Here is a 72,089-nt window from a genome sequence, read left to right as displayed (position 1 = left end):
ATTTCGGTTATGACATGTGCGATATGCCTGCCATCATTGGCGATGATGTGGGGCAGACGAACAGCGAAATTCTGCATGACTCGCTGAAGCGTCGGAACATCGATGCTGTCTATGGCCTCCTGAATGGTTATTTTCAGCTCAGCAAATGTTTTGGTCTTATGGCTGTACACTTTGTCTTCAGTATAGCCCCACGAAAAGGAGTCGCATTTGTTCATATCCGGAGGATATGGCTGCCAGTCGAGGCCCATGCAAATGACCTCTGGGTATCCCAGAACCAGAATGCGGTCGGCAAAATTTTCCTGCAGGACATCAAACAATCTCCTATTTCGGTGCGGTTACTTTGGATAATGGAGATGAAATTATCTTCCAAAGTCTACACGTACGTTTGGCAGTCATCGTGCCATCAAGATATATTATTCCGTGACAGGAAATTCGACGCCACACAGTCACTCGTTGAGGGTGAAGAGACTTCTCGATCGCGAAATGCGGATTCTCACTCCCTTAAATGAGTCGATTTTACTTAGTGACGAACCCATCCACATGAAAGTGGACTTCGTCGGTAAGCCAAAACATACATCCGCATACTAATTCCCATCATGCCCCGAGGCCAATCGTGCAGTTTGAAGCTCCTAACGAAAATCGTTCATAAGTTTTGACGATTTTATCTCAAGTACTTCAATAATTTTCACTCTCAGGCCTCACTTGTTGTGAAAACGTAATGATCTTTCTATTTTCTTTTTCCGATAAGAGCATTTTGTTCATCTATATACATATTTTATCTGAGCAGTAAACTATATTTGCTAATGCATACACAAAATTATTGTTAATATATTTGAATTATGTAATTTGCAATACAGGTTTTCATTAATGCTTTAAAACAACTTCACGAATGCAAGAAAATAGTAATCAGGCAATAATTTCTGGCAAGGAACAATTTGTGACTACCAATTAATAAGTCATGATGCAATGTTTCATGATAAGCTTCAAAACAATTATTTTTCACAGTACCTAAGTACAGTCAACATTTTACACTCATGTCTCTTATCCTGGAATTGCAGCCACATTTCATTGAGTTTGAGGCATTCCTTGCATTAACAAATGTTGATATTTGGCCAGAACTGTAAGACTTAAATTCTGAAATTGATTGCAATGCAGTCCTTGGGGTTTTAATTCACATTTTGTATATCATCTCATGAGAACAATCTTCAGTCAAAAATTCGTCATTTTCCCAATCACATAATTCGTCATTTCTATCATCAAGAAGAGATTACAATTTCTCATCAGTTAATATTTCATACATTATTATACAGTGTAGAAACGCGTTTATTTAATTTCTCAAATTTAATTTATTAAATTAAATTTTTACAAATCAGCAATTATTATGTTAGCAGATTTGCTTTATGAACTCAGGTTCACGTAAGAGGACTTTGAGAAATTAGGTTATTTCTTAGTAACAAACAAAACATAAGAAATATGAATTATCTCTTAACACCTAGACTATTTTGTGAACGTTAGATAAAAAACACAGATTCTCAGTCTAATATTTATTTACAAACGTTTTCGATTTGTAGAGGTAGCTACGAGGGTAAGTTAATTATTATCCCCGATTTAGTTATATTTTTGTTTATTTTGGTAGTACTGTCATTTTATGTTGATGACGCATGCATTATTTATTTGTTGTTATAACTTCGCAATTTTCAACTTGCTAGGTTAGATTCGTTATTGCTGCCGTACTGTTAATCATGGCTGCTCGACTCCCTATTTGCACCAAAGAAGAGCAACGTTCAGAGATTAGTTTTTTGTGCTCGAAAGGCATGTTAGTGGCCGAAATTCATCGAAGACTTTCGGTACAGTACGGGAGCAACGTTTTGCCACAACAGAGTGTCTACGAATGGATTGAAAAATTCCGGAATGGTCTCACAATTGTTACGCAAAATGAAGGAGACGGACGGACGTTTACGAACATAAATGAAGTAACCATTGAGCGTTCATCTGAAATTCTTCTGTTAGACAGACGATTAATTAATGACTGCAAATTAGTCATGCTTCTGCCTACGAAATTGTCCACAACAGACTTGGGTTTCATAAAGTTTGTGCAATATGTGTCCCAAAACAACTCACACAGTTGCATAAAAAACGCGCTTGGATATCTGCAAAAAGATTTGGTTCCCTATGGTAACGAAGGGGACAACTTCTTAGACAGGATCATTACTGGTGACGAAACATTGATCCATCATTACGAGCCTATAGTAAACGGCAGAGTATGGAATGTAAACATCCAGATTCGCCGTGCAAGAAAACGTTCGAGACCCAACCGTCCGCAGGAAAACTGATGCTCACGGTTGTTTGGGACGCACAAGGCTCAGTACTGGAACATTACGGGGAAATGGGCACAACAGTAAACAGTGATGTTTCAGTGAGATGCTTACTGCCAGGCTAAAGCCTGCAGTTCGAAGCAAACACCAAGGATTGCAGTCAAAAGGCGTTGTGTTGTTGCACAACAATGAGTGTCCGCATACTGCTGCTCACACTGCTGAAACTCTCCAGAAACTCAAATTTGAAGCACTGGATCATCCCCCATATAGTCCCGATCTTGCCTCTTCTGACTATCACTTGTTTTGACCACTCAAACAGGCATTAAGGGGCCGTCGACTTGCCTCGGACGAAGCGGTGCATTCCTGGCTCGCAGCTCAACAGAGAACCTGCTTTTACGAGAGCATCAGGAAGCTTGTACAGCGATGGACCAAGTGCGTCGAAATGGAAGGGGACCTAGTCGAAAATGATGTTCTTGTTAGCTTTTCTATTTGATTGCAATAAAATTTTATAACTACCTTGAGGATAATATTGACTTACCCTCGTATTTACTGTGTACCAGCAGCTGTAAACCAACACACGCATCGTTCCTTGTAAGGTGGTGCGCACTGGTGTTAAAAATAAGAACTAGGAGGTCAACACTCACAGGCCATCGGTCTATAAGAAGAAAATACGGTTGTTTAAGGAGAAACAAAATCTTGAATGAAGATGATAATGGTCGTATCTTTGCCTAAGCCGTTAACCCATTGATGTCCCTCTAATAGCGCAGTGGTCTCGGCTACAAGTACCGGCGATTGAAGCGAGGTTCTTGGAAGGTTCTCAACGCGCCCTTGGCTGCACTGGAATGGAACGTGCAGCACGCCACCTGCTTTGGCCGAACAGCACGCTGAGAGGTGCAGTCAACAGCACCTGCCGCCGGCGCAACAAATCGTGGCAACAGCTGCGCACCGGCGTGTATAGACAGCTACTCCTGTGGGTGTAAGACACATCAGCATGGTGATTTTCTTGTAAAGTTGATGTACTCTGCAATCCGGTCTGTAACTGCGGATACATCAATAATTGCTGGTATTACTGGCAACATGAATTCGTATGAATACCACAAATGTAAAACGACTTGGAATGAAAAAAGTGAAAAATAGCAAGAGACATCTAAGCTCGCCGATATAGGAAAACGTATTACACCCCACCCTTCTTCTCCAGACAGCTTTCGTTGCCTGAAGCAACTCTCCCTTCACGGGCCCCATTTGTTCAGCTAAATTAAGTATGAGTCCTGACGAGGGAAAGACCTCAGACACCCCACTTGATCGACTAGCACGCTAGTGTACTACCTCACATGAATCACTCTAATACGTAAGATAAATTTCCTCGCTATCCACCTGTTTTTGAGAAACCTATCTATAAATTTTACGACGCGCAATCTACTCATAAATGACGGTATCGATAGATAATTCATAATGGAACATTTTTCATCACCCTATATGGGTTCTGAGCACCGAGCGAAGTCACGTAGTGGCTAGCACATTGGAATCGCATTCGGGAGGACAACTGTTCAATCCCGCGCCCGCCCATCCTGATTTAGGTTTTCCGTGATTTCCCTAAATCGCTCCAGGCAAATGCCGGGATGGTTCCTTTGAAAGGGCACGGCCGGCTTCCTTCCCTGTCCTTCCCTGATCCGATGAGATCGATGACCTCGCTGTCTGTTCTCCTCCCCCAAACAACCCAACCCATTAATGAGGGACTGAGGAGCTGGGTTCTGAAAACGCATATTGGCCGAAAAATAGAAAACTTATACAACTGTTGCTTGTGTGAGCATTCGTAGCACTGTCAGTAAAACAGATAGTGAAATGACTGAGCTTAAGATTTTAATTACTCACTAACGCAAACTGTATGAGAAATTTATTTACATGCATTTTTATTATTTATTTATCTACATTATTAACACTTATATTCCCATTAATTTCGGTACGGAGAAAAAGGTCTATGGAAAACGACGCAGAATGCACGTGAAAATCGATCACAGGTCCTCCTCTCCCTATTCAGGTACCTACATTGACAGGGGTTATTCTTTTACGTACAAATGGCATCAGTTGCGCATTGGTGTCTGTTTCAATAATTTTGCACCATTTTGTGTATATTACTCATACAGTTACGAGCTCTGCCTTTAATATATTTTATTTTACTGTCGAGCCACTGTGATAGGTACAGCTGCTTTTCTGAGAAGAGAGTGTTTAGAAGTGTTTCCGGCACGTAGAGTCCACGAGCTATCACCAATCGTTAACTGGACAATGCAGCTTCTGTACAGTGTTGTGTCTGCCGTTCCTAGATTGGTTTCAACTTTCGATTCTGGGGAAGATCTGAACACAGCTTTGACAACGCAACACATTTGGTGTTTTCCAGCTAACTTGTCAGGATATCAATTCAATTTATATTGGATAGACCAACAGATATTTCAGTATTAGGCACACCGAGCACTTGAGAACACTAAAAAGTAATCGCTGCCATTCTACATTCGCAAAAGACTTTATGGATATGAAATGGATACCAACAGAAACAAACGGTAGCCTAAAAATTCTGAAGTGCAGCAACAGTTCCCCACAAAAGTTAATAACTGAGAAAATCTGCCAATTACAGAAAGCCGTAGTTGAATGAAAAGCTATAATAAGAAAATACACAGTCCTCTGCGATGTTACTCTAGTCTCTGTTCTACAAAAACTGCCAGACGACACTAACCCCAATTACTTTATTACCAGTAACAAATTTTCGAAGTAAATGACTTCCAGCATTAAGTTCTTTGTTGTTGAAGATGACAAACTGTGAATGAAAAACTACTATAAAGTAGTATACCGATATCCAGAAAAATCACAGCATATAGTAGCAAAGCATAGATAAAAACGTCTTGTCCAGTTACGAAATTGTAAATATATTCCTAAAAATTCAAATTTTTACAGGTGCAGAAACTAAATATAAATTTCATTTTATGTAATATAAAGATAAAAAAGCTGAAAAAAACCTGGTAATGCTGGAACTTCAACGAACCTGTCTGCCTGAAAGCAGACAAGTACAGTTAGTGCAATGTCTTTATAGTCTGATGCAAACGCAATATATGCATGTCTGAAGGAACAACCACTACTAACGATCTACAGCCTTATTAAATTATGAATCGTATTCACAGGCTGCGAATACGATATTACGCCAGCTGTAGTTTTTACTACAGGCACCTGAAAATTTGGCACATGACGGGGACTCGAACCCGAATCCGCCACATATCGGGAGCATGGCTATCCGTTCACACCCTCCGCGCGATCCAAACTTCAACATGTCGTAATTAGTGAAGCGTATGTATTTGACATTGTCTGTATAGTTAGATGAAAATGCCCTATAGATATACATTTCAATTTGTCTGTAGTTAACCATCCAGATGATGCAACATCGAATTCACAGTTTGAAAATACGTTTCATAATTTAATAAGGCTGTAAGTCGTCAGCATTGTCTGTTTATTTACGTGCCTGCATTTCTGAAGTACATTTGCATCTAACTATACAGACACTGTCAAATAAAGGCACGGCATTACCTGTATTTCATGTCAAAACAAGGCAGACTGATGAGGAAAACGTTCTCTTCTTGTACGGGAATCACATGAACAGTGTGCAAGCACCATGGGACGCTGACACTTATGACATATCGAAGTATGATTCGGTCCTGGTTACGTGTATAGATAATCGACGTGGGCAATACAGCATCTCTACATGAGCTCAAGCCCGGATCTGGTACAAATTTTCATGTGTCTGTAGTAAACTATACAGCTGATGTAATATCGTATTCGTAATCTGCGAATGCATTCCATAATCAGAAAAAAGGTTGTTTACAACAAGTGGATTCCAAATGGTTCAAATGGCTCTGAGCACTATGGGACTTAACATCTGAGGTCATCAGTCCCCTAGAACTTAGAACTACTTAAACCTAACTAACCTAAGGACATTACACACATCCATGCCCGAGGCAGGATTCGAACCTGCGACCGTAGCGGTCGCGCGTTTCCAGACTGAAGCACATAGAAGCGCTCTGACACACCAGCCGGCAAGTGGATCCCATACAAAAACATTTTTATTTGACAACGTCAAAATAGACATGACATAAAATAGAAATATGGGCTTACAATTATAAGTATTTCACACAGCACTAATTTCCTGAACAAAGGTCAACACTCTACAGCTTTTGAAACATGAAAATTGGGGAAACGCAGGACATTTCTTTAGTTTCCTCGCCGGCCGCGGTGGTCTCGCGGTTCTAGGCGCTCAGTCCGGAACCGTGCGACTGCTACGGTCGCAGGTTCGAATCCTGCCTCGGGCATGGATGTGTGTGATGTCCTTAGGTTAGTTAGGTTTAAGTAGTTCTAAGTTCTAGGGGACTGATGACCACAGCAGTTGAGCCCCATAGTGCTCAGAGCCATTTGAACCATTCTAGTTTCCTCCAATGTTTGGAAAATGTGATCTTTCTGTTATTTTTTTACTCAGTGGAAGGTATTTCCCTTTCTATCTTACCTTACTACATTTCCTTGGACTTACGAATATGACGAATTTCTTCTTGGTGTTAGCTGTGGCCACCATGTGGATCTGAGCCGTTAGCTAGCTGGGAGGTTTATTGTAGCCGCTCAGATACATACACGTGGCCTAGACCTAGACAGATGGCTAAAAAATAGAATTTTTTGTCATTTTCGAGAAGTTGTGTTTTCGTCCTACATTATTCTCCACAGATCTGATTAAAATCTGGAAAATATATTAAAAAATATAGATGGTTTTGATTGATTGTTTTGTGGAGGGTATCAGCACCACCTTGACGCTTATCTTGCAGCCACACCTGAAACTGCTGTCGTGAGACCCAAACATTGAAGTTATACCACTTGGTGATCGTCCGCAATCAGTAACTCCACCCAGTGACCACATCTCTCTAGTACCCAGAGGAGAACGGAAAACATATTGTGCAGTGCCTTTGTGATGGCAAGCATTTCAACATGGTTCAGGCATCCATTAGGGATAACTTTAATAATACTGGAAATTCTATAGCACTGTGGCACACGTAGATTCTGGGCAAGGGATCACTAGAGGGCAACTATTCTCAGTGGCCTCTTGCTCTCTTCTGATGAGCGCATAATTTTCACAGATACCGGACGCCTGACATCATTGTGAATGGTACTTCGAGGCCTACGTAGTGTCGGGACAGGCTCAACACTGTGATGGTAGGCTAATGTTTGAGGACGATAATGCACGAGCATATCGTAGCAAGGTGAGAAAATCTTCCTCCAAGAGGCAAACCTCAGCGAAATGGAATGGAATGGACTCCAGTATCTTCTGACCTGAAACTTATTTATATTGCTGTAGACTAGTTAAAATTGGCAGTCATATAATGGACCATTTTCAGACCCCCTGGTGGCTTCAGGAGAACTGCTGCCGACGAATGGGACGCACATGTCCAGCAGGTTCTTGACCATCTGGTGGAGAGCATATCATATTTTTTGTTGTGGTCTTCAGTCCGAAGACGCGTTTGATACGGCTTCCCCGATAGTGTGTCGTGAAATTATCTTTCTGGCAAATACAAGGGCAGCTCAGAAAGTAACGTCCAATCGATTACGAAATGGAAACCATAGTGAAAAACTGTATTGGACGGCGTCTCTAGCATGACCATCGATCGCATCACGTCGCTCTTTTCAATTCTGATCGCACAGAGAGCGTGTAAAGAAGCCTAGAAAATGGTATGTCCCACCAAGTATGATTGCCTTTGAGGCATTTCCTCTGATTTCATTCAGCTCACACAGCGTAACTGTCATGCACTTCCTTCTTCATGACAATCCTCGGCCGCACACAGCAGGGGCAATGAGGTGGCTCCTATCCTGTTTTCGGCGGGAATTGTTTCGTCTCCCACCATACAGCCCAGACTTGGCTCCTTCAGAGTTCTCTCGCTGAACCACTGGGTATGAAGACAATACTTTGTAACAGACAACAAGCTGCAGTTCAATGCAGAGAATTGGTAGCAAGCACATGCATCTGCCTTCTGTGACCAGGTTATTGGAAAGTTGGTACAATGCTACGACAATGTTTCAGACGGAGCGGTAACTGTGTAGAAAAGTAGTTGAAAGGTGTAGCAAACTCTTGCAAGCAAAAAATTTTTGATTTTCGCTGTGATTTCCATTTCGCGAGCGATCAGACCGCACTTTCCGAAGAGCCCTCGTACATACTTCAACCGGTAGCCATTTGAACTTGCTTATTGTATTCGACAACTGGTCTCCGACTTTAAGTTTTAATCCCCCCTCCCATTCCTGTTACCAAACTGACGATTCCTTCATGTGTTAAGATTTGTTTTTTCGACTGATCCTTTCTTTTGATCAAGATGATCCATAAATTTCACTATTCCACAATTCGATTCCGAATCTCTTAATTGGTTATTGCATCAGCTCGCCTAATCTTCAACATTCTTCTGTAGTACCACATTTGGAATTCTTCTGCTCTCTTCTTATCTGAACTGCTTATCGTCCATGTCTCATACCCACATAAGGCTCCGCTGCGGACAAATACCTCCGGAAAGGCTTCCAAACATCAGCCTGCCTGTCCTTTATTTTTTTGTTTTGTTTTTTAGAAAGGCTTCTGTTGCCATAGCTAGTCTCCGATTTTCGTCCACAGTACTGCTGCCATCATCTGCTAGTTTATTGCCAAAACTTTTATTATCTCATTTCCTAGTCTAATTTTCTCAGCATCCACTGATTTAATTCGGAAACACTTCGCTATTCTTCTTTTACTTTGCTGATGTTCAGCTGTAACTTATTTTCAAGAAACTTTCCAATCCATCCAACTATTCTTCCAAGCACATTACTCTCTCTGATAGAATTACAGTGTCACTGGAAAACCTCCTGGCTTTCATTTCTTTTCACTGATCTTTAATCACCGTCCCAAATTACTCCTTCGAGCAACTTCAAGTCGGAGTGGCCATATATATGCATTTTCCATTTACTTATGAGATACAGTCAGATAACACTGTGAAAGAAGTACTTAATGCTGTGAAAAGCTGACTTTTACAGAGCTTTGCTTGTCGCAAAATTTCCAAGTACGAAGAAATTTGCTGGGAAAATGTTCTCTGCATTTAGATCTACTCATATTTATGAGCGAAGTTATTCTTGCTTGGAGAACAACAAAAGCAAATTTAGGGCCCTAGATGCTTTTTGACAGACATAAACTTGCAGACTGTGATGAGAATAAATGTTGAAAAGGGTAATAGCATACATTTGTCGTATTAAACTCATTCTAAAATAATTGTTCTTGCAGCCATAGATGACATGAAATCAGCAGAATAAATAAATTGATTAAAACTGCCACTGTTTAATTTAACAAATATTTTTTTGATTTTTATGAAACAATTTATAGCTTTTCTGAAATGCAACATTAGCTATCCAATGCTTCTACAATGTGGTCCCCGATCCCAAACAGTTGTCCACTCTTGGCCTGGCTATTTTTCTATTAATCTTCTCTGATGTCAGCTTGCACCAGTTTCTCCACTCTTCTGTAAATAATTCGTAAGCAGTGTTTTACAAACATAACTCATGAAACCAATACTACGGTAGTATTCACACCTGACAGCAAGTACTTTCTTTGATATCGGAATTTTTATACCCATCTTGAAGTCAGTGGATGTATCACGGGTCACACCAGGCGAAATGGTTTTGTCTCAAAAATTCTGTGTGTCGTCTACTTCAAGGCCCATGTTTCGACTCAGGTTTTTCAGTGAACTGTCAAATTAATCTTGATGTATCGTATTTCCCATCTCATCATCATATAATTCCTCTTTCCTTTCTATACTATTATTTACTTTGTGTGGCCATTCGATAAATAACTTTCATATTTCTCTTTCTCTTTTTTGTTTTGGCCATCTGAGCTATCAATATTCATGAGCTGCCTCTCTATTCTGAATAGACCTCTTTATCTGCTGGCAACAACTATCTTTTGCCTAGGTACGCATTCTCTTACAGCTGTGCATTTTTCCTATAACCTAACTCACCTCAAGTATATTTTACCCAAGAGGATGCCTCCATTATTAAGCTATGCAACAGAGTTGCCCATCCCTGCGAAAACCAATTAGAGGCTGTAGTCGCGCCTTAAGCCATTCACACTAGCAGCACATGAAGGCTTTGTTTGCTAAACCCGCAAGGCCAGATAGGTCAGCCATGAAGAAGTTGCCCCTGAAACAACTGAAAAATCTGGTGCCCCTCTACAGGAGCCGTGAGTTAATAAACACCCTTCCATTACGGTTGCACCTATGGTACAGCTATCTGTATCGTTGAAGCTCAGAAGTCACCTCACGTTGGCAAGGTCTACGATTAATGTGGGATTGCTTGGATCTGGTCATCTATTTTATGCTATAGCGTTTCGAGGTGAATATACGAAAACCCTTGTCCAAATAAAGAGGCCTATATATCCTATAGTTAGATGTTTCTCTCCTCGGAAAGAGCAGTTTTGCTGTCCTTTCGCAACCATAAATCTGGAGACTCAAGTGGTTTTCTTGGGTACCCTATTTAGCCCAATGTAAAAAAAAGGCAGTCTACCAAAGGTGTCGATAAGTCGAGTTATTTATATGGAAGGTAAAGTAGAATGGTCTGGGAGAGAGTCTTCGATTAGCAACGAAGACATCCTTGGTTCTGGGTTCGAAGGCAGTCAGTTTTATATTTTTAATAATATTGAATTTAATTGATGAAAGGAGAAAATATAAAAATGCAGTAAATGAAGCAGGCAAAAAGGAATACAGACGTCTCAAAAATGAGATCGACAGGAAGTGCAAAATGGCTAAACAGGGATGGCTAGAGGACAAATGTAAGGATGTAGAAGCTTATCTCACTAGGGGTAAGATAGATACTGCCTACAGGAAAATTAAAGAGACCTTAGGAGAGAAGAGAACCACGTGTATGAATATCAAGAGCTCAGATGGCAACCCAGTTCTAAGCAAAGAAGGGAAGGCAGAAAGGTGGAAGGAGTATATAGAAGGTTTATACAAGGGTGATGTACTTGAGGACAATATTATGGAAATGGAGGAGGATGTAGATGAGGACGAAATGGGAGATACGATACTGCGTGAAGAGTTTGACAGAGCACTGAAAGACCTGAGTCGAAACAAGGCCCCCGGAGTAGACAACATTCCATTTGAACTACTGATGGCCTTGGGAGAGCCAGTCATGACAAAACTCTACCAGCTGGTGAGCAAGATGTATGAGACAGGCGAAATACCCTCAGACTTCAAGAAGAATATAATAATTCCAATCCCAAAGAAAGCAGGTGCTGACAGATGTGAAAATTACCGAACTATCAGTTTAATAAGTCACAGCTACAAAATACTAACGTGAATTCTTTACAGACGAATGGAAAAACTGGTAGATGCGGACCTCGGGGAGGATCAGTTTGGATTCCGTAGAAATGTTGGAACACGTGAGGCAATACTGACCTGACGACTTATCTTAGAAGAAAGATTAAGAAAAGGCAAACCTACGTTTCTAGCATTTGTAGACTTAGAGAAAGCTTTTGACAATGTTGACTGGAATACTCTTTTTTCAAATTCTGAAGGTGGCAGGGGTAAAATACAGGGAGCGAAAGGCTATTTACAATTTGTACAGAAACCAGATGGCAGTCATAAAAGTCGAGGGGCATGAAAGGGAAGCAGTGGTTGGGAAAGGAGTGAGACAGGGTTGTAGCCTCTCCCCGATGTTATTCAATCTGTATATTGAGCAAGCAGTAAAGGAAACAAAAGAAAAATTTGGAGTAGGTATTAAAATTCATGGAGGCGAAGTAAAAACTTTAAGGTTCGCCGATGGCATTGTAATTCTGTCAGAGACGGCAAAGGACTTGGAAGAGCAGTTGAACGGAATGGACAGTGTCTTGAAAGGAGGATATAAGATGAACATCAACAAAAGCAAAACGAGGATAATGGAATGTAGTCAAATTAAATCGGGTGATGCTGAGGGAATTAGATTAGGAAATGAGACACTTCAAGTAGTAAAGGAGTTTTGCTATTTAGGAAGTAAAATAACTGATGATGGTCGCAGTAGAGAGGATATAAAATGTAGAATGGCAATGGCAAGGAAAGCGTTTCTGAAGAAGAGAAATTTGTTAACATCGAATATAGATTTATGTATCAGGAAGTCGTTTCTGAAAGTATTTGTTTGGAGTGTAGCCATGTATGGAAGTGAAACATGGACTATAACTAGTTTGGACAAGAAGAGAATAGAAGCTTTCGAAATGTGGTGCTACAGAAGAATACTGAAGATAAGGTGGATAGATCACGTAACTAATGAGGAGGTATTGAATAGGATTGGGGAGAAGAGACGTTTGTGGCACAACTTGACTAGAAGAAGGGATAGGTTGGTAGGACATGTTTTGAGGCATCAAGGGATCACAAATTTAGCGTTGGAGGGCAGCGTGGAGGGTAAAAATCGTAGAGGGAGACTGAGAGATAAGTACACTAAGCAGATTCAGAAGGATGTAGGTTGCAGTAGGTACTGGGAGATGAAGCAGCTTGCACAGGATAGAGTAGCATGGAGAGCTGCATCAAACCAGTCTCAGGACTGAAGACAACAACAACAACAACAATAAAAACCATCAGCAATGGCAGCCATTAACTTCTGACATAAAAAGCCACCCTCGCTCTGCCAACGACCTTATCAAAGAGAACGTAGGGACATACACTTGTTCGTGATCCTCTCTTGCCCTTGGGGTTACAAACAACGGCGAAGAGGTGGAAGAATCAGCACTGATCGGCAGCATGAGGATGCAGAAGGCAGTAGGATCAACTATATTAAAGATACATGATGTTTATCCATAGTAAATCTCGCTGGTAACTGGAAAATTACGAGTACGATATCTCCATTGGTAAAAGAATTCGGATTAGTCCCCCATTCGGATCTTCGTAAGGGCACTGCCGAGAGGGGGGTGAACATGAGGAAAAGATGGGATAACCAAAGAAGGAGCTTGAAATGGCATAAGTTTGAACATGGCGGAAAAGCTAGAACATCAAAAAAGGAAAATTCAAAGGCTCCCTCTAAATATAGTTGGGGTCAATGAAGCTAAATGAAAAGAAGATAAGGATTTTTGATCAGCAGAATATAGGGTAATATCAACAACAGCAGAAAAAGATGTAACAGGAGTAGGGATGAACAGGTAAGTAGGGCAGATGTGAGCTTCTGTGAATAGATCAGTGATAGGGGTGTTTTTATCAGCTTCGACAGCCAACCAATGACGACAACGGTTGTTCAGGTATAAACGCAATTTGCAAGCAGAGGATGAAGAAATAGAAAAAGAATATTGAAAGGGTAATTCAGTGTGTAAACGGAGATGAGAATGTAATAGCAGTGGCAGATTGGAACGCGGTTGTAGGGGAAGCAACCGAAGAAACTGCTACAGGAGAATATGCTCTTGCCAGTAGGAATGAGAGAGGAGAAAAAATAATGGAGTTCTGCAGCAAATTTCAGATGGTAATAGCGAATATTTTGGTCAAGGTTTACAAGAGCAGAGTATTACTCGGAAAACGTTCTGGAGACACGACAACGTAATTGATAGACAAAGATTCCGAAATGAGTTATTGAATTTTAAGATACAGACACAGACCACAATTTAGTAATGATGAAGTGTAGACTGAAGTTTAAGAGAACCATCCGGAAGAACCAATGTCTAAGGAAGTTAGATATTGAAATAATGAGGAACGATGAGACACGTTTAAAATTCGCTAAAAAGGTGTATACTGCGATGAGGAATACTAGAGTAGGTAGGCCAGTTCAAGAATGGTGTACATCCATGAAAATAGCAATTACAGCTGTCTGACAGACAAAGAGAGTTACGAGGGACGTAACGCCGAAGAAAACGTAGATAACAGAAGAATTACTTCGACTGAACGATGAATGAAGAAAGTAAAAATCGCTCATGGAAACATAGGAATACAGCAACATAAATACCATAGGAAACACTGCAGAAAAGATGGGAAGAGCTCAAAAAATAATGATCATGGAAGGGACTGATTCAGTTATTAGAAAAGTGAAAATAACCATCAGTGTATTTAAAACAAGGCTGCCCACATTGAGGCTGGAATTGGAGTTCCACTGTTAAACGCAGGGGAAATAGTGAATAGGCGGAAAGAGTACACTGAGGGGCTCTACGCGGGTGATAACATGTCTGACGGTGTGAAAGAAGAAGAAAGTGAGTTGATATTGAGACATAGGTAGAGTCAGAAAGTAAGGGAGCCCTAGAAGGCTTGAGATCAAATCAGCTAAAAGGTTAGGTAACATCCCATCGAAGTCCGTAATATGATTGGGGGGGGGGGGGGAGGGAAATGGCAGCCGAATGATTGTTCAAGTTGCCATGTAGAATGTGAGAACCAGGTGGCATCCCATACAATTTTAGGAAAAATATCATCCACACAAGTGCGAAAGCATAGTCAGCTTAATACATCATGCAGCCAAGTAGTTGACAAGAATAACGTACAGGATAGTGCAAACGAAGGTCAAGGATCTGTCACATGACGATCACTGTGGCTTAAGGACTAAAATGGAGCAAGATACTCGATACTCGAAATTTGAGAAAAACAGGGGGAAGCGGCTGGGTCACACATTGACGACCTGATGACTTGTACGTTGTGACGTTTAAGACTACTGGGAGGCATCAAGATAAGAAATCACACAGACAATGCATATAGCAGACAGAAGTGGTAACATTTAGGCGACCAGAGCTAAATAGTAACAGTAGAACTCTTTAAATTGCAGACACTCTGTGCAGCTGTCCCAGGGGAGAAGTTTCACTTCAGAGAATTAACTGGTACCTCCATCCACCACGCAGATGCTGTTGTGAGGCGTCACAGTAGACGATGGCAATAAGCTTGATACTTGCTTCTGAGAACTGCAACGTCAGTGGGTTTACACAGGTTAATGTCCTACTACAGCAGCTGCCGCTCACAAAAGGACTGGGGTTGGGGCTAAGTGATATAAAACACTGCTGTTGCTGGCCATAATGGGAGTGACAGTGATGTTTAATTTTTAGCTGAGCGCTGTTGCTACCAAACTTGGAGTTTGTTAATGTAAAGTACAGTAGCTTCCCTACCTACCGAGAAGCAGAAGCGGAGAAATCTACATGTTGTTGGCCAGAGGTGCCCTGGAAGTGCACAGAAACTCATCTGACTTACCAAAGCTTACTAAATGGCGGTGGATTGGTGGATCGACTATAGCATGCAAAAATAGTGCGTCGCCATGATACTTTAAAAGCTTATATTTTTGTATTAAGAGAGTGTTCGAAGTCAGATCGCTGGGGCGCCAACTCTCTCTCTCTCACTTGGGCCGCTCGCGATTAGCCGAGCAGTCGTAGGCGCTGCAGTCATGGACCGTGCGGCTGATCCCGGCGGACGTTCGAGTCCTCCCTCGGGCATGGGTGTGTGTGTTTGTCATTAGGATAATTTAGATTATGTAGTGTGTAAGCTTGGGGACTGATGACCTTAGCAGTTAAGTCCCATAAGATTTCACACACATTTGAACATTTCTCTCACTTGGTGTCCTGGTCTCAAATTTGTACCTAACGCGCTGCTAGTGTTCACTACTTCTGTTAGAGCTCACCCCAGTGGATTAAGTAGCTGATTGAGAATATCAAGAAGCTTAACATCAAAATTGGCAATCAAGAAGTAGACGGAAAAACTGAAAAGAAAAGAATAGATGTGTAAGAGATGTGTTCTTACAGAAGATTGTTGGACATTAGGTGGATTGATAAAATAAGAGATGAGGAGGATCTCTGCAGATCCGATGAAGAAAGAAATGTATAGAAAACACTGGCAGGAAGATGGAACATGGAAACAGGATATGTGTTAAGAAATCAGGGAATAACCTCCCTGGTACTTGATAAAGCTGCAGAGGGTGAAAAATTTAGAGTAGGCCAGAGACTGGGATTCATCCAGCAAATAACTGAGGATATAGGCTGCAACTACTACGCTGAGATTAAAAGTTTTGCACATGACAGGAATTCATAATGGTCCACAAGAAACCAGTCAGAAAACTGATGACTCAGAAGTAAAGTAACAGTGTACCTAGTAGTGTGCCATCTGGCCGATGATGATGAGGTAGGAGACGGCTGTGGCGATGGTGGAGGTGAGCAGTCTCTTGTCGATGGTAAGGAAGCCGGCGGCGGTGAAGGGCTGTGGGGGCAATGCTGCCAACTGCTGCTGGAAGGCGCGCAGCTCCGGTGGTACCGCGGCTGGGGCCAGGAGGGCAGCGGCGCGGGCCAGCACCACCTGCGTGCGGCGCGCCTCCCCAGCTGCCAGGTCGCACGACAGCGACAGCCCAACCAGCTGCAGCGCGTGGAGCAGCAGCCACACGGCCGCCAGGGTGCTCGACCTGCAACACGACAGGCCACCAAGCACTAAAATTAAGGCTTTCGCGATGAGCTTTCTAAGTTGCTGGTGAATCTTCTGGGCAGGACTCAGAGGAAGGAGTAACACCACTGAAAATGTCAACTGCAGCTGTGGACGAAGCATCAGCAACAAATACGTTTCATGGTTGACAGCTATGCAATCTAGAACTGAATTATACAAAAAGGTTTTTGCTGTAGTACTCATAAATATACCCATCAATACATCAACCCATTGGTACACCAAACACCTGAAAAGAAAAATTGAAAATACACTGCCTGACAAAAAAAAAATGAAGCACCCATGAAGGGAGGAGGAAACGAAACGAATCTTCACGCAGTGAGGGGGTATGTGGGTTGGGTTGGGTAGTTTGGGGAAGGAGACTAGACAGTGAGGTCATCGGTCTCATCGGATTAGGGAAGGACAAGGATGGAAGTCAGCGGTGACATTTAAAAGGAACCATCCTGGCATTTGCCTGAAGCGATTTAGGAAAATCATGGAAAACCCAAATCAAGATGGCCGGACGCGGGATTGAACTGTCGTCCTGCCGAATGCGAGTCCAGTGTGCTAGCCACTGCGAGGGGGTATGTGATGTTACTTCAGTGGTTACCAAATCGAGTCACATTAAGAAAGGACTTGGCAGCACGATGCAATACCTCTGGCCGTGAGGCATCATTGATTCGGTTGGTACGATGTCATAAAGCTGTTATATCCTCTCCTTTCGACATCCTGTGTACTGGCACTGGGACGAAGCAGGCATCTGGACTAGTCCCAGATATTGTCTGTAGCAGAATGACTGGGACATCTTCTTGGCCACGGAGGTGCCTCACCATCACACAGAAACTTGAAAGATATGTCTCATGTGTAGAAAAGCATTGTCCATTCGAAGACTGACAGCGCAACCTGTCAGAGGAGAGCTAACATATGAAGACATACAATTTCCATGACGTCCACTTCTTCCATCAGAGTTCCCTCAATTGTTTGAAGTCACACGTGTTAGTTTCCCGCATCATGACGCAAGGAAAAGCACTGCTGTGCCTCTCCAAAACATTGGAAGAATGGCACATCCTCCACACTCTCCATACATGGTCATTAATGTTAATTCAGAGCTATGACTCACTGCTGAACACAATGAGACACCATTCATTGGTAGTCCATACTTCCCAGTCACAGAACCACTCCAAAAGCAGCTACTGCTGTTTTGCTATTGAAAAAAATGGTTCAAATGGCTCCAAGCACAATGGGACTTAACATCTGAGGTCATCAGTCCCCTTGACGTAGAACTACTTGAACCTAACTAACCTAAGGACATCACACACAACCTTGACCGAGGCAGGATTCGCACCTGCGACTGTAGCAGCAGCGCGGTACAGGACTGAAGCGCCTAGAACCGCTCAGCCACAGCGGCCGGCAGTTGTGGTGTTAACAGCAACCTAATCATTAGACGTTAATGCCCCAGTATACCTACTGCGAGTTTCTAACCAATTTGCAGGGAGGTAATTGTTAGTTCCCGGAAGGTAGGCGCAGATCTGAAGGGACTATGACGTTCACAGTGCATGATATGACGATCCCTCGTCATAATCAGACGTGCTCGACTGGAACCTTAACAACTAAACCTACCCTCACGTTCCCATGCAGCCCAACATTGGGCCATTGTCACATGCGTGTGCCCACAAATCTGGATACTCGAAGGTCCGACCATCTGTCCAAATGCTGACCCACAGCTAATCCTCCTGAAGGACTCAGATGCTGATTGAGCTTTCTCACACAAGTGTGCGTAATCTCGATGCCCTTCACAGTGATCCCTCAACGTCTGCCACTGTTCACGCCATTTGTATACCCTATCCGGTTTGGTAACAACACGAAACGTGAACAGCTGCACAGGCTGAACGTTTGGCCTGTTACAGAAATTCCAAGTCTAAGGACTAGGGTACACATGAGAATTTTTTGTTCTCGCGCAGTTTGATGCTCTGACATACGAGGTGCATTCAAAATCTAAGGCCTCCGATTTTTTTTCTAATTAACTACTCACTCGAAATCGATGAAACTGGCGTTACTTCTTGACGTAATCGCCCTGCAGACGTACACATTTTTCACAACGCTGACGCCATGATTCCATGGCAGCGGTGAAGACTTCTTTAGGAGTCTGTTTTGACCACTGGAAAATCGCTGAGGCAATAGCAGCACGGTTGGTGAGTGTGCGGCCACGGAGAGTGTCTTTCATTGCTGGAAAAAGCCAAACGTCACTAGGAGCCAGGTCAGGTGAGTAGGGAGCATGAGGAATCACTTCAAAGTTGTTATCACAAAGAAACTGTTAGCTCGATGTTGCGGGTGCGTTGTCTTGGTGCAACAGCACACGCGCAGCCCTTCCCAGACGTATTTGTTGCAGTGCAGGAAGGAATTTGTTCTTGAAAACATTTTCGTAGGATGCACCTGTTACCGTAGTGCCCTCTGGAACGGAATGGGTAAGGATTACGCCCTCGCAGTTCCAGAACGTGGACACCATCATTTTTTCAGCACTGGCGGTTACCCGAAAATTTTTTGGTGGTGGTGAATCTGTGTGCTTCCATTGAGCTGACTGGCGCTTTGTTTCTGGATTGAAAAATGGCATCCACGTCTCATCCATATTCACAAACGACGAAACGAAAGTCCCATTCATGCTGTCGTTGCGCGTCAACATTGCTTGACAACATGCCACACGGGCACCCATGTGGTCGTCCGTCAGCATTCGCGGCACCCACCTGGATGACACTTTTCACATTTTCAGGTCGTCATATAGGATTGTGTGCACAGAACCCACAGAAATGCCAACTCTGGAGGCGATCTGTTCAACAGTCATTCGGCGATCCCCCAAAACAATTCTCTCCACTTTCTCGATCATGTCGTCATACCGGCTTGTGCGAGCCCGAGGTTGTTTCGGTTTGTTGTCACACGATGTTCTGGCTTCATTAAACTGTCGCACCCACGAACGCACTTTCGACACATCCATAACTCCATCACCACATGTCTCCTTCAACCGTCGATGAATTTCAATTGGTTTCACACCACGCAAATTCAGAAAATGAAAGATTGCACACTGTTCACGTAAGGAAAACGTCGCCATTTCAAGTATTTAAAACCGTTCTCATTCTCGCCGCTGGCGGTAAAATTCCATCTGCTGTACGGTCCTGCCATCTCTGGGACGTATTGACAATGAACGTGGCCTCTTTTTAAAACAATGCGCATGTTTCTATCTCTTTCCAGTCCGGAGAAAAAAAAATCGGAGGCCTTAGAACTTTAATGCACCTCGTAGTACTCGCAGTAATGTTACACTAAGGGCGAATTTTCACTGATATTTGCTGTCCGACTGTTCCTTACGAGCACTTTCTGTAAGTGACAGATTCTTGCGAGAGCAGATTTCGGAGGCGTTTACATACAGCAGGGTTAAAGTACATGTGAGAGCTGAGGGATCAGTCTCTGTGATTTTTCTGTCAGTGGCTATAACACTGTACTGTGGGCACTGTCAGGTGAAATGTATGTAACCTGGAACTTGGCACGTATTTCCCACTTAAAATCTGATACCACAGTGCGTTCATCCCCATATGCGCAACTCCTCAGATGCCACTGGTGAAAAAATGTCTGTCACAAAATTTCGTCTGGCCTGTTCATCCAGTAGAAAAAGGACGTTAAAGAGTGGCAGTCTGGCAACACTGTAATCACATGTGTGGTAACTACCTCTGTTAGGAACTATTTTCTGTGCTGTACAATTGGTGTAATGGATACAGTATTGGGTTAACATGCAGGAGCGTGAGGGTTCGATCTTGGGTTGTGGAGCACTTTTTTTATTTGCTGTATTAGTTCTGACATTTCATACTGTTTCTTAGGTCACATGTAACCCACATTTACTACTTTTTGTAACACTGAACACAAAAAATCGGTGGTTAGACAAATTACCGTCCTGGTAATGGGTAGTTCCATATGTATATAACTGTGATCCACAAAAAAACATTCGAAACATTCGTGATTGGCCAGGCGATATTGAGATGTGAACCAACAGTGCCGGCGCCAGATGAGATAGTGCCAGTTCTTCTATGAAAGAGCCACTCGGACTTGTCTGGTGTCCTGTCCACATCTTTATCATCGTGCTTACACAAATCGCCACTGCTCGGTCGCGGACGTGGACTAGCCCGTATCCTCCACGACTGCTAGGAAGAGTGAGGGTTTCATATTAGACTTTAAAAAGCAGCTCTTTGCTCACAAAATATCCTAACGCAGCCAGATCTCGGCACGCAAACATTAGAAGGGCCTGGGCCAGGTGGGGTACGCGTGAAGCTAGGTAGAAGTGAAGTTTGGTTTGTGGGGCGCTCAACTAGCTAGGTAGATGTTGGTAAAGCTGACCCGTTGTTTCATGTCTAGTGCCCTTAACTTGTGACCTCGAACACAAGTACGGGTCGTGTACAGAAGATGTCTGTAGCTGAGAGCCGCCGATTCCCAAGTATTTCATCTCGCGTATGGTCGTTAATGGTGTCCGTGACCGATGTTCATCGCTCACGATTTTGCCATGTTCATGCGAATACCCATATGCATACCACACAAATCAATCCAATACAAAGCCGCTGTTGCCTAGGCACCCGAAGGTGGCAAACACACTAGGTCATCTGCGTTTGTTCTGCACGTAAACTTCGGTTCCGGAGCCCACAGTTTGTGTGTCTAGGTTAATAATTTACACGCCTGTCAATGGTTGTACATGTACTACATCTAGTCATTCCTTCTTCGTGCATCCCTTTTTTGTATGGTACTATAATTATACGGCGTAATTAACTGCAGGTGCTCTATAATTTTATACTCTCCAGCGTCGCAGTTTTTTTTTTAACTCGTGGAGATAATTTTCAAAGACACCAATTGTCTTCATTACTATTATGTTTGTGTAGAATGAGTAATGAGTAATTATTTTGAGAGCTTATACAAAAAAGTTAAATTTAAGAACAAAACAGAAAAAATAAGCCTTACATCTTGAGTTGCGAAAATGTGAAAACATATATTCAAACATAGCCTAATATATTTCACAAATATACTATCAAGAGTGTAATAATCTACAATAAACATACAATTGTAGCACACAAATACTAGCATACTTTTATGCAATGATCCATTGAATAGTAAACTTACCATTTCATATGAAAGTTTTTGAACAGAAGCTAAATACTCGTATGTATGTGACAGTAAACAGTCGTTTCCTTCATGACATAGTAGACACACCTTTTTAAAGAAAACTTATAAAAGACGTTCTTATCCTGAAAAAGAAAAATTGATACGGATACATAAGGAAAGAGGAATACCAGTGTCATTGCACTTACATGTTTAATTGCAGTCAATGATAGAATAGCACACTCTACAAAACCACAACTTTAAGGGCCTAATATAAATTTATTAATAATTTTTCAACGGTCAATGAGAGATGTACGCTGAAAAGTTGAACAGTATTCAGAATTTAGCATTTATAGAGTTAATTGCATAAAATGATAATTTTTTTCATTGGCTGAACGGGTAGAACGTTTAGCACACACTCTGCAGGAAATATGATAGTACGTGATAGTATCTCCTACACCTTTGGAGAACTTTGAAAGGAGAAACACAAATTATTCAGTATTAATGTCTCGATGCATATTCTGCACATAATACGTAAAAGTAAATTAATTGATGGTTTGTAAGAAATGTAAATTTACAATAATCTTATTGATCAGTCCTATTATAAATAACAAAAATGTTACTAAATAAGCTATTGTACGATATTTTTGTACAATACTGCGAAGAATTTCTGCAGCACCTTACAGCATGTTAGCATTGTACACAGTGCTACACCACTAATAGTGATGCATTCCAGATGACCATGAAAATACTTTAAGATAATTTAGATTTAATATATAAATGTAAAATAGTCACACATTATTGTTTTAATGTGACTGATAGATTATATTCTATTATCGTTGCTATGTAATTAAGATTACTCACTGCTGCTAGTACTTTATTCTATTAGATAGGTACAGTGAAGTGAATATATGACATACGTGTATAATTAACGTAAGTTCCTTGTAACTAAACTACCAAAGTTAATGGTAATACTTTCCACTGCATATCTTCTAAAATCATGTAGCTAAGAAAAGTATCATACACACGTTATAACGTCTACTCTAACGAATACTCTGATTTCTGAAGATGGACAGCCCCCTTTTCGGTAATGGCAAGAACAACTGTCTGGAAGGTTGGCTAATGTGACCTTGTAACAATGGGCGATGCTATGTTTTCGGCTGAAAGCAAGGGGAAACTACAGGCATTATACACTCCTGGAAATGGAAAAAAGAACACATTGACACCGGTGTGTCAGACCCACCATACTTGCTCCGGACACTGCGAGAGGGCTGTACAAGCAATGATCACACGCACGGCACAGCGGACACACCAGGAACCGCGGTGTTGGCCGTCGAATGGCGCTAGCTGCGCAGCATTTGTGCACGGCCGCCGTCAGTGTCAGCCACTTTGCCGTGGCATACGGAGCTCCATCGCAGTCTTTAACACTGGTAGCATGCCGCGACAGCGTGGACGTGAACCGTATGTGCAGTTGACGGACTTTGAGCGAGGGCGTATAGTGGGCATGCGGGAGGCCGGGTGGACGTACCGCCCAATTGCTCAACACGTGGGGCGTGAGGTCTCCACAGTACATCGATGTTGTCGCCAGTGGTCGGCGGAAGGTGCACCTGCCCGTCGACCTGGGACCGGACCGCAGCGACGCACGGATGCACGCCAAGACCGTAGGATCCTATGCAGTGCCGTAGGGGACCGCACCGCCACTTCCCAGCAAATTAGGGACACTGTTGCTCCTGGGGAATCGGCGAGGACCATTCGCAACCGTCTCCATGAAGCTGAGCTACGGTCCCGCACACCGTTAGGCCGTCTTCCGCTTACGCCCCAACATCGTGCAGCCCGCCTCCAGTGGTGTCGCGACAGGCGTGAATGGAGGGACGAATGGAGACGTGTCGTCTTCAGCGATGAGAGTCGCTTCTGCCTTGGTGCCAATGATGGTCGTATGCGTGTTTGACGCCGTGCAGGTGAGCAACACAATCAGAACTGCATACGACCGAGGCACACAGGGCCAACACCCGCCATCATGGTGTGGGGAGTGATCTCCTACACTGGCCGTACACCTCTGGTGATCGTCGAGGGGACACTGAATAGTGCACGGTACATCCAAACCGTCATCGAACCCATCGTTCTACCATTCGTAGACCGCCAAGGGAACTTGCTGTTCCAACAGGACAATGCACGTCCGCATGTATCCCGTGCCACCCAACGTGCTCTAGAAGGTGTACGTCAACTACCCTGGCCAGCAAGATCTCCGGATCTGTCCCCCATTGAGCATGTTTGGGACTGGATGAAGCGTCGTGTCACGCGGTCTGCACGTCCAGCACGAACGCTGGTCCAACTGAGGCGCCAGGTGGAAATGGCATGGCAAGCCGTTCCACAGGACTACATCCAGCATCTCTACGATCGTCTCCATGGGAGAATAGCAGCCTGCATTGCTGCGAAAGGTGGATATACACTGTACTAGTGCCGGAATTGTGCATGCTCTGTTGCCTGTGTCTATGTGCCTGTGGTTCTGTCAGTGTGATCATGTGATGTATCTGACCCCAGGAATGTGTCAATAAAGTTTCCCCTTCCTGGGACAATGAATTCACGGTGTTCTTATTTCAATTTCCAGGAGTGTATTTCATGATATGTAGGAACTTCACTGTGTAGTTAAGTCAAAATGATGTTGACATCCTCTACGCTAGGGTAAATATTCTGGAGCTAAAATGGTACCCCATTCCAATCTACGGCTAGGGACTACAAAGGAAGACGTCACCAGGTCAACGCTTGGAATGTTATATTCCTTACTAAGGCTGGTAGACTAGAGAATTTAACTAGGTAAATGGGCAAGTTGAATTTATAGTGAGCATTAGCGATGTGTGATGTGAGGAATAACAGTAGTTTTGATCGTAATACTGCATTTGATTTTGAGTATCTCTTTCTGTTCTGTAGTAACTTCACAAAACCTTTGTTTTTCTGTGTTGTATTATTTAAACCTCTTTTAGCGGGCAGCTGTGTTACTACACTTGTTTTATTAGTGAAGTAACCTATAACTTAAACTCTGTCTTCTGCTTATCGGTATCCCTGAGATGAGAGTGAAACGGAATTTACTTAGCATAATTCACTATGTACAGGAGTAATTTTTGGCCTGTTGAATTTTAGAGACATACTTTTACAACTGAAATCATTGGTGGTCACTGAGATAGTGGTGACTGTTAGACAAGCTCCATTATCAGATGAAGGATGCCGGAAGCACAAAAATACATTCCTGGGAGGCTCTTGGCGGTTAGGACCAGGAAGGTAATGGAACCCTAACAGATGTAGGGCTTTTCCTCGGAGTTCGGTGGTAACACATACACACACACACAACTTGTTGTAGGGATGGTCATTCAGGGTGGTGGTAGAACACAGGGCCTACCCCGACACTCTGCTGATTTCTTGCTAGCTTAGTTTTAAAATTCTGTAGCTGGCTGGAATCCACTCTAGATACGCACTGTCATTGACTGGTATTATAATACGGTTTTAAGATCTAGTAGCTGACACCCACAGTCACTTTATGGCATTAGAGTACCATTTTTATTCTGAATCCCTATTTATTAGAGTTAAATATCACTGCCTTGCCTGCTTAGTATTGTAGTTTCGGTTGTGCGATACCTTAAGTTAGGACTGCAACAGAAGTTGAAAAACGTTCTGTACATGTGGCAATTCGTTACAACTTTTGTTGTAACATGGTGATGTTTATTACAATTTTGCTATAAAATGATGAAGAATGGGTTAAAGTGTCCTGTAGTCTCTATCGTGTTACACAGTACATTAGTATTATCAGTAGAAGAGGGCAGACATTTAGTACAACAAGATATAGTTAATACACAGCATAATGATCACTAAAAACTCTGTCTGACTTTGATATCAATTGCAGCTGAACTAAGATGAATTATGGACGATTTTAGTCATGGGAGCAACTTTTTTTAATCCACTACAAACGTGAAATGCTGGTACATTAATTACCACTGCAACTGCTAGTAGGTCGAATAGAAGCATGAAAAGATGAATGCATTGTGTTGTACAGGTGCCGGATGCCAATTTTTGGGATGGAGTTCTATGCTTGTTGCACTTGGTCGGTCAACACAGGGATGGTTATCGCTACAGGTGTCGTCCGATGATGTTCCATATGTGCTACATTGGCACATTGTGTTACAACAGCGGTATGTGGGCGAGCGTTATCCAATTAGAAAACACTCCCTAGAATCTTACTCATTAATGACAGCACAACAGATCTAATTACAATTTGCAGTTATGGGACTGCTGCGAGAATACACCTGCTGTCACACGAAATCGCACCTCAGATCATAGCTCCAGGTGTGAGTCCAGTGTGTCTAGCATGTAGAAAGGTTGGTTGGACAGACTGAGCTGGCCTCTTTCTAATCAACACATGGCCTTCGTTGGCATCGAAGAAGATCATGCTTTTATCAGAAAACGCAAGAGACTTCCAACCTGCCGTACAACGAGCTCTCGCTTGACCCCACTGAAGTCCCAAATGGAGATGGTATGGGCTCAGTGGAATGGGCGCTAATGGGCTTCTGGCTTGGAGCTGTCCTTGAAGTAACCGATTTGTCACAATTCTTTGTGTCACTGTGATACCACCACCGCGCTGCTGCAGATGCAGGACAATGCGCCAGAGCAATATGAAGAACACAATGGTCTGCTCTTTCGATAGCGCCACCTAATCATCAGAAATCCATTCATGTTGCGACCGTCCATTCTCGTGACCACCTCTGTCAGCAATCATGTAGAGTGTCTACATTCCTGCCAAGTCCTTCTGCAACACTGCAGGAGGAACATCCAGCTTCTCGTGGCTTATAACAGGACATCTCTAAACTCAGTGAAGTGCTGATGGTGGTATCTTTGTCAACTCACCATGTCATATCTCGAAGTTAACTAACGCTTAACACCGTCACAGCGTGTATTTTGTAGCGACACCAACATTTAATATGTGAAAAGGTTAGCTTCGGTGGAATATTTCTGAGTGCATAAGTTACAGCCTGGCGTGGGACTGTTAACAGTAAGTTACACTACCAACAGTTGCGAAGTAGATTGGAAGCCACAGGGCTGTAGACCCACTAAAAAAAAGTAAACGCTGCGGTGTGCATGGCACAAGTTACAGGCAGAACGGGGCCCACTGGCCCAACCCAGGTGTCATGAGTACATGGCTCGGAATGGCACATTAGCAAAACAGAGGTGCACAGTCGCGTGTAAATAGGTGCCGGTTCACTAACAGCGCCGGTTCAAGTGTGACAGCTCTCCTGGAGGGCAGGGCGTGTCACACCACCAGCTACACGCAGCAGAAGATGGGGTGCCATCATTCCAGTCCATGACAGGTCTCTGGATCGACCCTCTGAGGGGTCTGCAGCCAGCCAGTGGCAGGCCAGCCACGACTCGCTACTGCGGACAGTCTTGTTGGTTCCCAACACACGCTGGAGGCATCCCGAGGCGAGGACCGCAGATTTGGACGCTGGATCCAGGACGCTAGTTGTCGCCGTGATCTTAGCCACGCCAGCGAAGAAGTGCACCACGGGTCGCCTAGCAGCTCCCAGTGGGCGGCGCTGAGGCAGTATGGACAGAGATCGCTGAGTCGACTGCAGACACACACTGGCATCATCACAACTCTGCGGCAGTACAAGGCTGACACACAGCTGTGAATTGCATCGGTCGCTGAGGCAGCCATTCTGCACCAAGCCATTTCGTACACAGTGAAGAGGCATCCTCAGCATTTTGGGACCTGGTGAAACAAACTGATAGGAATGAGGCACTGTAGCTGGAAATAATAAATCACGGGGGGAAACTCGGGGGAGTTTTAATATTGGCCATCCTGATAGTTTCCATCCTCGTCCAACATCCATTTACAATTTGAAGTAAACTTGATTTATATCCTTGCAATGGCGCTAATAGCACGAAATTTGAATAGACATAATCTTTCTGATGTAGAAATAGCCCACAAACGGTGTACAGAACACCAGTCGAACAGGTTGATGTTAAAAAGCTGGTGGAGGAGCGAAAGACGGAGAAATTGTCAACAAACAAAGAATTCTGGACAGGACGTTTAACAAACGAAGTGATACAATTAAAATTTATGGCAAATAAAGTCACAGACAAAACACAGTTGTCCTGCTGAAAGCAATTAGAGAGGACGTCACCTACTCGAGATCTACAATAGTGTGGTGGTTTTCGACCTAATCTAACTCCAGTTGAGCGAGTATTAATGGTTAACCTTAACCAGAGGTACGCAAACATCGAAGTAGCCACTTCCTGCGACACCTCACTCTAGTGAACACTAACCCTTATGCAGAGATGGCAGTAGACCTTTTGGGTTGGTCATCATGCCAGTGTGGACGTGCAGGGGCTCCACCTCGATTAAAAAGAATAGTGAGGTGAGAGGAAGGACAGTATAAAGACAGGAAGACACCATCGAATCCACATTAATGAAGCTCCGAGAGGCTACTATGCCTCCAAGTAGTAGAACAGGTCTTGTCGATGGCAAAACGTATAACCACAACGTGATGCTGGCACAGGAAAGCCTGTTGTATGGCTGCTTCCAGGGGGGGGCAGGCTATGAAAGAAGGAACTATATCTACTAGAGGCACGCTGAAAGCGCCTAGGAAGATTCTAAGATCCAGTCAAGGCGCTGTTGACCATCGGTTCCACGGTATTTGCCACACAGCTATTGAGGCAATACAACCATAACTACTTGGGGATGTGCGGACCTTCCCAGGTTTTATAAATGGAATTAAAATTGCCTCTCGCCAAGAGTTGCAAAAGTGTTCTGACGCCCAAATAAGCGTAAAAAGCGGGCGGAAAATTCTTTTGCTGCGGCCCATTAGATGCTGTACCATGCTATAATTGATCCTACCGTGAACAGGTAACGCAGAAGCCAGCTTCTACATGGAGAAGGGCAGATGTATTCTTCATCAGTCGTGGAAGTGTAGCCCCAAATTCCCCTCTCAGTAATCACTTTTCCAGAAAGTCTCCTAATGGTCTCCCATATGACTGCACGTTCAGGGAAACGGTCTATGCAGATCAAGAGATGTAGCCATGATCTCTTTTTGCTGCCTAATAATTCGGCGGTCTCACTATGCGAAATGGAGCAGTGCCACCCGCCTGTTCCTGGTCGGAGAGCGGCCTTCGTCACTCCATCTAGGGACTGGCTGCCTTTTGAGCTAGCCTGAAGACTGCAGATTGCATGCTTCAGTGGCATGGTGGATCATTTGGGTAACATAATGTACCCATTCGTGGACAATGTCACTATGCTAAAACACAGCAAATCAGTTATAAAGTGTCCAGTCTGCACTACAGAGCACACATCGTGGCAGTATTCTTTCTCCTGTGACTCTGTCTGGCAGGTGAATGTAGATTGGCAAGTGGTCACTTGAGTACAAGACACTGACCGCTTCCCATTGAGCAAAGTGTGTGAGGGCCAGAGAGTACATCAAGAGATCGATAACAGTCAACGAGCTGGTTGCAGTGCTGAAGTGTCATCACTACTCCGTGTTCAACAAACATGAATGTGAAGACATGAGAAGGCATTCAATTTCTCTACCCCTGGGACCGCTGATTGCAAATCCCTAAACCTTAGTGCGTGCATTATACTCACCACAGAAGAGAAAGATGTGGCAAGATGAATAAGGAAGTCACAGAGAGCTTCTTCGTCTAGCACCTCATATGGGAGCAGGTAGAGTCAAGATATTCTCAGTCTATGGCCCAGATGCACTTAGTGATACCGCTGCTTGTAGGCTGACAGTGAGACGTGCAAGGAGTGGATAGTCGATGTTAACGAAAAGAGCAACTTCTCCTCCAGCTCGATCTCCACCTTGGTCATTCTTTGTGTGGAGAATGTTGTCACAAAGTCCAGGCTCATAAGATACACTCCTGGAAATTGAAATAAGAACACCGTGAATTCATTGTCCCAGGAAGGGGAAACTTTATTGACACATTCCTGAGGTCAGGTACATCACATGATCACACTGACAGAACCACAGGCACATATACACAGGCAACAGAGCATGCACAATGTCGGCACTAGTACAGTGTATATCCACCTTTCGCAGAAATGCAGGCTGCTATTCTCCCATGGAGACGATCGTAGAGATACTGGATGTAGTCCTGTGGAACGGCTTGCCATGCCATTTCCACCTGGCGCCTCAGTTGACCAGCGTTCGTGCTGGACGTGCAGACCGCGTGAGGCGACGCTTCATCCAGTCCCAAACATGCTCAATGGGGGACAGATCCGGAGATCTTGCTGGCCGGGGTAGTTGACTTACACCTTCTAGAGCACGTTGGGTGGCACGGGATACATGCGGAAGTGCATTGTCCTGTTGGAACAGCAAGTTCACTTGCCGGTCTAGGAATGGTAGAACGATGGGTTCGATGACGGTTTGGATGTACCGTGCACTATTCAGTATCCCCTCGACGATCACCAAAGGTGTGCGGCCAGTGTAGGAGTTCGCTCCCCACACCATGATGGCGGGTGTTGGCCCTGTGTGCCTTGGTCGTATGCAGTTCTGATTGTGTTGCTCACCTGCACGGCGTCAAACACGCATACGACCATCATTGGCACCAAGGCAGAAGCGACTCTTGTCGCTGAAGACGACACGTCTCCATTCGTCCCTACATTCACGCCTGTCGCGACACCACTGGAGGCGGGCTGCACGATGTTGGGGCGTAAGCGGAAGACGGCCTAACGGTGTGCGGGACCGTAGCTCAGCTTCATGGAGACGGTTGCGAATGGTCCTCGCCGATTCCCCAGGAGCAACAGTGTCCCTAATTTGCTGGGAAGTGGCGGCGCGGTCCCCTACGGCACTGCGTAGGATCCTACGGTCTTGGCGTGCATCCGTGCGTCGCTGCGGTCCGGTCCCAGGTCGACGGGCAGGTGCACCTTCCGCCGACCACTGGCGACAACATCGATGTACTGTGGAGACCTCACGCCCCACGTGTTGAGCAATTCGGCGGTACGTCCACCCGGCCTCCCGCATGCCCACTATACGCCCTCGCTCAAAGTCCGTCAACTGCACATACGGTTCACGTCCACGCTGTCGCGGCATGCTACCAGTGTTAAAGACTGCGATGGAGCTCCGTATGCCACGGCAAACTGGCTGACACTGACGGCGGCGGTGCACAAATGCTGCGCAGCTAGCGCCATTCGACGGCCAACACCGCGGTTCCTGGTGTGTCCGCTGTGCAGTGCGTGTGATTATTGCTTGTACAGCCCTCTCGCAGTGTCCGGAGCAAGTATGGTGGGTCTAACACACCGGTGTCAATGTGTTCTTTTTTCCATTTCCAGGAGTGTAGTTTCAAATGAGTCTCCTGAAGACGTATAAACGGTAGTCCACCTTAAGCTAATAGAAATAGTACCTCCACATGTCTCCTGAATCCATCAAGTTCCCTGAAGTTCTAAGAACCATCTTAGAAGTGAAGTTTTTCTTCAGTGGTGGAGTTTTCCTATTCCCGCCTCCGCCCCTCCTCCCTCCTCCTTTGTCGTACCTTCATGTTGGTGAGATTGATTGGGAGGGCTGGGAGGTGTTGCTTGAAGTACTCACCGGTTCCCTAAGACAGACGTGACTTCCATACCACTGATGGTACGGTCATTGTCAGATCCATCAGATAGGACCAAGGTCGCATAGTCAAATGGCCTCACACCTGATCGTTTTGGCCTGTGGTATTTGGTCCCCAGCTTTGATTTCATAATTAGTGAGTCCCTGCTTGTAGTTATTAATACTGAATTATGAAAGCGTCAGTACCCAATACTCAGGCTAGGGTCAATCCATTTCCGTAACAGCGTTAGTTAAAATCCATGGTGTAGCATATTTTTGCTTGAGCATTAAGTTGTGGGTTCTGGGGAGGGATCTCCCTCTCAGTAGCCAATCTGGCACAGATCACGAAACCTTCCAGAAAGAAGATTCGGATCGATTGACATTTTGGATGGAATGTACACTACTGGCCATTAAAGTTGCTACAGCACGAAGATGGCGTGCTGTAAACGTTAATTTCAACCGACAGGAAATATATGCTGTGATATGCAAACGATTAGCTTTTCAGAGTATTCACACAAGGTTGGCGCCGTTGGCGATACCCTACAACGTGATGACATGAGGAAAGTTTCCAACCGATTTTTTATACACAAACAGCAGTTGACCGGCGTTGCCTGGTGAAACATTGTTTTAATGCCTCTTGTACGGAGGAGAAATGCGTATCATTACGTTTCAGACTTTGATAAAGGTCGGATTGTAGCCTATAGCGATTGCTGTTTATCGTATCACGGTATTGCTGCTCGCGTTCGTCGAGATCCAATGACTGTTAGCAGAATATGGAATCGGTGGGTTCAGGAGGGTAACACGGAACGCCGTGCTGGATCCCAACGGCAATGTATCACTAGCGGTCGTGATGACAGGCATCTTATCCGCATGACTGTAACGGATCGTGCAGCCACGTTCGATCCCTGAGTCAACATATGGGAACGTTTGCAAGACAACAACCATCTGCACGAACAGTTCGACGACGTTTGCAGCAGCATGGACTATCAGCACGGAGACCATGGCTGCGGTTACCTTTGACGCTGCATCACAGGCGGGAGCATGTATTCGTCTCCGCCATACTGGTGTATCACCCGGCGTGATGGTATGGGGTGCCATTGGTTACACGTCTCGGTCACCTCTTGTTCCCACTGACGGCACTTTCAACAATGGGCGTTGCATTTCAGATGTGTTACGACCTGTGGCTCTACCCTTCATTCCATCCCTGCGAAACCCTACATTTCAGCAGGATAATGCACGATCGCATGTTGCAGGTCCTGTACGGGCCTTTCTGGATAGAGAAAATGTCGACTGCTGCCCTGGCCAGCACATTCTCCAGATCTGTCACCAATTGAAAACGTCTGGTCAATGGTGGTCGAGCAACTGGCTGGTCACAATACGCTAGTCACTACTCTTGCTGAGCTGTGGTATCGTGTTGAAGCTGCATGGGCAGCTGTACCTGTACACGCCATCCAAGCCGTGTTTGACTCAATGCCCAGGCGTATCAAGGCAGAGGTATTACGGGCAGAGGTGGTTGTTCTGGGTACTGATTTCTCAGAATCTATGCAACCAAATTGAGTGAAAATGTAATCATATGTCAGTTCTAGCATAATATATTTCTCCAATGAATACCCGTTTATCATCTGCATTTCTTTTTGATGTAGCAATTTTAATGGCCAGTAGTGTACATAAGCATGCTCTAAGAACAACAAGTTATGTACGATGAGAATAACGTACGGTAGAGACGAAGGAAGCAGGAGAACAGTTTTGTTGGACCGCAACACCGCCACAATAAACCATAGAAATAATCGTTCCAGACCACAAGAAGGGAACAGTTTCGTCCATATCCACCAAAACGAGGAGGCTAAAACCGTTACCACAATGACTAAGGGCAGTGATTTGAACAGACTAGAATGAACCGCGCAGGGGAGACCTCAAGCGCAGGGAATTGAAGTAAGACCTCCCAATCCAAGAGACAATAATAACATTGGCATCTCACTATCGCAATGACAGAAAACAGAGGAATGGCCATGGTAGGACCTATGGACAACAATGGGACGAGACCAATAAATTTAATGTTAATGACGATATAGCTAAAGTGTTGTTGGAAGAGAAAGAGACATCACTACACACAACCTGCATCATGTGATTGTATCTTACAAGAGGAGAAATATAAATACTTCACTGTCTATAAAAAACCTTGCACACTCCTCCAAACTAGAGATATTAAACTCCCGCCAAGCACATAGAGCATGCTCTAATTCTGCACCCGTTATGGAAATATCTATAACTTTACTGGAGAATGAGGGTGTGCTGGGTAATGCAGCTTTGTGAAGTTTCTCCATCGAATGTAGACAGTCGTGTGGGCGGTCCCCTTTCTTCGTTACGAGACGAAACTTGACATCATTGGGGTACGCATCTCAAATGTGGTACATATTTTCTTGGCACATGGATTTGGCAAGCTTCTGATGCAGTACCTGCGTGAATCTAAACAAGTCTAGGAAGTGTAGCATGGTGGCACTCTTAGGAAACCAAATACAAATTGTACAACGAATTGAGTGTGTCACTTTTCTAAACCATGGCATTCTGTCCCAATGTGACATAGAAGTTGCAGATTTGTCTCAAAACTGCCTACAGCCTTCTCCTTTAATTCTACAAAAGCATGGTACCCTGAGGTGGCAGCCTCGGGTTACGAAAAAAAAGAAGCCAGCGTTCAGAAGTTCGTGCGAAGTTGATTGTAACAACAGATGTAGGTTGCAGATTTATATATTTTTACTTTTATTTATATACGTATTTCTATTCCTTAATTTATACATATTTATCCTCATTTATAAACACATTACAAATCTGAAACATATTATTGTTTTTTCCATCAACATATAATAAGGTTGCTGTACTAGTTTTTATATTAACGTGAAGTGTAAGGTGTGTTAATGACATCACATTGGCAACACATTTTAACACAGTTTTGTACAACGTCACCATTGACGTGTCACAACTGCCCTTAGCAACATCTCACCACTTGTCCTGACACCATTCTGACAGAGGTTACGACCACGAGGAGCAGTGTTGAAATCACACGACTGCCTGACGGAAATACTTCGGATACATCGCCACTCAGAATCAACACGAAAAGATCTCAGGAAGCGTCATGAAACCCATGAATAAAACTAGTCCCTTGCTTCGTTCGTTTGGCACATTCCGTTATACAAAACGACAGTTCGCAGTGCGCTGTGGACTAGGACGACGCTCTTGACAAACTTTGGTACGTCTGGCACCTCCAGGACGATTAAAACTTCTCTAAGCCATGTAGCGTACAGGGAGGAACCACTTCAAAACTATTCGACGAAAGTGAGCGTGATCTTAATCAGAGAACTGGTTTCAGGTTAGTGGACATTTTAAAAATATCCCTACACAGACACACCCATTAACTCATTTCTAGTCGCGATACGGAAGTACTAAGGAAAGAGCAGATGTGCTTGACGTTCTCTGAGGCTTCAGAAACTGCGATAGGGACATGCTTAGTAGGCAGTTCGAGAGGAATGCATATCTCTAAAAATGGCAATCACAGAAGTTGAAAGGAAAAAAAAACATATACATAAAGAAGGTAACAGCGAAGAAACCATGGGTAACACAAGAAATACTCCAATTGGTCGATGAAAGAAGGAAGTACAAAAATTTTCAGGGGAATTCGGAAATGCAGAAATACAAGTCACTTAGGAATGAAATTAATAGGAGGGTCGGGAGAGATAAGGCCATATGACTGCATGAAAAATGTGATGAAATCGAAAAAGGACTGACAGCATGCAGAAAAGTCAAAACTACCTTCGGTGAAATCAAAAGGAAGAGTGGTAACACTAAATGTCCAATGGGAATTCCACTGTTAAATGTGGAGAAGAGACCGAATGGGTGGAAACAGTACATTTGAGGCATCTATGAGGGGGAAGATTTCTCTGATGACGTGATAGTAGAAGAAAGAGGAGTGTATATAGAAGAAATAGGAGATACAGTATTAGAATCAGAATTCATAAGGAACTTTGAAAGCCTTACGATAGAATAACGTAGAAGGAATGGATAACATTCCTTCAGAATTTCTAAAATCATTGGGGAAATGACAACAAAGCGACTATCCACGTGTACATTTAGGAAAAACACCATCCATATAATTGCAAAGATTGCAGGAGCCAACACGTACGAGAATTATCACGCAGTCAGCTTAACAACTTATGCACCCAAGTTTCTGATAAGAATAAAATGCAGAAGAATGGTAAGTAGAAGATCTGCGGAGTGTCGATCAGTTTGGCTTTAGGAAAGAGTGGTTGGTTGGTTGCTTTTGGGAAACAGACCAGACAGCGAGGTCATCGGTCTCATCAGATTAGGGAAGGACGGGGAAGGAAGTCGGCCGTGCCCTTTGAAAGGAATGCCATCCCGGCATTTGCCTGGAGCGATTTTAGGGAAATCACGGAAAACCTAAATCAGGATGGCCGGACGCGGGATTGAACCGTCGTCCTCCCGAATGCGAGTCCAGTGTCTAACCACTGCGCCATAGGGAAGGTCAAGAGGCAATTCTGACGTTGCGGTTGATAATCAAAGCAAGATTGAAGAAAAACCAAAACGCTCCTTCAGGATTCGCCGACATGGAAAAAGCGGTCGACAATGTAAAGCGGTGTAAGAAGTTCGAAATTCCGGAAAAAAACATGAGTACTCTATAGGAAAAGGCGCCTAATATACTCGTACAACACGTACAAGATCCAAGAGGGAAAAATAAGAGTGGAAGACCAAGAACGAAGTAGTCGAATTAAAAAGTATTTAAGACAGGGATGTGATCTTTCCCCTAGTCGTCTATACATCGAAGAAGCAATTAGGAAAGGATAAAACGGAATTAAGATTCAAGGTGAAGGATATCAATGACAAAATTCGCTGATGGCATTGTTATCCTCCATGAAAGTGAAGAAGAATTGCAGAGCTGCTGAATGGAATAAGCAATCCAATGAGCATAGAATATGGATTGAAAGTAAATCGAAGAAGGGCGAAAGGAATGGGTAGCAGCAGAAATGATAACAGTGAGAAATTTAACATCATAATTGATCATCACGAAGTAGATGAAGTTAAGGTATTTTGCTACATAGCCAGCAAAGAAGCCCATGATGGGCGGAGCGAGGAAGACATAAGAACCAGACTAGCAATGGCCAAGAGGGCATTCTTGGGCAAGAGAAGCATTCTAGTATCAAACAGAGGCTGCAGTCTGAGGAAGAAATTTCTGGGAATGTACATTTGGAGCACAGATTTATATGGCGGTGGAACAATGACTGTAGGAAAACATGAAAAGAAAAGAATCGAAGCATTTGAGATACGCTGTTACAGAAAAATGTTGAAAAGTAAGTGAACCGATAAGGTATGTGATGAGGAGGTTGGCCAGAAAGTCGGCGAGAAACGGAATATACGAAAAACACCAATAAGAAAAAGTGACAGGATGGTTGATCATCTGTTACAACATCAGCGAAAACTGTACAGGAAGACAGAGATTGGAAAACATCCAGCAAATAATTTAGGACATAGGCTGGAACTACTACTCTGAGGTGAAGAGGTTGGCACAAGAGAGGAATTCAGACCAAACCGCATCAAAACAGTCAGAGGACTGAGACTAAAAAAAAAAAAATAATTAAAAAAACCACATCCAGGGTAGGCAACACTTAGAGATATCTGAGATTCAGCTTGTAGCTAGCAAGTGGTAGTGCAGTGGCAAGGTGACATTCAGCTGTTTTGTTTTGATGCAGAATCTAATGAGTTTCACGACAAAGTAACGAATACATTTTAATTTTAATGTTTTGAATGAATTTTCAGTAGCATGTGACATAGTCTCCACTACACACATAAAAAAAGTTTTCCATCACCTCGGTTCCGAGAGTTCCGCAACCTGTACAGAAAATTGAAGTAGAGAACAAACATGAAACCACATATAGCGTGTTTTACCACCATACAGCGAGACGTTCATAGCTGGTGGTCCAAGTTGCTGTACACACCGGTACCTCTAATACCAAGTAGCACGTTCTCTCGCATTGATGCATGCCTGTATTCTTCGTGACATACTATCCAAAAGTTCATCAAGGCAAGGCACGGTTGGTCCACATTGTCCCACTCGTCAATTGTGATTAGGCGCGGATCCCTGAGAGTGGTTGGTGGGTCACTTCGTCCATAAACAGCCCATTTAAATCCATCCTATACATGTTCGGTAGGGTTGATATCTGGAGAACATGCTGGCCACTCTAGTCGGGCCATGTCCACGATAGGGGCGCGAATTGTCGTTCATGAAGACGAATGCCTCGCAAATATGCTGCTGATATGATTGCACTATCGGTCGGAGGATGGCATTCACGTATCGTGCAGCCATTACGGCGCCTTCCATGACTACCAGCGGCGTACGTCAGCCGCACATAATGCCACCCCAAAACAGCAGGAAACCTCCACCTTGCCACACTCATGGAACAGTGTGTCTAAGGCGTTCAGCCTGACCGCGTTGCCTCCAAACATGTCTCCGGCGATTTTCCGGTTGAAGGCATAAGCGACACTCATCGGTGAAGAGGACGTGATGCCGATCCTGAGCGGTCCATTCGGCATGTTGTTGGGCCCATCTTTACCGAGCTGCATGGTGTCGTGCTTGCAAAGATGGACCTCGCCATGCCCGTCGGGAGTGAAGCTGCGCACCATGCAGCCTGTTGCGCACAGTTTGCGTCGTAACACGACGTCCTGTAGCTGTACGAAAAGCATTATTCAACAAGGTGGCGTTGCTGTCAGGGTTCCTCCGAGCCATAATCCGTAGGCAGTGGTCAGCCACTTCAGTTATTACCTTCGGCGGGCTGAGCGACCCATTTCATCGACAGTTCCCATCTCTGTATCTCTTCCATGTCCGAACAACATCACTTTGATTCACCCCAAGACTCCGGGATACTTCCCTTGTTGAGAGCCCTTCCTGGCGCAAAGTAACAATGCGGACGCGATTGAACCGCGGTATTGACCCTCTAGGCATGGTTGAACCACAGACAACATCAGCTGTGTACCTCCTTCCTGGCGGAATGATTAGACCGCGCTGCTCATGTATGGTTATTTACATCTTTGGGAGTGTTTAGTGAGATCTCTGAACAGTCAAAGGGACTGTGTATGTGATAGAATATCCACAGTCAACGTCTGTCTTCATGATTTCTGGGAACCGGGGTGATGCAAAACTTTTTTGTGTGTGTATATTAACAGCTGTCTGGCATCAGTGACAGCAGATGTGGATCAAGGAACTGATGCAGAACTGGTGGATATTGTTCCTAGTGTTTTCGGTGGAATATCCAATTCCCAACTGCTTCTGGTGACCGGGAATTTATGCATGCATCCTAGCCTTACACCCATGAAATCCTATACAAGTTAAATTGTGTTTAATTATGAATTATAGGCAGTCCATCCATCACCAGAATGCCTGCTGTATCGAGACGACCTCAAACGACCCCGATCATGTGAAGCTGAGCACTGTCTTGCAAGACTGAAGCCTGATCCAAATGCTGCAGCTTCGAGAATGTAGTATATCCACACTATAAACGCTGATGGAGGTGGCATGACGACCAGGGATGTTTTTCTGTGTAGCCTCATGCCTCACATTATCATGACAGATCCACCCCTGAACGTGATCGGTGGGGAAACGACACTGTGATGATTTCACGACTCCAAATCTTGACCCCGAATATGATCCTGCTTTCTCGGGGCTCCATGGAGAAGCGTGAATCGTCTGTCAAGAGCATCTGACAATGCTCCATATCCTACTGAACTTACTGTCTGACAAACTCCTGCCTGGTCACATCGTGTTCTCGTGTAGAGTTGACAATCCTCATTGATTTGTGCAGACGCAGGTATAATACCTGCAACTATCGCCAAATTGTCTGCATTAACAATACTTTACCATTAGCTGCAATATGGTGACTGGCTGGCGCCCATGCCATTGCAATCACTCACAGAATATGTGTCAGAATAGCACGATCCTCTCATGGTGCAGTGCATGGCGAAGACCTTAACCAACACGTTGGGTAGCAATGTCTGTTTCTCAATGTCGTGGCAGCAACCTTCTTACTACATTCTGTGAAATGCGTAACACTATCACAATATATTGCTGTGACCTGCCTTCTCTAGACAGAGCAAAGGCTTAGCAAACATGAGCAAAAGTCAGTTGTCTCTATACCATAATTCTGCACGACCAACTCCAAATTCCTCTGTGTGCAGATGATCCACAGCTTGAGGTGCACATCTTTACCATTAACAGAAAAAATGAGGGCAACACAAGAGAGAAGTTCAGCACACAATGAAAGACCTGCAGAAAGATTTTATTGTACTTCAAAACCAAACAGCTGAGTGGTGATATCCTACTGCAGTAGTGTTTGCTGGCTGCATTATACGTATTACATTTGTAGAAAGGGTTGCTTACCTCATCAGTGTCTAGGAGTATATGAAAGGGATATCTCTGTACAGAGACATTTTTGAAGCGCCCAAAAATGGTGCTGACAGTTTTGCCAAACTGGAGGTTTGTGAGGCATCCTTTGCTAGTTTCTGGGATTATGTTCGCCATGTGCATGCTATTGTCGGTAAAGTCTCATGCGCTCCACAGTTTGCCTTATATGGAAAGCACCTCAGTGAGCTCAGCATTCGTTTGGTTGTACTGGCTAGGCAAAACCAGGTTTTCTGATCTGGGGATTGGGGAATACCGCGTGTCTCACTTCGGGCTCTGGGTATGCTTCAGTTATCACTATGTAGTATGACTTTGGTACATTGTGTCTCGCAGGGAATGGGGATCTTGGCCTAACACCTGGATCGCCAGGATGATATATAAAAAAAAACTCTACAAAAAACTCTATAGGAATGTTCCGATGTTGTTGATGACTGTTGAGCTGGGACAGTCATTTGTGGGTTATCAATGAAGATCCCATCGTGCCTCCGTTGGGTAACGCCTACCCAGACAAGTGAGGCTCTGTGTGGGCGGACTATTTATTTCCCTAGCTCGTCACGGGAATACGATGTCGCCTCAAACGCTCGCTCCCGATGGTGTTTTACCGAGAGATATGGCACAGCCATTTGCAGTGGACTTACATTCGGAAGGAAAATGACTGAAATCTGCCCATCCAGATTTACGTTCTCCTGTGATTTCCCTAAATCGCTCCATGCAAATACCATGACGGTTCCTTAGAAAAGAGGAGGGCTCATTTCTTTTCCATTCCTTAGCAACCCACACATTTACTCCATATTTAATGGAGGACTGCTAACGTGTCAAAATGTCTTTCTTGTGATTCGAAAAGAAAATGGTATGTTTGAGAAGAAACCAGTGTCACCATTCTATACACACATATCTCGACTGTTTGGCTGGATTCCTAAAATTTATAACGTTAGAAAAATCTGAAGCGTTTATGGTCACGTTTGATGCACTAGTTTTTGACAGAGTGTATTAAAGGTGTGGTTATAAGACTTAAAAACAGACATACTTCCCCAAGCGCGCAAGATGTTTCATATGGCAGAAACTGTGGCACACCTTATAGGCTATCAATGTCAAATTGTGTGTAGTATCTATGGGTGCCTGCCCACTTTGAGAGATCTAGATGTACCTCCACTGAATTCTGTTTCAATTGCTCAAGTCCACATTCAGCGTGGAGAAAACAGAAAACAAAATCCAGGAATGGAAGGTGATATAGTGCATACCATATACTAGAGCCAAAGAATGTATACAAAACTCTTCAACCCGCAAGTTTCCCAACACAGTTTGCTGCAGCACTCATGAAGAAACATGAAAAATAAGTGCTCCCACACAGACGTGACGTATGAGGAACCAAAATTTTTCATGGAACTGTTGCTGTATCCACGCAGTGTCGAATAATAAGAAACGCTTCAGCCCCTGCCGAAGATACCACAATGGCAACGAAACAGCTGAGAAACCGTTTCCTTCTGCGTACACAGGTGTCATCAAATCTGAAAGAGGAGGCTAAGGTGATGGGTAATGTCGAGAAGGCGGAATCGTAGGAAATGGACACTAAGAAGCACAAATACTCAGATGGTAACGACTCGATCATGCACTTTAATGTCTGCTTAAATTAACGCTCAAGATGTCCCAGTTATCCGTCTTCTGAAGTGTGCTCTACAGGCAGAAGACAAAGATGGTGACGTATACTTCATTGATAAATGGCTCCAGTGCTCCAGTGGAACATTAATGTGTTCAGAAAACATGTGGAGAAGTTGAAACTGTTGGCACCGCGGATACTCCAATGCTTGCATCTACAAGTAAAACCTTTTGCAGTACCTGTGTTCAGGAGATACAGCAGCCACTGGAAAGATGACCTCAGCGGAAACAACAGTGAAGACAGAGTGCCCATCTTTGTGAAGAATGCTTGGCATTTCATTCTGTCAGACTCAGAACAGCCATTCAGGTAGTCGCCATGAAACTATACAGTGCATTCAACGTTAGACTGAGCAGCATCTATAATAGCAGAAGAACAGAAAGCGAGGGCTATGTTGGAGAATGCCACCTTTAGGCTGGTACACTGTATGCCACTAACAGAATTAAGAAGGCGTAACTCTTCTGACACTATGAGGCTTCTGACAACTCCACTCCTGTGGTATGTCGATCCAGATCCTCTCAGCACATTATGTGTGTTAAGATCCCCTAAAAGTTTTGAAATTAGGTCAGAAAAAGCCTCTCTATCCAAAACTTAGTTCGGTGGCAAATACAAATTACAATGTACTGAGAGGATCTGAATCGACGTACCCCAGGAGTCGAGTTGTCAGAAGCCTCATAGTGTCAGAAGAGTTACGCCTTCTTAATTCTGATAGTAGCATACAGTGTACCAACCCAACGGTGCCGTACTCCACCATAGCCCTCGCTTTCTGTTCTTCTGCTATTATAGATGCTGCTCAGTAGCAAGTGACCCGTGACTTCACACATGTGACCTCTCCGACAGAGCGGTCAGTGGAAGGAAGCCACAAAGATATACGTTAGAGCAGAGCAGACTAGCCGCTGTACAATCAGTCAGCTGGTTTTGAGCACCAAGATAGTCTGCAGAACTGAGTGGATCACGTTACCAACGTGATCTACAGTGCGGTTGGCACACATGTTCCACAAGCCTCAGGCCGACTTCAGAAATGACATGTTCCGTGGTGGAACGACGAGCGTTGCTCCGCAATCAGGGTTAGACGCATGGCGTTGCGACGGTTCAAATACCAACCACGTGCAACGAAAGCAAAGACACGACAGACATCTAAAGAGAGCAAAAAATGGTTATGACAAGTTTTTATGGATAGCACTAGCTCTTCAAAGGGTATCTGGCAAATGTGCCTATACCTCATGTACTGAGGCTGGAGTGCCTCCTCTCTGCACCTGTGGACAACGCATAGGCAAGTGCAGAGTAGACTATTTCGCTCACTGCCACTGAAAATCAGGATCTATTTACTACTATTCCTTTTCTGAGTGCGAGAATGCATTTTCTCGGGGCAAGGAGACTGCACCAGTAAAGATAAAATTCTATCCACTATCTTACAGTACCTCAAACGGGATGCAAAGAGAGTCCTCCTATCCCTTTTAATAAAATTTGGTTGATTGGATGCATTCTCTATACGTGGAAGGGGGCGATTTTAGCAACCCTTCTCTACTGAAGTATGACCAGATACTTCCCAATAATTACTGTAGATTAGCCCTCACTAGCTGCGTAGGAACTACGCTAGAATTCCTGGTCAGCTGGCATCTGACATTGGTCATAGAATCACGGAAACCACTAAATCGCTACCACTAAGGATTTCGAAAGAATCGTCCACTAGGGGTAAGATAGATACTGCGTACAGGAAGATTAAAGAGACCTTTGGGGATAAGAGAACCACTTCTACGAACATCAAGAGCTTAGATGGAAACCCAATTCTAAGCAAAGAAGGGAAAGCAGAAAGGTGGAAGGAGTATATAGAAGGTCTATACGACGGCGATGTACTTGAAGATAATTTTATGGAAATGGAAGAGGATGTAGATGAAGACGAAATGGGAGTTACGATACTGCATGAAGAGTTTGACAGAGCACTGAAAGAACTGAGTCGAAACAAGGCCTCCGGAGTAGACAACATTCCGTTAGAACTACTGACGGCCTTGGGAGAGCCATTCCTTACAAAACTCTACCATCTGGTGAGCAAGATGTATGAAACAGTCGAAATACCCTCAGACTTCAATAAGAATATAATAATTCCAATCCCAAAGAAAGCAGATGTTGACAGATGTGAAAATTACCGAACTAACAGTGTAATAAGTCACGGCTGCAAAATACTAACGTGAATTCTTAACAGAAGAATGGAAAAACTAGTAGAAGCCGATCTCGGGGAAGATCAGTTTGGATTCGTAGAAATGTTGGAACACGAGAGGCAATACTTAGCCTACGACTCATCTTAGAAGAAAGACTAAGGAAGGGCAAACCTACGTTTCTAGCATTTGTAGACTTAGAGAAAGCTTTTGACAATGTTGACTGGATTACTCTCTTTCAAATTCTGAAGGTGACAGGGGTAAAATACAGGGAGCGAAAGGCTATTTACAATGGCAGTTATAAGAGTCGAGGGGCATGAAAGAAAAGCAGTGGTTGGGAAGGGAGTTAGACAGGATTGTAGCCTATCCCCGATGTTATTCAATCTGTACATTGAGCAGTGAAGGAAACAATAGAAAAATTTGCAGTAGGTATTAAAGTCCATGGAGAAGAAATAAAAACATTGAGGTTCGCCTATGACGTTGTAATTCTGTCAGAGACAGCAAATGACTTGGAAGAGCAGTTGAAAGGAATGGATAGTGTCTTGAAAGGAGGATATAAGATCGACAGCAACAAAATCAAAACGAGGATAATGGAATGTAGTCGAATTAAATCGGGTGATGCTGAGGGAATTAGATTAGGAAATGAGACACTTAAAGTAGTAAAGGAGTTTCGCTATTTGGAGAGTAAAATAACTGATGATGGTCGAAGTAGAGAGGATACAAAATGTAGACTGGCAACGGCAAGGAAAGTGTTTCTGAAGAAGAGAAATTTGTTACCATCGAGTATAGACTTAAGTGTCAGGAAGTCAATTCTGAAAGTATTTGTATGGAGTGTAGCCATGCATGGAAGTGAAACAAGGACGATAAATAGTTTGGACAAGGAGAGAATAGAAGCTTTTGAAATGTGGTACTACAGAAGAATGCTGAAGATTAGATGGGTAGATCACATAACTAATGAGGAAGTATTGAATAGGATTGGGGAGAAGAGAAGTTTGTGGCACAACTTGACTAGAAGAAGGGATCGGTTGGTAGGACATGTTCTGAGGCATCAAGGGATCACCAATATGTATTGGAGGGCTGTGTGGAGGGTAAAAATCGTAGAGGGAGACCAAGAGATGAATACACGAAGCAGATTCAGAAGGATGTCGGTTACGGTAGACACTGGGAGACGAAGAGGCTTGCACAGGATAGAGTAGCATGGAGAGCTGCATCAAACCAGTCTCAGGACTGAAGACCACAACAACAACGTCCACCGTCGACACCCTCACCCTTCTAGAGGTGGGGATACAACTAGCAGCAGCTTCTTCGACCCTGAAAGGGCCTAGGACACCACTTGGGAGCATCACATACTGGGACAGCTCCACAAATGGGGCTTCCGAAGGCGATTGCCAATATTAAAATAATCTTTCCTTTCGAGACGATCTTTTTAGATATTGGATCGGTGACGCTCTTTCTGAATGGATAGAGCAAGGAATGGTGTCCCTCAGAGATTTGTTTGTAGTGTGACTTTTTGTTGTTGCCATCGACAGTATTACATCCAGAGTAACTCTCCTTTTCGATGTTCCTTTTTTGTGGACGGCTTTGCCCTATGCTGCTCCACCTCCAGTCTCACAACGACCAGTCGTCAGCTGCGTCTCACGATCAGACGACTAACAGGTTTTAAATTTTCTTCATATAAATTTGTTTATGTTAATTTTAATCATTCATGTCGGTCTTTTACCTTACCTATTTAAGATTAAAGGCACATTCGCAATTATAAAATTTCCGTGATGTTTCTGGATACTACTACAGGCTAAAGGGAAGCTGAAGAATATAAATTTCAAAGGCCTAAAGGCACTGAACATCTTGTGCCTCAGCCACTGGTTGCGGTGAGCAAACTGAACATGTCTACTATAGTTTTACGAGGCGTTTGTATGATACCACCTTGACTATGGATGTACGGTTTACTGTACAGCTCGGCTATCTTGTCATCAGGTCGTCGATGCTGTACGCCCTGGCAACAGGAGCAGATTAGACCAGTCTGATCCATAGTCTCGGTGTTGAGGTTCGTGGGGCACTGCTCTTCATCGATTGCCGGTTCTCTTATGGGCCATGTGTGGAGAGTATTCTCGACCCCTCCGCCCTTCCAAATAATCTACATTCTATACCATTGTTCACCCCCTAAATGCAGCGACTATTCAAAAGCAGACCTCGAGCATGGGTCATTCGATATTCACATGCAGTGGTATCTTGGGCTCATATTGCGAATCGTATTGTTGTGCGTAATCGAGACTGAAGTCGTACTTTGCCCTGGTTACTAATGAGATACAGAATTAATTTACATTCATGAGAGTACATAAATAATAATACCATAGTCTATGTTTCGAAATCAATGTTTTACTAAATGTTATCTGAAGTCGGTGATTGCATAGTATCTTACACTAATGAATATAAGCATGGGAGTTCCGTAATCTGTGGTGTAAAATGTGAAGAGCAGCTTTTCTAATACATTCACAGTGCTCGAGACTGAATTATACGCAGTCATGAGGGCACTGGACAAATGCAGTGTAATCGCGCTATCAAATTCCTCGTCAGGATCGACTCCATAACTGTCCTTCAGGCTAATTATTACATGTACGCAGGAGAAAAGTGTATTCAGACGATCCACGACACCCTTTTCTACTTAAAGGGGCAGGGAACAGAGGTTTCATTCCTCTGGGTACCGTGGCACTCAGCATATGAAGCAGCTATTTCCGAATTTTCTGACCCTTACATGCATTTACCTCTCTGTTGAGGCACAGGATCATTTGTAGAGTGGATAGAGTTGAGCAACAACAAGACGTGGCCAATAAATCGAACGACAAGGCCATGGCGGTCCTCCTTTCTGCCGCTGTTGTGTAAAGTACCGTTAACGCGGCTCCTCATAGAGTGCTGTCCTTCGATGCACGGATTCGTCCTACAGCAAGAGGATCCACTAATATCCAGTGCTTGTCAAGTGCAGATATCTATGCAATATATTGTAACAATATTAAAGGACAACAAGAACGTCGATTTTTATCACATCGTACTACTAACAGCCGTTTTCGACGACGAAATGTGAGAACATGAACTCTCCAAGGGACTGACGTGGTTACATTCAAGCTATTTGACCTCTCTAGAAACCTTTTCGAGTATATTCTAAACAAGACAGTGTTCGAAATGTTTTCTTCAGGTATTCATAAAAAACTGCGTGGTTTCAACACATCATCAAGATAGGAGGTGAGATGTGGGTAATGGGAGGTATGACGACGTTCCCATGATGTGAAGCTACACGTTGACTTTAGGCAGAATTGTGATGAAATGGGGTGCCATTGTGATATCGTAAATACGCTTGTGGAATACGCTTTTTGGAAAGTCGCCGATTTAGAAGGTGACGTCACATGGTGCCGTGATTTTGCATCATTATAGAGATAAATTGTCGCCTACTTCCGAAATTCCCCACTGTAAAGGGAGAAGATGATGCATGTTAAAAAATGAACTTTTAAATTTTTTGTGCAGTTTATTTCTCTGTGCTCTCAACTACAACACACCCGATCACACGGCAGACTGAAATCAGCCAACTGCTACCTTGATGTTCGTGGAGTCCAACACCCACTCCGTTCACTGCCACTGCGTACCATCACGGTATAAATGGCCTGAAGATAGCCACACCATGATCGAACCGGAAATCAAAGGAAATATATATATATTTTTGTGATAGTGACAGTTTGTAGTCCATTTAAAAGCATTAGATAATTGTATAAGTTCATACCGTTTTACCATAAGTTTAATAAACACAACAGATACACATAACAGAGATTTCAGTCATCATTAATATAATGGTTCAAATGGCTCTGAGCACTATGGGACTTAAAATTGAGGTCATCAGTCCCCTATAACTTGGAACTACTTAAACCTAACTAACCTAAGGATATCACACACATCCATGGCCGAGGCAGGATTCCAACCTGTGACAGTAGCGGTCACGCGGTTCCAGACTGAAGCGCCTAAAACCGCTCGGCCAAAGCAGCCCGCATCATTAATATATTCTTATTCACTATTTACAACAATCTGCATACGCTGCGATAACTTTTCGATTCTGCGACTGTTGAAATCACATGGTTTTAGGTGAAGAACTTGTCGAGCCATTTTCGGAGCACATTTCATCCGGAAAGGAAGTTGCTTGAAGGTTGTTCGATAGAGAGCGGAAAAGGTGATAATCTGAAGACACAAGTCAATAAGTTGGGTATGGAACGACTTTCCAGCCCAACACCTGAATAGTGACTTAGTCTAGCAGAATGCGGGCTGACATTATCGTAGAGTTGCTCCACTCCACGCCGTCGTTGTTCTTTGATTGCGTTTGCAAGACGTCTCAGTTGTTGACAACAAATGTCAACAGTGAATCAATCACCAGGGAATCAATTTTTAGTAGACCACAAAGTTGCTGTTCCACCAGATGCATAACATTATCTTTTGTGGATGCTTGATGTTAACAAATTTCTCTTCTTCACAAATGGTTTTCTTGGCATTGCCAGTCTACGTTTTATATCCTCTCTACTTCGGCCATCATCAGTTTTGCTGCCCAAATAGGAAAACTCATCTACTATCAAGTGTGTCGTTTCCTAATCTTATTCTCTCAGCATCACCTGATTTAATTCGACTACATTCCATTAGCCTTGTTTTGCTTTTGTTGATGTTCGTCTTAAAACCTTCTTTCAAGACCCTGTCTCTTCTGTTCAACTGCTCTTCCAAGCCCTTTACTGTCTCTGAGGACATTACAGCGGCATCGGCAAGCCTAGAACTTTTTATTTCGTTTCCTTGGAATTTAATTATTATTCCAAACTTTTCTTTTGTTTCCTGTACTGCTTGCTCAATGTACACATTGAAAAACATTGTGGATAGGCTACAACTTGTCTCACTCCCTCCTCAACCTCTGCTTCCCTTTCGTGTCCCTCGACTCTTATAAGTGCCATCTGGTTTCTCCACAGCTTTTAAATAACCTTTCACTCCCTATATATTACCCCAATCACCCTCAGAATTTAGAAGAGAGTATTCCAGTCAATACTGTCAAAAGCTCTCTCTGAGTCTATAAACGCTATAAACGTAAGTTACCCTTTCCATAACCTATCTTCTATGAGAAGTCGCAGGGTCAGTATTGCCTCATGTGTCCAAAATTTCTCTGGAATCCAATCTCCTCTTTCGCAAGCTCGAATTCTGCCACTCTTCCCATCTTTCTGTAAAGAATTCGTGGAAGTATTTTGCAACTGATTTATTACACCAACAGTTCGCTCATGCTAACACATGTCAGCACCTGAGTTCTTCGGATCTGGAATTATTATATTCTTTATGAAGTCTGAGGCTATTTCACTTGTTTCATACATCTTGCTCTCAAGATGGAAGCGTTTTGTCGTGGCTGGATCTCACAAGGCTATCAGTGGCTCTAACGGAAGTTGCTCTGTCAAATTCTTCTTGCCCCATCTCCCATTTCATCTTCAACTATGTCTTCTTCCATTTCTGTAATACTGCCCTCAAGTACATCTCTCTTCTATAGACCGTCTATGTATTCCTTCCAGTTTCAGCTATACTTTCTTTGCTTACGACTGGTTCTGCATTTGAGCCCTTGATATTCATATAGCTACTTCTCTTGTCTCCAAAGTCCTCTTTAATTTTCCTGTAGGCTGTATCTATCTTCCGCTCACCATTCCTGCTTAGCCTTATTGCGCTTCCTGTCACTCTCATTTTTAGACATTTGCATTCCTTTTCTGTTGATTGCATTTTCATATTTAACTCGTTTCAACAGTTGAACTCAACATCACCTGTGTTACTTAAAGATTTCTATTGAGCCTCGTCTTCTTACCTATTTGATCCTTTGCTTTCTTTCCTATCTCTCAAATGTAACTGCACATTTCGAGGCACTGTTCACCTCGATGTGAGTGTTTGTGGAGACGACCATAGATCAAGCGTAGCAAGGACGACATTACTAGAAGAGCCGCCATATTTCCACTGATCGACAGTTGAATGCCGGTGGTACTATACCCACTGCAATCGTAGTTGACGATATCATTGGATCAAAATGTGAACACGTAGAGGTGGTCTGCTGCGGTGTTCCATGTTCAGCAATGTACGATGAACGGTGTGCCGTGCAACAATTGTGCGTGGACCAGCATTGTACTCTTTCGGCCGGGTATCCTATTTCACAGATCAGGCAAGCCTCAGAATCCCACGTTCTGTAAATGGTCGTGGAAGTCCAACAATTTAGTGCCCAGAGATAGTTTCACTCTCCTTATACTCTTTCTGTAGATGCTCACGACAATAGTAAGTGAAAATTCGACCAGCTTCGCCGTTTTCGAGATAATCGTTTACAGCCTCTGCGTAATAGTAATCTGTTCCTTGTCAAAGTCACTTATATCACTGTATTTCCCCATTTTCAGCCCAAATATTTGCTAGGCTGATGCCCTGTCCATGTCTGCTCCACTTCGATATTTTTGTTACAGCTTCATGTGACAGCATCGCCACCAGGTGGCATTCAACATCGCGATGGGTAATGCTGATAATGTTTTGGCTTGTGTGTGTATCCCTCCCATCAAAAAGTTTAATTGTTCATGGGAAGCTGCTCACACTGACTTTGTGATTGCCTAATAATACTATAGGAGCTGGAGTTCGAAGCCCCATTGAGTGACCACACAATCGAACCCACTATATGGGAGATATTATCTCACTGTTTCGAAAAATTGAAGATTTTCAGAACTCATGGCTGAGTTGAATTCAAGAGTTGACATCATTCTAATACTAACATGTATACTCTGGTTATCGTTTCAGATGAATGGTGCACTAAAACTTATATCTGATACATAGTCCTGAAGTAGTGATGACGTGGTGGTGGTGGTCTCAAGAAGTAATAAATCGCAGAAGTAATAAACGAGTTAAATCACTCATTCACCTATGCACTCCTCACACTCCTCGCTCTCCTCACACACACAATCTCACACACACACACACACACACACATACACACACACATACACATACACAGGGTGAGTCAGGAGGAAAAGGTACATGCTTTGAGGGCTGATAGTATTAGTGATTCTGAACAAAGAACTTCATATGGACGAATGCCCTAATCCGAATGCTTTCCGAGATATAACACATTTAATATCACATTTGTATGTTTTCCTTGAATAACTCGAAAGTCGCACCCTCCAGCGCAAACGTGTCGCAGTAAAAAATCAAACTACACTCCTGGAAATGGAAAAAAGAACACATTGACACCGGTGTGTCAGACCCACCATACTTGCTCCGGACACTGCGAGAGGGCTGTACAAGCAATGATCACACGCACGGCACAGCGGACACACCAGGAACCGCGGTGTTGGCCGTCGAATGCCGCTAGCTGCGCAGCATTTGTGCACCGCCGCCGTCAGTGTCAGCCAGTGTGCCGTGGCATACGGAGCTCCATCGCAGTCTTTAACACTGGTAGCATGCCGCAACAGCGTGGATGTTAACCGTATGTGCAGTTGACGGACTTTGAGCGAGGGCGTATAGTGGGCATGCGGGAGGCCAGGTGGACGTACCGCCGAATTGCTCAACACGTGGGGCGTGAGGTCTCCACAGTACATCGATATTGTCGCCAGTGGTCGGCGGAAAGTGCACGTGCCCGTCGACCTGGGACCGGACCGCGGAGACGCACGGATGCACGCCAAGACCGTAGAATCCTACGCAGTGCCGTAGGGGACCGCACCGCCATTTCCCAGCAAATTAGGGACACTGTTGCTCCTGGGGTATCGGCGAGGACCATTCGCAACCGTCTCCATGAAAGCTGGGCTACGGTCCCGCACACCGTTAGGCCGTCTTCCGCTCACGCCCCAACATCGTGCAGCCCGTCTCCAGTGGTGTCGCGACAGGCGTGAATGGAGGGACGAATGGAGACGTGTCGTCTTCAGCGATGAGAGTCGTTTCTGCCTTGGTGCCAATGATGGTCGTATGCGTGTTTGGCGCCGTGCAGGTGAGCGCCACAATCAGGACTGCATACGAATGAGGCACACAGGGCCAACACCCGGCATCATGGTGTGGGGAGCGATCTCCTACACTGGCCGTACACCTCTGGTGATCATCGAGGGGACACTGAATAGTGCACGGTACATCCAAACCGTCATCGAACCCATCGTTCTACCATTCCTAGACCAGCAAGGGAACTTGCTGTTCCAACAGGACAATGCACGTCCGCATGTATCCCGTGCCACCCAACGTGCTCTAGAAGGTGTAAGTCAACTACCCTGGCCAGCAAGATCTCCGGATCTGTCCCCCATTGAGCATGTTTGGGACTGGATGACGCGTCGTCTCACGCGGTCTGCATGTCCAGCACGAACGCTGGTCCAACTGAGGCGCCAGGTGGAAATGGCATGGTAAGCCGTTCCACAGGACTACATCCAGCATCTCTACGATCGTCTCCATGGGAGAATAGCAGCCTGCATTGCTGCGAAAGGTGGATATACACTGTACTAGTGCCGACATTGTGCATGCTCTGTTGCCTGTGTCTATGTGCCTGTGGTTCTGTCAGTGTGATCATGTGATGTATCTGACCCCAGGAATGTGTCAATAAAGTTTCCCCTTCCTGGGATAATGAATTCACGGTGTTCTTATTTCAATTTCCAGGAGTGTACATTAAATTTCCTACAAAATAGGTCCTATTCTTTTTTTGTCTAGAATTAATGGTTTCTGCGAAGGGAGAGCGAGGATGTTGAAACACTCGCTCAAAAGCCATGCGCTGTAGCTTACGTAGGCCAATTTGAGGTAGGTTCCCGACATGACAGATCATAAGTGTCTCATATCAAACTGTTCGTCTCAGCTTGCTACTTCAATATGCTGCCTCAAATTGGCATACAAAAAATGCGTAAGCTACAGCGCATGCGTGTCCAGCGAGCATTTCAACATTCGCGCGCTCTCGTCGAACAGACCACTAGCGCTAGACAAAAAAATGAATAGGACCTTTTTTGTAGGAAATTTAATATGGTTTAATTTCGTACTGCGACACGTTTTCGCTGGAGGATGCGGTTTTCGAGTTATTCAAGAAAAACGTACAAAAGTGATATTAAATGAGTTCTATACTGGAAACCATTCGGAATAGGGCATTCGTCCATATGAAGTTTTTTGTTCAGAATCACTAATACTATCGCCCCTCAAAGCGTGTAAATGGTTCAAATGGCTCTGAGCACTACGGGACTTAACTTCTGAGGTCATCAGTCCCCTAGAACTTAGAACTATTTAAACCTAACTAACCTAAGGACATCACACACATCCATGCCCGAGGCAGGATTCGAAAATGCGCTGTTCCAGACTGTAGCGCCTAGAACCGCTCGGCCACCCCGGTCGGCTCAAAGTGTGTACCTTTCCTCCTGACACCCCAACGACCCCCTTAAAATCAATTAAGACAGAATATCATAATATGAAGTAGGGAAGAATTATGTTGGCAAATACGACGTCTTTGGCGATAAGCTAACACCAAGAAGTTTTGATAACAACAACATTATACATCACTGAGAGTTTTTGTTATGAAAAGAGGAGGAAGAAACCTCAGATTTAATTAATGGACAAATATCCAAGTGATAATTGCAATTAATATCTTGAAAGCTAAGTCGTCAGAGATAACTTTTAAGTGGAAGAAAGTTGAAAGCGCAACGAACAAATTCAATGCGCCTACAATACTCTTTCATGGAATAAGTCGCTTGCTGGCTCTCGTCCTGTAAAGACGTGCGAGAACAATTCTTGTCTTAGTTATTGAGAGCATGGAACGCGACGAGATTGTTTTGCGTTCAGAAGTGTTTCTTGCGTGATGTGATTCACGAACTTCGGAAACTGATTTTCTAAGCAGAGACACGAACTGATAGACGCGTTTAACCGTGTATAACGGCTTAATTGAGCTTTATTGACGAAACTAGTGAATATTGGACTTGACTTTCAAATAGTTGGAACTAAAAGAAGAGTGTATACTATATCAAAGGCCTACACTCAATTAGTCTCGAGTAGGACACAACTACACATCTTCACGAAGATAATACAATTACGCTGAAGAGTCAATTTGTCTTAATTGTCCAGAAACTTAATTTTAATAGAACTGACTTCACCAACCAACTGCGTGGGAGTGTGGTGCGAAAGTTATGAAGTATTTAGTGGCCAAAGAACAATAAAGTGTTCGCTCCAAGTGAAATATCAAGCGTGGTCTACATTACTAAGTGGTTTAATCAATGATACTTAATGAACGACTGTTTAGCAGGGACAATTTAATCTGAATATCAAAATACCTACTTCATTAATTGAAAAGAGAACTTTTGAACATTTTTCAACATTACGGCGTAGGTACACTCAGACGTGATCAAAGAGTATCTGTGGATCTCGCTTCGTACAGGTTCAACAACTCCATAGCAACGAGCGAACAACGTACGAGAAGACTGATAATTGCAATATTTCCTCGCAATTGGTGGTTTGTACCATGCGGATGAGATAAGATTTAGCAACTACTGCATATCTCGCCAATGAAGCATTCAATCTTAAATCAGAAGCAGCATCCTTCGTACGAGTTCGCATTTCTGCGTCCCGTTCACCAACGAGGACCTACGTCATCGCGCATCGTGTCTCAACTCCACTGCGAGAGCTGTGGCAGCAGCAGCTCTGCGGGTAAACAGCTTCAGCACGCGGTTGGAGTGCGGGGGCGCCACACACCATTTTGGCGCCTGCCACGTTGGCGCTCGACGACGCCAGTCGACGCCTCATCAGGGAGTCAACATAGCTCCTAACGACGCCAGTCGACGCCTCATCAGGGAGTCAACACAGCGCCTAACGACGCCAGTCGACGCCTCATCAGGGAGTCAACACAGCGCCTAACGACGCCAATCGACGCCTCATCAGGGAGTCAACACAGCGCCTAACGACGCCAGTCGACGCCTCATCAGGGAGTCAACACAGCGCCTAACGACGCCAGTCGACGCCTCATCAGGGAGTCAACACAGAGCCTAACGACGCCAGTCGACGCCTCATCAGGGAGTCAACACAGCGCCTAACGACGCCAGTCGACGCCTCATCAGGGAGTCAACACAGCGCCTAACGACGCCAGTCGACGCCTCATCGAGAAGACGACGCTAGTCGGATCGTTGAGAAGACGACGTGGTATTTGTGGACAACAGCTACACGTTGTTTGCTCACTGAACTGAATTCAACGACGCCGGACGTCACACCGTCCGACGTTTCTTCTCAACAATGCAGCTAACGCTCCACGACTTCGAGTGAGCTAAATGCAGAACGACGCAGCGCGTCGGAGAACGCGGCAGTGATCACACCCACGCCATGATAAGAGAAAAGTAAGCAATCCACCAAATAAGTGATCCTTTGAGTATCATAGAGTAGACTTTGTACCGTATCTATAACTGAGATTTCACTGTGCTTGTGTTCTGTAGTTATCATAATGCCTAAAAGAAACTTGAGACTGCGTACTGATATAAATAAGAAAATACCCGAATCAAGGGAGGAGATTAGTGATTTGTCAAAACAGGAAGAAGGAAGAGAAATATTGTCAATGTAGGAGGTGAAACGTTTACGGAACCAGATAAAGAAGCGATACCGAGTGTATCGGGGCTTAGAACAGAAGATAACGTCGTAGAATTACCATATAATAATTCTGATGTTAGAGAGGGAATAGATCGCGAATATAGAATGAATGTCGCACCGAACAGCTCCGGAAGTGTAGAAATACTCAGTGTAATGTTATCAAAATTGAATATGTTCGGTGAAACATTTGCTGAAGTACACGTAAAATTAGACATTAAATTTTCAGAACAGCAAGCGCCTTCCATAAGTAAATTTTCTGAATTAGCTGAACAGCAAGCAGTACTGCAAGCGAACTTGAATAGTAAAACTTCTGAAGTAGTTGAACGGCAAGCTATTAAATTTTCAGAACAGCAAGCATCATTCAATAGTAAATTTTCTGAATTAGCTAGACAGCAGGTTAATTAGATAACTGGATAGAGAATGTTGAAGCTAGATTTGTCGATCAAAATGTCAAAGTGGATAATAAATTGAAAGATGTCGGGTCTAGATTAACTATACAAGAAAAACAGGAAATTAAAATTACTGATTGCATAGATAAATTGCAAGAAAATTTTGGTAATTTATCGGAACGGTGTGATATGGTATCGGTAAGGGTTAATTCCTTGACAGATAATTATAGTAATATGACAGAACATCTGAATGAAATTGAAAAGAATACGTTTTAGAAGATCGGTAACTATATAATTAGTCAGAGTAAAAATTTAGAAGGTTGGACAAATAATTTTATTGATGAATTTCATCAATTTAAAAATAAAGTAGTGCTAAATTGTCATTTACGGCTTGCTTAAACTTCAATCAGCGATTCAATATTGACGTAAAACCAGAAAATGAGTATGTGCGTAGTCAAATAAAATCCAACTGCGGGACGAAGCGTCCGTGTATGCAGTCCAACACCTTTGTTAGTGATTTCCCACATATTTCATGATGACATGGAGGTAGTCTATGAAAGAAGTTGGGAAGCCGGTGGGGCTGACGTGTGAACTGCCTGTAGTGGCATTTTATAATTTTCCAGTCCAGTTGTCTGAAAGTTGTATAAGAGCTCTAGCTCTTTTAAACTACTGACTTTGTAGAAGTGATAAATTAATCCCGATGTGGTAAGTTAAAGGAAGGCTGTTAATCCTTACTGAGACTAACTTGGCACTGTAGCTACTACCGCTTCTGTGCTCCTGCTGGGAAGTAAGTCACTTAATTTGTCTCATTCGCTGCACATCGCTAAGAGTGGATACTGTAAGTGAAATTTCACACTTACGATGGATGCTCAAAGGACGGACAAAACGACAATCTCCTAGACAATATCATTATCCACAATCAGCCTTTAGAGGCCTCCGACATTGCTCACTAGGTCATTTATGTATATTGTCAACAATAATGGTCCTATTAATATTCATAGACGTATGCCTGCAGCTACTTTTACAGGCGAAAATTTCTCTCCATTGAGAATGATAGTACAGCTGATGCAAATGGTGTCTGTCAAGCGAATTAAAATTATATACGCAACAAATAAATATACATTGGCTATTAAAACTGTAAAGAAGGAGGTGGCATAGAACAAACGACAAATAGGCATGCAGTATACTAGGTATGCAAGTGGTTAGTCTTTCAACACAACCACACTAAGTTGGTAGGATTAACGACAACTACATTCTGTAAGGAGGGAAAACATTTGCAGCGAGTTACTCATTCAGAATTCGTATTTCAGTATTGACTGTTCTTGAAGAGATCGTGTTATGCCTAATATATGAAGGAGAAACATCTATCAGCATGTGTCAAAACCCAACATTGGCAGGATTGTGAACGACAAGACTGTGGATGATTATTCAGTGCTACTGCTCCTCGCTCTGGGCGATGTACCACGACTTTCACTTGAGTGTGGAATAGGTCAGTTGAGGAGGGGCATACTTCATGCAAGATCTCAGGGGCCTCTCGGCTCGTTGCCTAGTGGTCAAGAGGACTAACAAACTGTTTGCTAGTCCATGCCCTATTGTAGACCCACGTCAACTACATTGAGTTACGAAACGGACTTGTTTGCATAAAGACAAACACATATGCAAACTGTGTCGTGTCAAGGTATGGAGCTTATCAACACAACGACAATTATGACGTGGTACAGATAAATGCTCGCTAACAGTCGGCACTTGATAACAACAGTCGATACAGTAGTGGCACTAGAGCGTCTTTTGACATCAGCATGCGCCATCATGGTGAATGTATTCATGTCATGTGTCGAGGCTTCAAGGTGATCGAAAAATGCCTGACTGTATTGTGCATCAGATGGGTAGAGTACCTGGCGTGATGGTTGGGATTCCACTGGCTACCCAACACAATAGCTTCTACTTCACAGAACAGTAATTTGAATTAACATATTTTGACTTTACCTTTCGACGACATGCTGCAGTACCGCATGTTAGACGTCCTGTGCTGAAGCACCTCACCTCGTTTTCGAACTCTGAGCTGGTCAGCACTTTTGCTTAATCTCTCACCAATTAAAACATCTGGCCATGGGTCACCGAGAGAGTGAATGTTGTCACTACAGTTAGTGAATTCTGGCATAAAGGTGAAGCAGCCACATTTGGTGTACCCACATTTGTAATCAAAGCTCTGTGTAAATTGGTACTTGTGGGCCCAGCACTTAGCATAAAAATATGGGGTGAAATTAGCTACCCAAAACGATCATGTCTGGTTCGTATAGCCAGAAATTGCGAGAGCAGCATTTACATTTTCAGCGTTTTACAGATGGTGGCTGTACCCTATCTTCGACTTCTACATGACGTTGTCTTTCAATAAATTAAGGTAAGATAGCATGTTACCTACACTGTCATGACCTACATCAATAAAGAAGGGTGCCACGACCAGCATGTATTCCAGAACTCTGAGCCACTGTATACAACTGATCATGGTTGCCCAGAGACCAGAGCAAAACCACTGGCCACTCACTATGGAGGATAAACTGTGGAATATATCTGAAGTGACGTTGAATGACAATTTGTGATCATCCAAGCTAATTTCAACGTGTATTGCATTGTATTGTATGTTGACTGGGGACCTAAAAACGATGGAGAGGCTCCGTCCCCGCCGCAGCCGCAGTGGTCCACAACCTCCCGACGACTACCGCAGTCCACTTCACCCCTCCGCCGCCCGACACCGAACCCAGAGTTATTGTATGGTTTGGCCCCCTGTGGACCCCCCAGGGAACGTCTCACACCAGACGAGTGTAACCCCTATGTTTGCGTGATAGGGTAATGGTGGTGTACGCGTACGTGGAGAGACATAGTGTAACTGAGGCGGAATAAGGGGAACCAGTGCGCATTCGCCGAGGCAGATGGAAAACAGCGTAAAAACCATCCACAGACTGGCCAGTTCACCAGACCTCGACACAAATCTGCCGGGCAGATTCGTGCCGGGGACCAGGCGCTCCTTCCAAGTCCGGAAAGCCGTACGTTAGATCGCACGGCCAGCCAGGTGGGTTAATTTCAACTCAATATGTGGCTAGGTTATATACATTGTTTCTGCCTGATGTGGAATCTGTATGCACTGAATTTCTCATCCTCTATATCCTCGATATCAATTACAGTGCTTGGCATGATGGTGTGGGAATTCGTTGGGAAACTCCACGATTAGCTCTAGTTCACATAGCCTATAACTTGGACAGCACCGTTACAATATTTACATTATAAGCCCAATGTCTATGACCCATTGCGGAGAGCTCTGTGCTATTAACAAGATCTCACAACGTCAGATGTTGACCATGCTACCATGATGTAGATTGATACAAAGGTTTTTCAACTGTTGACCTAGTTGGCGTGTTCTCCAGATCTATCAACCATAGAAAGCACTGGTGATGTATTTCTGGAAGACCGGCACACCACCTGCTACTGTGGTTTCTGCACTCTGGGGCAATGTGGAAGCAGTATGGAATCGCACACTCATATGTCATCAGAGATCCGTTAGGTTTAATGCCTGGCTGTGTTATACCCATTGTTGCTGCCAGATTTAGCTGTTCTGTTTAGTGAAATTCACATCGCCGTGTATCCTCAAGTGACCAACAAACTGAATGATACCTTATCCCTGCTACACTGCATAACAGGTGGTGAAATTTGAAGCGCTACGGTGTTATGTTGCCACTGACACAGACCTGTTGAAGAGTACCTGCGACCCAGTGGAAGGCCGGACAACGAACTGCAGCACCAGCTCGTAGCCGCTGTAGACGGCCCCGAAGAAGGCGCCAGCCACCTCCAGCAGTGCTGTGAGTCCCGTGTGTGCCTGCAGCATCTCCGCGGCCTTGTGCAGCGACAGGTGCGCCATCCGAAGACGCCGCGTCGCCAGCTCCCAGTCCTCCCTTCCCTCACCCCACGCGAGTACCAGCCGGCCCTCAATCTCCTCCATCTGGGCCAGCACGGTTTTCCTTATGCGCTCGTTCAGAATTTTGTGCCTCACCCACAGCTCGAGGTCCAGACAGATCAGGAGAGAAGACACACTCAACCCTAACAGCGTAAACGTGGAATACACAATATGCTCCACAATTCTTAGATAGCCAGGGTACAAATGGAAATATCCGACCACAATCGCTGCAAAATACACCCCACTCAACAGAAAGACCGATACTACAGTCAGGATCACACTTAGTACTTTCCTACCTTCCGTGCGAGCCACACTTAAGTATTTATCAGCATGTCTTAGCGCTTTCATAAACTCCTGTAGTTGCGCGTATTTCTCAATGAAAACTTTCCCATAGAGAAAGACCACTTTGACCTTTGAAATGTACTTCGCTAAACCATCTGTCACAAATGTGACTGTGAATTCTGGATAAACTGTACTTTGTACGTAGACCTTTGTCACAAATAAAATAACTGAGATTAGGAAACACAATGATGGCCAACTTGTCATCAGGATCTTCTTCCTGGTGTTCGTATTTTTCAGAGCATTCGTCGTACCGTACAACGGAAACAGCCCTATGATCTTCCATAGTTTGTACAGCGGTGTGATAGTTACATAGAATTTTGCATCTGTCATGAATTCTGTCGATGTTCCAGACCTAAGTAATATATCCTTCAATTCGAACCTCTCCATCTCTGCCATCGTTCTGCGTATCCTATGCACTAGGACGGACCTCAAATGTGCTTTCAGATTTCCTCTTCCGTAGTTCGCAATCAAGTTAAGTAATATAACAAGCACTCCGTCGCAAACAAGTAATTCCAGAGTAACTTATGAATGAGGGTGGTAATGCATGGGAGTTAAAGAGAATTATTTAATTTAGTTAAGTGTTGCAAGACTACATAAAGTATGAACTCCTACCTTGTGCGATCGATTGTCTATGTTTTTCATTTAGTCACGACTACATTTCGTCCTTTACAACGTTTTCTGTAATTGGCAGTAATCGATGGTCCGAAAAGCTTGTTTTCGTATTTTCAACAGAGTACGATGCATGTATATTTCACTAGGAAATTTATAAGTATTCTTCGGTCTACGAGCTTTCAGCTCTTTGCAACCAGAGGAAATAATTAGTTTTCAGTACTCTCCTCTAAAATGCAATTCAAAAATTTACAAAGTATAGCATTTATGTAAAGCGGATTATCGACAGTTACAATGAATGTCTAAAGTTTTAAAATAAAGGAATCACTATGACATTTGGTGTAAGCAATAAAACTGTAGTTCCGTTAGCTATTGACTATTAATTGGCGGTTAATTAGTCCTAATTATTAAAAGAACTGACTGCGTCGCCATTACAGGAGGGCAGGGAGGGGGTGAAGGGGAGAGACAGTACTATAAAACACTAATTATTCTTAGTAGACAACACTAGATTTTCAGTGGCGTTAGTACAGCAGAGAGCAGATTTACGTATCTAAATTGCATAAAAAGTTTCATTGAACAGAATATAGAGCGCCTCTTGCTGATCGAACTTGTTACCAGGGTCCAACGGTAGAGGTGACAGGTTGTCGGCGTTCGTGTATTGCATGGGGGACAGATAGTGTACGACGGGATGGTTCAAATGGTTCAAATGGCTCTGAGCACTATGGGACTTAACATCTGAGGTCATCAGTTACCTAGAACGTAGAACTACTTAAACCTAACTAACCTAAGGACATCACACACATCCATGCCCGACGCAGGATTCGAGCTTGCGACTGTAGCGGTCGCGCGGTTCCAGACTGTAGCCCCTCGAACCGCTCGGCCACACCGGCCGGCGACACAATGGTTCTAGCTCACATATGGCCCCTACCTCTCTTATGGTTGGACTGTCGTACCTGGTCTTATCTATTAATTCCATCAGAGACCAGTAACCAGAATGAACTGGTTGTGACCATGAGCAAGTGGAAAATGGTTTCACATAAGAAAACATGAGACTTCGTCATATCGTAAATAATAGCTGCTGTCTTCTTTCCTATTTCGCTTCAGCTGAGCTGTACCGATTTGAGTCTTTTAGACTTGCTGGTTTGCTCTCTAAGGAGACTTGCGACAACACTGTGCCCGCTCTGAAATGCAAAGCATCTTGTAATGCCACCATTTCTATGGCCGGTAGAATTGATTAAATAAGGAATAATTAGGGGAATAAAAACATAGGAATCGTTTGAGACAAAAAAACAACGTGCGAAATAAAATCTATTAAATAATGCTTATTTCTTGTTTTTAATTTCATGTGATGTGCGAGATGTTAAACAGCTAGTACTTGTATGAAGGTATGGTGCGTTTTCCTTCACTTTTACTGATCATAATTCCATTACATCAAAAAAATAAAAATTTTCTACAACATGGCATATTTTGTTAAACATTTATTGTGCTGTAGCCTGTACTGTAACATGACATGTCGTTAGGAAATGCCGTGGTATACTCTTAAGCTGTTCGAGTAAAGGAGGATACTCAAATGACTATACAGAGAAAAACTATTATTTTAAGTTAATCAAGCTAAAGTGGGGCAAAACACTGTCGCTAGGCTTCTATTTATGCAGAGGCAAGGATACAGTCAAGAGTTGTTCGTCCCTTACTCATGACTGGTGAACAGACGTCGTCCAAACTGGTGATTGAATGTGTAATTGTGGACTGTCAAGGAATAGCTAAAGGAACTGCATTCGCAATGAACTTTGTGCGAAATGTAATACTCGTATATTGGAATTACTCTATTACATAAAGACCAGGAAGAAGGATGAGCCTGGCACTCATTGTAAAGTACATTGTATTAATGGTTCATTTGAAATATATGGTTGAAAAGGTCAATCTCTGTTTATGAATTATTTGCGTTGTTTGAGGAGAGATGAGTACTTTTTACAGCTAATTCACTCGATCTTCAGGGAAGAGGAGCAGAGCACGGTAAAGCAGATTATTAGCTGGAACTGACTAGCAGAAACTCCTCTACAAGATAAATTTAAAGGTGACCTTAGTACCAAGGACATACACACATCAAAATAAGTTTTTCATGACCTCGGTTCCGAGATTTGCGGAACCTGTACAGAAAATTAGAACGGAAATCAACTTAAACATCATTTCAGCCCTGTTTTTTGCTCATGAAAACGACACACTGCATGTGTTTTCCACCGTACAGCGATACCTTCAAAGGTGGTGACCCTGATTGCTATACACACCGGTACCTGTTGGTCCAGATTGTCTCACTCCCCAACTGCTATTCCGCGTAAAGACCTCAGAGTGTTTAGTGGGCCACGTCACCCATAAACAACCCTTTTCAATCTATCCCTGGCATGTTCAATAGGGTTGGTGTCTGGAGAACATGTTGGCCACTCTAGTCGACTTATGTCGTTATCGTGAAGGAAGTCATTCACAGTATCTGCACGATGGAGGCGCGAATTGTGGTTCATGAAGACGAATGCCTCGCCAAAACGCTGCCGATATAGTTGCGCTATCGATAGGGAGATGGTAATCACGTATCGTACAGCCGTTACGGCGCCTTCCATAACCACCAGTGGCGTATGTCAGCCCCACATAATGCCACTCCAAACTAGCAGGGAACCTCCGCCTCGCTGCACTCGCTGGACAGTGTGTCTAAGGCATTCAGCCTGACCTGATGGCCTGCAAACACGTCTCCAACGATTGACTGGTTGAAGGCATAAGCGACAATCATCGGCGAAGAGAACGTGATGCCAATCCTGAGTGGTCCCTTCTGTAGAGCGCTGCATGGTGTCATGGTTGCAAAAATTGACCTCGCCATGGATGTTGGAGTGAAGTTGCTCATCATGCAGCCTATTGCACACAGTTTGAGCAATAACACGACATCCTGTGATTGCACGACAGCTGGACACTTCCCTTGTTGAGAGAACTTCCTGGCCAAAGTAACAATGCGGAAGCGATCCAACCGCGGTTTGATCGTCTGGGTTGACCTACAGACAACACGAGCCGTGTACCTCCTTCCTGGTGGAATGACTGGAACTGCTCCGCTGTCGGACCCCTCCATCTAAAAGACTCTGGTCATGCATGGTCGGTTACATCTTTGGGCGGGTGTAGTGACATCTCTGAACAGTTAAAGTGTCCGTGATACACTACCCACAGTCAACATCTATCTTCAGGTGTTCTGGGAACACCTATGTGTATTAGCATATAAATCGAATCTACAAAAGTGTTGTGCTATTCCGAGAGCCAATATGTAACTGGTAGGTTTGACGTGTCCCTGTGGGCACTAGCTACAAGATAAACCAACCTCTTAATTTACTAAGCCAAAATCTATGATTTAGTATTATTCTACATAGGGATTTAGTTTTATTCTACATAGGGAATCTCATACATATATTCTCTGATTTCTTTTGCTGCAGTTTTTGTCAAGTGTTGACAACAAATAAAAGGGAATTATTAGAAATGTCCTTTCATTTTAGATTGACATTATTTATAAGCTTTTCCTTACTAACTTCTGTTTTCCTTCCATTACACCTTGATATAGTTGTTGGAATACTTTTAGTCTGATGAGATGTTAATCCTGCTCTCAACATTATTATCAGTTTTGAGGATTCTCTGCGTATGTCATCTAAATGAAATGATGCAGGCTTTCACTTCTACCTTCCTCATTTTGTTATCACATTCTATATGCTTCCTCTCATAGTACAATCAATAATTATGGTGTTCTACAACAATATTTCCGCCATAATAGCACCTCTTCCCTCCAAGTACCTTAATCCTAAAGTTATTAAAATGATCCTATGTTAATATTGTAACAGAATAGCTTTCACATTAAAACTCATTTTCAGTTTATTCGAAATATTTTTGGGAATCAGCAACAAAATATAATGGTGGTAACGGAATAATAATAATAATAATAATGATAATAATAGCTGACTATCTAAGTGCACAAATAGACATAAGATCTGCATGTCAATTTTGAAATAACATGATGAGTGAAAATAGATTTTATACATTTATTTTATGTTGACAGTATGTGAATGTTACGTAAATTGTATCCACATTATAAACAAAGACGAAAACATCTTATTGATTTAGAAATTTTATTGGGTTATTTTTCTTATGAGTACAGTGTGTTCTTCACTGGACAATGAGAGTATCATTAACCTGTTTCATGACAACTGGCAATGAATTTTGCATGCATCAAATTTGATTAAAACTCTGACATTAGCATGTTGAAACTATTCCATGTGCAGTTTGGGAAATATGGTAATATGTTTTCTGAAATAGTTATTTACAAATACAAAACGAACTTTTAAAATGTGTGCTTTCTGATCCACCTAAATTTATCTGATAATTCTAAACTGTACTGTTTGTGAAATATCTAATGTGTAACACAGATAGATGATGAAAATTTCTTAAATTTACAGTTCTTTTTAAGATGTTAGACTAAATTAACAACAGTGATGCAAGTAACTGTTAATTTGGAATCTTATTACTGGAGTACATATGAAAATTTGGGTAAAATTGACTGTCCCAAGTCGATTTACTTCCATACTTGAAATTTAAATGGCACCTATTCCATGATTCTGATCCAATTCATCATCGTGTATATTAGAGTTGTCATATTTATTTACTCTAGTTTATTTTAAATATTTGACTGTTCAATTATTGGTACAATTAATATCATTGACTTACTTTTGAAAGTAGCGATACCATATGCAGAAGTTAGGGTTCTACAACTGATAATATACAGGGATCTAAAGAATAAATTTTACAGACTGAGCATATACCGTATGATAAACAAAGACATCCAATGCATCAAAAGCAAAAAGCTGATATATCAAGAGTTCAAAACACATACATTACATATCAGCCGCTTCAGTAATTAAAGTGCCAAAATTATTCTGAAAATACGAAAGTTAAAGACCTCATAGGAAAAATGGCGGTTCTCAAAACCTGTATTATTCAGAGCAAAAAAGCGTTCTAAATAGATGCACGGCATCTTCCTGTCAATTATATTTTTTATGTAGCTTGTTGGGAACTCTAAATCATTTTATGAGACTGTACTAGCTTACCATTCAGAGGAAGTAATATTTTTCTTTCCAATTGCAGTCCTCAGTGACATAGGGGGTTTTAGTCAAAAAAGGTCGCTGGGAGTATAAAGGGATGACTCGGTAGCTGCCTTAATTATGCATTGGGAAACTCATATGTATAAATTTTTTTCTGAACAAGAGATTCAGTTTCATTCAAGATATAAGGAATTGATAAAATAGACGTTCTGTGTCCTATCCACTACTGTCGTCAGATTCAGTCATATCCTAGTTTGGCCTATCTTCTTCCTATCCACAAGTAATTAGCATTTTCAAAAAAAGTTTTCGCTACCGTTCCTCAAATGAGGAAAAAGAGCCTTGAGATCTCGAGCTTTCGACTTCTTAATATAGAGTACGTTGTTGTATATCTAACTGCAAGTCAACTCATGTGGATGCTTCACATTGCCTTTAAGTGCAACTGTAAGCCAAGGTCCTGTATAACTGCCCTGCACAGAAACGTAGCTCGTGGATGTCTCATTTTCATACACCCTTAGCTCTTTCAGTATAGCTGCTTTTCCTCAGAAGGTTTGAACCAGAGGTCAAGAGCTTCTTTCATGTTGAATATAATTACCTGGTCTACTTTATAGATGAGGAAAAGTGTTGGATATTTTGGAGAAGTGGTAATGACTGTGTCCCAATCATCAGGTACTTCTGTTACCCTGTTCTGTATCTTGTGTGAAATTAAGGAGAAATCTTGATCAATAGGCAAAAAAGAATTACCTTTCAGATACACATTTTCAGGCTGTGCACCAGCATATATACAGAAAACGTATCATGACAATACTTTTATTCCGACTGGCGCTTCCCACTAAATAAAAAATATATCTATATCCATATGTTGCCTACATTTCCGAGTAATGAACCAATAAAGAGCTTGTGCCTTCTGGCGGGATCCCTATTGCCGATGTAATTCATGTGTTACTCGCCTTTTTTTATTACATACTCCTTTCTTTTTTGACGCTTCCGATTTTTAGGTCACTGAACTCTATCTTCAGAATACATTCCAGAACCACAGATACTGAACCGTCACTTGTTAAGGAGTAGACTGAAATAATTCAACAAGTACTACGAAGGCTACAATGAGGATTGAAGTTGCACAGTCGCCTGTTTTCACACTAAAACAGCCCTTGTCAAACAAGGATTCCTGTTTTTCTCAGAAATCGTTTTGACAAAGACTGTTTTTGTAGAAACATCACATATTTGAATTGCAGTAACTCAGGGAGGATCGTTTCTGGCATATCTGATTAGAACAAATGGTGAATCTCAGGGATTGCGCTGAAAACAGGAACACAATTGACAAGGGTTGTTTTTATTATGCCGTATGCAATTACATTTAAGACACAATGTCGATAATACCAAGTAAACTGCAATACTGAAGAGTACTCCATATTAAATAACTTTAATAAGCAGTTACCTAATATGCACAAATGGTAACATCCAACACACAACAAGGCTTTGCATTAGCAGTTACAACACTAATGAACGTAATACCAAAAGTGTTCAAATAGTTTTGAAACATACAGACTGTATTGCTGATATTACACTAGCTTCTTGCCATCAGCTTAGTTTTTTTACTTACTTTCAGCAATACTATTCTTCTTTCAAACATTAGGATAAATAAATCTGCCATAATCTTAAAGACTTACTTTACTTTATATTCAGCTATATCTCTCACTACCCCATCATTATAACATCATCATCATCATCATTACAGCATTGTCTGTATAAACTTCAACAGAACCGCAAGTACTCATCAATATCCTCTTAATAATTAATCACTACTTCATAAATTACGACATTCTCAATGCATAGTAACAATGTTGAACGAAGCATAAAGACTATCTCACCATTTATAAACTTTGGAATCAGAATCCTTCATCAAGGATTCACAATCAAAGAAACATAGACTGTTCCTTATCTGAATATCTCACCATTTATAAACTTTGGAATTAGAATCCTTCATCAAGGATTCACAATCAAAGAAACATAGACTGTTCCTTATCTGTATATTCTCATGACGAGCCAACATCTTTGTTGATAATTCGCTCCTCATTTTTGTTGACAAGTTAATATAAATAGAATCAGAAAATTTTCCAACTGTATTATTACGTATAGCAACAAGTAATGTGTGTGTTTTCAGCTGTAGGTACAGCTCTACTTTGGTGTCGCAACTCCTGTTCTCATTGCCATTTCCCGGCCACCCACAATGAGAAGCGGTTTGTTTGGAAACCCCTTAACAGTATAAGAACTGGTGTCAGTAGGGTAGGTTCTTTCCTTAAGTTTGGGGTTCCACATCGGAGGATGTGAATGTGTGGAACACCTGTGGCAATAGTTCCTTGCACTACTTACCTGCTCAATACAGGATTTTATGCTTCCAAACGATAATGCCCAAGATGTGGCTGAATTTTGGACAAATGTCATGTCGTTGATATTTCCGATTGTTCTTTTTTCTGTAAATATGTATATACCATGGACCTTGCCGTTCGTGGGGAGGCTTGCGTGCCTCAGCGATACAGATAGCCGTACCATAGGTGCAACTACAATGGAGGGGTATCTGTTGAGAGGTCAGAAAAAACTGTGGTTCCTGAAGAGGGGCAGCAGCCTTTACAGTAGTTGCAGGGGCAACAGTCTGGATGATTGAATGATCTGGCCTTGTAACAGTAACCAAAACGGCCTTGCTGTGCTGGTACTGCGAACGGCTGAAAGCAAGGGGAAACTACAGACGTAATTTTTCCTGAGGGCATGCAGCTTTACTGTATGGTAAAACGATGATGGCGTCTTCTTGGGTAAAGAGAACTACTCAAGAGGATGTCGTTGTAAGGAGAAAGAAAACAGACATTCTACCGATCGGAGCGTGAAATGTCAGATCCCTCAATCGGGCAGGTAGGTTAGAAAATTTAAAAAGGGAAATGGATAGGCTAAAGTTAGATATAGTGGGAATTAGTGAAGTTCGGTGGCAGGAGGAACAAGACTTTCGTTCAGACGAATACAGTGTTTAAATACAAAATCAAATAGGGGTAATGCAGGAGTCGGTTTAAAATGAATAAAAAAATAGGAGTGCGGGTAAGCTGCGACAAACAGCAAAGAGAACGCATTATTGTGGCCAAGATAGACACGAAGCCCACGCCTACTACAGTAGTACACGTTTATATGCATACTAGTTCTGCAGATGACGAAGAAATAAAAGAAGTTATTCAGATAGTGATAGGACACGAAAATTTAATAGTCATGGGTGACTGGAATTCAGCAGTAGGAAAAGGGAGAGAAGGAAACGTGGTAGGTGAATATGGGTTGGGAATATGAAATGAAAGAGCTAGCCAAGTGGTAGAATTTTGCACATGGCATAACTTAATCGTAGCTAACACTTGGTTGAAGAATCATGAAAGAAGGTTGTATACATAGAAGAACCCTGGAGATACTGAAAGGTTTCAGATACAATATATAATGGTAAGACAGAGATTTAGGAACCAGGTTTTAAATGGTAAGACATTTCCAGGGGCAGATGTGGACTCTGACCACAATCTATTGGTTATGACCTGTAGGTTAAAACTGAAGAAACTGCAAAAAGGTTGGAATTTAAAGAGACTAAAATGACTAAACCAGAGGTTGTACAGAGTTTCACGAAGACCATGAGGGAACAATTGACACGAATGGGGGGAAGAAATACATTAGAAAAAGAATGGGTAACTTCGAGGGATGATGTAGTGATGGCAGAGGATCAAGTAGTTAAAAAGACGAGGGTAGTAGAAATCCTTGGGTAACAGAAGAAATATTTAATTTAGTTGATGAAAGGAGAAAATATAAAAATTCAGTAAATGAAGCAGGCAAAAAGAAATACAAACGTCTTAAAAATGAGATCGACAGGAAGTGCAAAATGGCTAAGCAGGGATGGCTAGAGGACAAATGTAAGGATGTAGAGGCTTATCTCACTAGGAGTAAGATAGATACTGCCTATAGGAAAATTAAAGAGACCTTTGGAGATAAGAGAACCACTTGTATGAATGTCAAGAGCCCAGATGGAAACTCAATTCTAAGAAAAGAAGGGAAAGCAGAAAGGTGGAAGGAGTATATAGAGGGTCTATACAAGGGCGATGTACAGGGAGCGAAAGGCTATTTAAAATTTATACAGAAAGCAGATGGCAGTTACAAGAATCGAGGGACATGAAAGGGAAGCAGTGGTTGGGAAGGCAGCAAGACAGGGTAGTGGCCTCTCCCCAATGTTATTCAATCTGTATATTGAGCAAGCAGTGAAGGAAACAAAAGAAAAATTTAGAGTAGGTATTAAAGTCCATGGAGAAGAAATAAAAAATTTTGGGTTCGCCGATGACATTGTAATTCTGTCAGAGACAGCAAAGGACTTAGAAGAGCAGTTGAATGGAATGGACAGTGTCTTGAAAGGAGGGTATAAGATGAACATCAACAAAAGCAAAACGAGGATAATGGAATGTAGTCGAATTAAGTAGGATGCTGCTGAGGGAATTAGATTAGGAAATGAGACACTTAAAGTAGTAAAGGAGTTTTGCTGCTTGGGGAGCAAAATAACTGATGATGGTCGAAGTAGGGAGGATATAAAATGTAGACTAGCAATGGCAAGGAAAGCGTTTCTGAAGAAGAGAAATCTGTTAACATCGAGGATAAATTTAAGTGTCAGGAAGGCGCTTCTGAAAGTATTTGTATGGAGTGTAGCCATGCATGGAAGTGAAACATGGACGACAAATAGTTTAGACAAGAAGAGAATAGAAGCATTCGAAATGTGGTACTACAGAAGAATGCAAAAGATTAGATGGGTAGATCGCATAACTAATGAGGAGGTATAGAATAGGATTGGGGAGAAGAGAAGTTTGTGGCACAACTTGACTAGAGGAAGGGATCGGTTGGTAAGACATGTTCTGAGTCATCAAGGGATCACCAATTTAGTACTGGAGGGCAGCGTGGAGAGTAAAAATCGTAGAGAGAGACTAAGAGATGAATACACGAAGCAGATTCAGAAGGATGTAGGCTGCAGTAGGTACTGGGAGATGAAAAGGATTGCACAGGATAGAGTAGCATGGAGAGCTGCTTCAAACCAGACTCAGGACTGAAGACCACAACAACAAACAGTCAAATTGTAAAACAATTACAATATATGAAGACACAAAAGTGCCATATCTTCAGGTAACAAAATAAGGAAAAAATTTATAGAACAATAGATGGAAATAGGAGGATATGCATTTCTGTCGTTACAAGGCCTTCCAATTCACTTACAACTTGAGAGGCCACACAGGAGCTGCCATGACAGATGAAGCCTAAAAGTTAGTTGGTCTGACTCTGTCTTTTGAATCTTCCGTATAATGTGGGAACTGACAACTCTCAAATCTAATAGAAAGAAAAACAGCCTATGCCATGACTTCAGTGAAGCCACAGCCAATGTGCAAAATACTTCACTTTACTGCCATTTTATTTGTTTTGAAAGCAGTTGCTGTGTTTTTGGAATTGTGATAATTTGATTCTGTACACACCTTGTTTACTACCCTGCCACTTGATTGCTACATTGCATGAGCTGACAGCAAATCCAAATTCTCTTTTGTTAAGTGTTGAATTTTTATTCAGCATGTCTTGCAGATCCCTCCTGTTTGAACGAACAGTACCAATACCATAACGTGTGGAATACTTTAGCTCTTCCATTACTCGAAAATTTGTAGAATAACAATCAAGTGCCACAAGTTGAATTTGTTAAGGCAAGCATAACGTCTTCTCCCAACGAAAATTCAGACCTATCATCCTTGCCTTTCTTCCCAGTGTAGAGGTCAAAGTTCGTAATGTACCACACTTCGTACCCACGCTTGAATGGTTTCATTGGCATTCATTGTATTGGTGTTGAACATCCTTTGAATACCATCATACATTGGTCAGTTGCCAAAACAGAAGAAAGTTTGCATACTTCACACAGCTTCTTTGTTACAGCACTGTTGACAGGTCAGATTTTGTGCACTTGTCATATTCTGGTTGTCAGTATTTTGCACACATTCATTGTAATACAGATTCTCAACAGTTTTCTGCTCTCGATGCTTTGTCATCACTGATGATATAGCAGGCACGCCAAGAATAGGATCGCTACTCCAACAATTCCCATGTTGAGGAAGTTGATGTGTACCCCTCAAGATAAACATTCTCATAAAAGTTTAGCTCATGAATGTTATGTCCTGCCAGCTGGAAGTTACTTTACTTGGTTTCTTCTCTGACTGCATTACACATCATTCCAATTTTGCATATGTTTGTTTCACTGCAAATGTGTAACAACAGATCTGCTGTAAATAAAGACTGGAAATATGTTATTTCGTTATCAAAATTTGAAAAATTAGCCTGAATTTGTAGGATTTCTTCTAATTTCACTGGAATATTTTTCAAAATAG

General features: G+C 43.1%; 1 protein-coding gene across 1 annotated transcript; it reads right to left on the bottom strand.

Annotated features, from left to right (window-relative positions):
• Positions 1-16,399: 16,399 nt before the first annotated feature.
• Positions 16,400-59,653, bottom strand: LOC126335791 (uncharacterized). The gene is made up of 2 exons (XM_049999255.1): positions 59,403-59,653; positions 16,400-16,706 (listed from the first exon to the last, which is right to left on the bottom strand). Exons 1-2 carry the CDS (start codon positions 59,651-59,653, stop codon positions 16,400-16,402), a joined length of 558 nt encoding a protein of 185 aa, XP_049855212.1.
• Between the last annotated feature and the right edge of the window lie 12,436 nt (positions 59,654-72,089).

This window comes from Schistocerca gregaria, chromosome 2, assembly GCF_023897955.1.
Source record: "Schistocerca gregaria isolate iqSchGreg1 chromosome 2, iqSchGreg1.2, whole genome shotgun sequence".
Classification (NCBI taxonomy): domain Eukaryota; kingdom Metazoa; phylum Arthropoda; class Insecta; order Orthoptera; family Acrididae; genus Schistocerca; species Schistocerca gregaria.
The sequence above is the reverse complement of the archived record's forward strand: the minus strand, read 5'-3'. Positions and strand labels throughout refer to the sequence as shown.

Bases quoted from the DNA above. Each gene is read 5' to 3' on its own strand.
- LOC126335791 (XM_049999255.1), bottom strand. From the start codon at position 59,653: ATGGAGGAGATTGAGGGCCGGCTGGTACTCGCGTGGGGTGAGGGAAGG. The intron at 16,707-59,402 runs GTCTGTGTCAGT...GTCGTGTTGCAG, and splicing joins TCGCAGGTACTCTTCAACAG to GTCGAGCACCCTGGCGGCCG.